General features: G+C 32.6%; 2 protein-coding genes and 1 long non-coding RNA gene across 3 annotated transcripts; 2 read left to right on the forward strand and 1 right to left on the reverse strand.

Annotated features, from left to right (window-relative positions):
• The first annotated feature begins 15,288 nt into the window (after positions 1-15,288).
• On the forward strand, positions 15,289-17,942 carry LOC143078486 (uncharacterized). The gene is made up of 4 exons (XM_076253346.1): positions 15,289-15,423; positions 16,085-16,568; positions 16,873-16,921; positions 17,698-17,942. Exons 1-4 carry the CDS (start codon positions 15,320-15,322, stop codon positions 17,940-17,942), a joined length of 882 nt encoding a protein of 293 aa, XP_076109461.1. The 5' UTR covers positions 15,289-15,319.
• An 18,705-nt stretch (positions 17,943-36,647) lies between these two features.
• Positions 36,648-39,122, forward strand: LOC143080258 (uncharacterized protein KIAA1958-like). The gene is made up of 2 exons (XM_076255998.1): positions 36,648-37,486; positions 38,168-39,122. The coding sequence occupies exons 1-2, from the start codon at positions 36,790-36,792 to the stop codon at positions 38,779-38,781; spliced, it is 1,311 nt and encodes a 436-aa protein (XP_076112113.1). The 5' UTR covers positions 36,648-36,789; the 3' UTR covers positions 38,782-39,122.
• A 15,065-nt stretch (positions 39,123-54,187) lies between these two features.
• LOC143078306 (uncharacterized) lies at positions 54,188-60,669 on the reverse strand. Its single transcript, XR_012979164.1, has 4 exons — positions 60,309-60,669; positions 55,915-56,130; positions 54,952-55,077; positions 54,188-54,459 (listed from the first exon to the last, which is right to left on the reverse strand). It is a non-coding gene; the product is annotated as an uncharacterized LOC143078306 (long non-coding RNA).
• Positions 60,670-60,948: the final 279 nt, after the last annotated feature.

Here is a 60,948-nt window from a genome sequence, read left to right on the forward strand (position 1 = left end):
CAAATTATGTTACTGTAAAAAAAAATATGACGTTCTTTGTGGAAGTCAGTGTCACCTTGAGTACCAAAATAGGAATCACGGATATAAAAATAAACACATATTTAATTTCAATTGTTCGCTTAATCATGTCATCCATATACATGTAATAAAATCAACTTGTATAACTAAAAATAATGATTTTGATAAATATTTGTTTAAATTTAACCAATATGAAAACAAAACATCAGCTGGACCGTACGCGTATACTCATACGGTCCGACCGTACGAGTATACGTATACGGTCCGGACCGTACGCGTACGGTCCAAATACTCATATGGTCTGGAACATATATATGAATTAGATCTTGAAATATTTTCTTTTTATTACATAATATATTCATTTTTAATTTAATGAAATTGCTCATTTAAACCTTGATAAATGAAAATGTACATTGTAATAGATTTTAAACCTGCAAAGGATATATATTTATTCACTATAATTGGCAAATTGAAGCCATTTAAGCCACTGTGAAATTTTGTTTTCATAACAATTATTTGATCATTATTGATATTTATTGAATACATTATAATTACAAAGTTGCTTCGTGTATAAAACTTCAAGAAAAATACAAAAAAAATGTTTTCTTGTTCAAAGAAAAATAATCTCAAAACTTAATTGTGACTTGTTGTCCTGTTACTTTTTGTATGTGAATTTTTGACGGTGACTTTTTGTCCTGTGACTTTCTGTCCTAAATTCAGATTGGATAGAGGTTTGGTTGACCCCGTCTCCTCTATCTGAGACTACTATATTATAATATCTCAGTGATGAGCTTTATGTTTTATGTATTGTTTTATGTACAAATGTATTACCAACTTTATAAATAAATCTTTTTTGCTAGCCCCTAACAACTAACAAGTAAGAATTAGGTTACCTCTGTTTGTAATGCAAACAATTATCTTACTATACAAATCCTTGACTGGACATTATGAAAAAAGAAGATGGGATAATACAACTCTCCACAAGTGACCAAATGAAACAGAAATTAACAACTCAAGGTCACCGTACAGCCATCACCAATGAACAAAGCCAATACCGCATAGTAAGCTACAAAAGGTCCAGAAATGACAATGTAAAACAATTCAAACGAGAAAACTAACGATCTAATTTATGTACAAAACTAAAGATGAAAAAACAGATATGTTACACATAATCAAACGACAATCACTGAATTATAGGCTCCTGATTTGGAAGAGGCACATACATAACGAATGTGGCAGGGTATAAGGAACTATGAAAATGTTTAGTTTTTGTGGTTTGGTCTATTTTCCGGATACTGTAAGCAATAATGCCCCTTTATTTTAAAGACGTTAAGCACGTTATTGCGTCAATGCATTGAAATGCGACAGAGCAATTTGATAAATAGCTCTTCTATAAAATCTAAATAGTTCAGCTTTATGAAATTAATATCAATAGATTAGGCAGGTACTACTGTTTCCAAAAACATAAAAAAATATTTTTTAACTTTTCATAATAGTTTCAAATAATGATACAAATGTTGCCAAAACGTCAAAAATATGCGTGTCAGACGTTACAAATTATTTGCAAATAACTTTTGCGGGAATTTTTGTGGTCTAAAAAAGAGTTTAAAATCCGCGAAAATTCGCATGAATGATAAACGTCATATATAATTTATTATGTCATTGCTGTTTTTTGTGTTGATGGAACGGTCAAAGCTGAGTTTTTCAAAAATGAATAATCCTCGCCATGGTCAGGTTTCGGAAAATGGTAAGTTATCAAAAGTTATCGCTTTTTAAAATATCAGATGATATAAAATTTTGTTTTCATAAATTATTCCTACAAAAGTGCTTAGATAGACCATTTCAAATCCGGAATTTTACAGCACTCACACCACAAATAAAAACGTATTGGCTTCAGGAAAATGTCTTGCAAGATTGGCCAATGTCGAATTTCGGCGCTTTTTACCAAAACACTGTCAGTTTCAACGTCATTATATTAAATATTCTATTTGTAGCATACCAAATAGTGCTTTTGTGTAATTGTGCTTTCACCCCACAATACGATAACATACTTTTTGATAAGCTGTCAAATCAAATGTCTTGCAAGTTTGTCCACTCAACAATTTTCTTACGTTTTGAACGTTTTCGATTCGGGACGCTATACATATATGTATTTACAAATTATTTCTAAAAGTTTGTTGTTTGTTTTGGTGTTAAACACCACTACATCATGTACATGTATAAACGACATTTGTTGTATTTATTGACCTGTCATCATAGGTAGGAGAAGCCAGTCATCAGGCGACCTTAAGTTAAAATATTTGCAATAACTGTCGATTAGGATCGGAGTCGAACAAATCTCGCCACGAGCTTATCTTAAAATCGCCGCAGGCTTTTTATCACTTTATATGAACTCATTAGGCCAATCACCCTCCTTGGCCATCGAAATTGAAAGCGGTTCGTATTATCATATGATATATGAACGATATTTCATTGTTTTTAAATAACAAGTACGGATCGATTTCATGTTTTAAGATTCACTGGGGTAAAGCTGATGACCGTAACTGCATTCACGGTCATCCCAAGATGTCGGATGAAAAATTAGGTCAGTTTCTGTATTGTCTGTTTAAGTGTTTCTATATCATTTTCTTTACAAATCATACATTGAAACGATGTAAATTTATAAAAGAATCACTCGAAAATCACTAATTACTTCCGAGAAATGTGCATGAAACGGGAAATTCGATTTGAAAAAATCGTTAAGATGACCGTAAATCATAATCAAAATATTTTCAAGATGACCGTAACATAAAACAAGGATGACCGTGATTGGAAAAAAGATGACCGTAACTTGTAAAGAATGACCGTAATTTGTAAAGACTGACTGTAATTTATATAGGACGACCGTAACTTTTATAGGATGGCCATCAATTCTAAGAAATATCCGTATTGTATTCAAAGCATTTTTGTTGAGTTTGTCGATCTCAATAAGGGCACGGTTAGCGGATATAAATATGTTTCATAAATTTCTTTTTTTAAACTATAATATAATTGGCCATATTTAGGATTTATAACAATGATAGAAAATTGCATATTTCTCGTAAACAATGAAATATTTATTGATATCGACGTTAAAATTTTAACACAAATTGACAGCGATACGACGAAAATTTGAAGAAACATGAATGTGTCCCTAGTAAACGGATGCCTCATCTACACTATCATTTTCTATGTTTAGTGGACTATGAAAATGGGATAAAACTGTAATTTGGCATTAGAATTAAAAAGATCATACTATAGGGAAAATGTGTACTAAGTTTCAATTTTGTTTAACTTGAAGCTGGACAAACAAACAGACGAACGGACGAACGAACGTACGCACAGACCAGAAAAACATAATGCCAATAAATGGAGCATTAAAAACATTAATAATACATACGAATATTTGGTAATCAAACCCATGTGTATGGTTCCAGAGGAAGCAGATTAAAATCTTAATTTGTCTTGGTATATGCAGGCGGAAACACTTTTGAAATAGAACAAAAGAATCGAAGCTCTGTGTGTATTGAGAAAGCGATAAATGTTAACTGTAATGTTTGATATAGTAACAAAATTCTAAAAAGTTAATAGAAACAAATAAAACGACAATTTTCTTATTTTAAAAACACCATTTGCATAAGTTTTCAATGTATCTATTACATAGTAATGCAAAACAATAAGATAGCAAGTCGACGACATGGTTCTTATCGGGGCCTTTTATGATCTTTTATAGCTGACTATGCGGTATGGGCTTTGCTCATTGTTGAAGGCCTTACGGTTACCTATAATTGTTAATGTTTGTGTCATTTTGGTCTTTTCTGGATAGTTTTCTCATTGGCAATAATACCACATCTTCTGTTATATATATAGTATCTATAAGTTGGATGTAGAAAATGCATAACCTCCGATTTTTTTTTATCACGGACGAAGAACATATCAATCTTATAGTTCAGAAATTTTCGTGTCTGCCCTTCCATTATGTGAATCAAGAAAAAATTCCCCAAAACAGGTAACGATTAATTTGTATCGAAAAGAGAAAAATCGAGTGCACCTTTTTATGTTAGGGCATGTTTGGGTGTATATTTTGTCTTTAAAACGTACAAAGCAAGAGTATTTTATATAGCATCTCGCTTCAGATTCTATCATTATTATATATCAAAGCTACAGGTTGACTTTATAACGTAAAAAAATGACAGTACGAAAAGATGAAATATATGGGTCAAGTGAGATACCTATCTAATGAATCACAAAAACAAAGTAGGTGTGTTCGAATAGCTATTTTTTTCTAAAAGTACTTGACGACAGTCTTTTAATTTGGATGATGAAAATGGATATCTTCGAAAAAATATGATTTTCTTGTGTGTGATAACTAGGGTTTATAATCTTCAACCACTAAAATTGTTTAGTCTGCCCTTCCACGAAATATTTAATTAGAATTTTTTTAAATGCTTAAAAATTTTCAAAAATTCCATCTGACATCCGAACAGACAATATTTTTAAGTTGAATCAATGCAGACAAGATCATTAACTAATTCTCATTAGCTAGTAGTACATTTGTTTTTTTTTAAATATAACTGACATATAACGATCGATCGTAATGGTGCTATGTGGATAAATTTATCAGTTTTCAAGAGCAAAATTGGCAGAGCGTCATCCCTACAATGGCTTCCATTTCTACGATTGTGAGCATGAACTGGCGTAAAGGGGAGATAATTTTGAAGAAGTAGAATCCTGACTGTATGAATAACATTTCTGTATACATTGTATATACAAATTGACAACGTTCCGCCTTGTGATAAGCTTTTCGTACAATACTATTTTAAGGATCTATACTTTGCTGTTGTTTTTTATTTGGTCGGGTTGTTGTCTCTTTGACACATTCCCCATTTCCATTCTCAATTTCATTTGCTGGAGCTCACCTTCACTAGTTTATTCGAATGATATTTTCAAAATATTTCTGTTATTTTATTTGCATGACAAAATGAAAGACGATATAATATCAATGGGTGTACATGCATTTTTTTTGGCATTTTTAAAAATGTGTATTTATTATATGTCATTAAAAGGAATCCCAGAAAAAAAAAAAATCTTATGTCGAGCAGTTGAACTGTGCACCGCATTTTTTCATTATGCTTGTAAGGTGTCATTTTATCGCGCTTTTGTAGCATGTTTTCCCTTCCTGTTCATTTGCATGTCTTTTGGCAAATTCATTTTAAAAATTAAACACTCTACTGTAAAAAAGATACATATGGTAATCTTTGCATTTGAAGCACGTCTTATTTTCTTCTACCTATAGGATAAAACTCTCATATTAATATGTGTATACCAACACGATTAATCATTTGATACAAAAAGATAGTTATATAAATACGGATATTTCTTAGAATTGAGGGTCATCCTTTAAAAGTTACGGTCATCATTTACAAATTACGGTCATCTTAAAAGCAGTTACGGTCAGCCTTATTATGAATCGCTGATTCTGTTACGGTCATTTCGATTGTGATTTACGGTCATCTTGGCGATTTTTTCAAATCGAATTTCCCGTTTCATGCACATTTCTCAGAAGTAATTAGTGATTTCCGAGTGATTCTTTTATAAATTTACATCGTTTCAATGTATGATTTGTAAAGAAAATGATATAGAAACACTTGAACAGACAATACAGAAACTGACCTAATTTTTCATCCGACATCTTGGGATGACCGTGAATGCAGTTACGGTCATCAGCTTTACCCCAGTGAAGATTAGAGGACAAAAAAAATAACCAAAATATATAATAGTAGTTATAATCAAATAGAAAGTGAATAATTATCTAAAATAAAAAAAAAAAAACATAAGGTAATTTGTCAATAAATAGGTAAAATATTTCAGATGACTGGGGTTGTTCATTTAACCAAGATTCTAAAGTTGTGAAAGGGCTATATTACGAGAGGATAAAAGATCAAGCGTTTATTTTCAAACTTGTGAAGCGTAGAACTGCGATTTGCTATTCATCTGCAATACGGTTCATTTGTGCTGAAATTGAAGGAGGCAATAAAATTGTTGTACCTGAGGAGTTACACCTCGATATTACACAAAGCTTGTAAACATATATCAGATGAATATAATTATTTTTTTTCACGCAATCATTCTCTTTTTGATTTAATTACTCCGTTGTAAACAATAGAAGTCTTTTTCATTAAAATCCTTCCACTTATCATCACACACCCCCCCCCCCCCAAAAAAAAAAACACAAAAAAACAACAACATTTAAAAAAAGATAAAAGATCAAAGCACAAAACACAAAAACTATGTTATTTAAGCAACATGAATTGCTTCCTCCCTTCCCTCTCTTTTTAAATTTAAACGGGTGACCAACGCATTATATAATATACTATTGACACTATTTTCTCAACCAAATACCTATTTTGTGTTGTTTATTTTTGCTTGAGTAACTACCAGTAGGAAATATTTCATACATATTCAAGACTTTGAAGTATCCATATTGATCAAAAATGATTACAAACAAAACGAACAAATTATACTCGATGACCGACGTAAAACGTCAAATTTTGACGTTACCAATTGGGACGCAATATCGTGCGTAACGTCTTAAGTGAATGAAATGATTGTAGGATGCACATGTCTGTCTGCCATATTTTATATGACCTTGACCTCATTTTAATGGTTCATCATGTTCATTGGTCAATGAAACACTGCATTGTTTTGTCAGTTTATCATATGCTTAAAGTTACAGGTAGATTATATTTGGTGGATATGTAACAATTGTAAGATGTGCATGTCTGTCTGGCAGGTTCATATAACCATGACCACATTTTATGGTTCTTGGGCCAATGCTAAGTTTTCTTGGTTTTGTCATTTTATCAGATATTATAAGCATAAGTCTACTTGTTGTTGTACGGAATGACTGCAAGGTGTCATATAAAAATAAGAAGAAGGTTAATTTTACTGTGACCTCATTTTCATAGAATAATGATAATGTTAAACAGCAAGAATGATGAGCAAGTCAACGTTATATACAAATGAGGCAAAATTTTCAGTTACCTACTAATTATGTAATAGTAGTTATTTTTGTCATTAAATGATAATGTTTACCCTTTTATGTGTAGGGCAAGAACATGAAAGATAAAGGGAAACTATAAACAGAAGAAGTTATCAACAACAATAGATTTACAGAGGTCAACAAATCTAAATGGTAAGTCCACTGTTATTAAAGTTTTTGCCCTTGAATAATGATTTAATATTTATTAAAATAAAATGTGGTATGATAAATGAGAAAACTATCCATTAGAGTACAATTAAGTGGATGTAAGCATCGTATTTACTTATTAGAGGCCAATGATGACCTGTAAGTAATGAGAAAACCCAAAACCCTATACGTAATATAGTAATCTATAAAAGACAACACTAACAAAATTTGAAACAAAGCAACTATTCAACTTCAAATATATATACCAGACTAATTTATAAAAACAAAAAATTATGAAAAACAAAAATGACATATGAACCAACATCAACCACTGAACTATGCACAAGCTCCTGGTATTAGACAGGCATAATATTGCTGGGTTGATATAAAAATCAGAAGATGGCTGACCCGTGTTAAAAGAGAGCCATATCTCTTGCATGTTAAAGACACCCTTGTAGATTTCGAAAAAGAGTAGTCTAATGCCGCTACAAGGCAGCACTCGCATCCGCAAAGTGGAAAGGGATTAATTTAAGTTGCAAAACTTGTTTCCCAATCCACTATAAACTAAAAATAGGAAGCAGTCTGATATCCAATAAGACTTTTCTCCAATAGAGATCAAATGACATTTAAGGAGGCTCGAGGGTATACATTTTTTTTCATAACTAATTTTATTTATAACTTTGTAAGTTGTTAATTTATCATATGGTACAAAAATCATTCAAAACAATCAATTTATTTTGTCCCCAGATGACTTTTAAAATATATGTTTTTGTAAAAGCTCCAAATTATCTCCCTTTGGTGCAAAAATGCCATATTTCTGCATTAGAATTGTATTATCTTTTTTAACTTATTGGTCATGTCGGTGTCCTATATTTTTTATTAAGGTGGTCCCCAACACTTTCACTAAAATTAATTTGGCTCGTTTAATTTTCATAAAATTTTGACAAAGTATTTACTTTGACTCTTTGACAAAAAGATAAAAATTTAAAAAAATTTGAACCAACCGTTTTGTCAGAAAAATTACACTGGTTATATAGCAATTTGACAAACACCAATTTTGATAAATGAGAAGCTTAATATTCCTTTTACAACACAACGTAATTAAAACGTTTAGATGACTTTACAGAGTTATCTCCCTGTAGTATTATGTACCACCTTAAGCTGTACTCAAACTTAACTATTATAAAATTTAAGCCATTTCTGTAATTAATTCTTTTTTCATTTCGATATAACCTCTATTTCTCCTATTAGTTTAACAGAAAAAAGGTACCTTTACAAAAATGTATGCTTCTTTCAAAGGCGAATTCTGAGCGTAAATGAACGGTGACCCCATTTTGTTTTTTATTATTTTCTTTTTCTTTTAAGTATTAGATAAAGTTCATTTATAGAAAAATATAGTGAAATTTTATATTAAGAAAAAAAATTGATTTAGACTCGTGAGCCCCCTTAAATTAACAAAAATAGTTCACTGTACAGCCTTTGACAATGAGCAAACCCTATACCCGACAGTGGTTTTAACATCAGCACAACATTTGAACAAATTGTAAACATTTGTTGCAATGGGCTTAACTCAAAAGACTGCAACAAGGAACCAAACAACAACCGGTAATATGTAAATCATAGAAACAAAGCACTGAAATAAGAGTACTAACAATAAATATTTAAATGAAAGTTTATTAAAATGTTCATAAACATGATCAAATAGCCATTTTATTGCTGTATTTCTCTTCACTGATAATTTTTAAGTTTTGTGTATTTGTAGGTCAGACATCTCAGTTTTCATGGTCATCATTCAACAAATCAATACTGAACAGAAATTTTGAAGTTGATATTTTTCTCCATAGTGCAACTTTTTTTATTTATTTGAAATGGAACGTGTTTTTTCCTACATTTATTAGAAAGAGGAAATTTCAACATAATGATTATAAACAAAAAGGAGTCATATCACCAAGATCAAAGATGCACAAGAACTTCATCATGTAAATGCACCAATGTAATAATCAATTGAAAAGAGGAAAGAATGAAAAAAATATTAGTATGTTGTTGTCCAAATAAACTTGCTTTGTCTTCTGATTTGAATCGCCCCATCCAATAAAGATGTATGGAGGAAGATCTTTGAAGAACAGATTGAAAAAATGTTTTGTTCAAGAATTGCAGGAATATTCTAGTGGATGAAATAATTTATTGACTTGACTCTTATATAGTGGACTGAATAATTGTACATATAGCAAGCAGTAAAAAAAAAGAAAACTAAAACTTTAACAGAAAAAAGTGTTATAAATATTATAAATTTGCAAATAAAAGCATTATATTATGTACACCACAAAGGTATATAATTAAATTGTTTGCATATATTCATGTATTGCAATGAAACTATAACAAAGAAAACCTTACCTCATGAAAACAGTAAACTATTCAGTAAAAATATGAAATATTTTTTTCAGTTCTATTTTTCATAATAAAATAAACAAGACAAAGATTTCTTTTTTTATTATTATTCAACAACAGTATTGCTCGCTATTAACAATTACACCACTGACACAGCTATCTCAGTGAAGGTCCCTGTGTCATTAGTACCAGAAGTTCAGGGATTCTTCAGGTAGATAAACTGCATATTGTTAGTCGTTTACAAAATATTATAAATATTACATCAATATAGATAAATAATGCTATTCTAATTATATTAAAGTATTTATATTATCTGGCCTTATTTTCGGAATTTCATAGTTCATCCGAGTTTGGGATGACTTCTATCAGTTTCCATGTGTTTCCGGATAACGTTTTTTTTCAATCAATATCGAAAAAGATTGTAATTATCTTTGACCTACATCCTTATTCAGGTAAGACAGCTATAATTTGAAAGAATAATAGTCGTACGGTAATCAAAGAACAACTATGCTGTTTTTTTGTTGTTTTTTTTGTAATGTATTATGCCTCGTACCAGATTATAATATAAATAGTGTAATTAATGTCCATCAAGCATCATAAATAAATACAAAATTAGATAATAAATTAATTAATACACAATGATAACATTACCAACCATGTTATCAGTTCAAACAATTCAAATACACTTAAATAATTTTCCTAATATTCCTTTTCTTTCATGGTTAAAAAATTTGTTTTGTAGAACGAGCCTATTTCTAAGCTCAGTTTTAAAAACAGAAAATACATTTATCTTCTTGGTTCTAAACTCTGACAAATAGTGTATTTTGTGAATTGAAAATGTAATAACTAAGAAAAAAATTAATATCATAATATTCTATATCATTTTTTTTGTAACCCCAAATCAAATTTGTTAGTGTTAAAATGTGTTTTCCATGTTTAACTTTTTCTAACAGATTAAATATGTCTTTCCAAAATTTATCAAGAAAGTGGCATGTAATAAAAAAGTGTTCATAATCTTCTGTAATATTACAGTGATTACAGTCTGAGTTTTGGCATATTTTCCATTGTTTTAATGAAACTTTGTTTGGAAGAATAAAATGTAATAGTTTCCATCTGAACATTTTTAATTTATTTTCTTTCAAATAATTATGAACAAATTTTAGTATGTTTTGAGCTTTATTTTCTATGTTTTCAAAATTTAGTAGTCTCTTCCATCATTTTTTTGTCCATTTGTAAAAGCCAATTGGTATTTCTTTATCTTGTTCTAATAGTATTTTGTAAATTTTACTTGTTTCTAATTTATTTATATTTTGTTTAAAGTTGTCTTTGTCATACGTATACACAACATTATCTGTTAGTACATTAGTTGTTCTTGAACATTTTTCAGCTAATATTTTAACCCATTCTTTTGGTATAGCTCTTTTTAATTTTAAAAATTCAGTAATCCAGGTTGTCTTTTTATTAAGCTTTTGTCTAATAAATCTTTCTGTTATATTTCCAGATTCATCTATGATATCATTTATATGTATATTATGTTGCTATCTTTCCAGTTTTGGAATAATAATGTTTTTCCTTGAAATTGTATCCACTGATTTCCCCAAATAACTTGTTGGCGAATTAGTCTGTAGTTTTTTGGGTATTTATCATTATTATTTTTGTTCTTGATCCAAACTTTGATTATATCAAGTTAAAATTCTGGTAGTTTTTTTTTTATATCTGGTATTGAATTTATACTATCCAGATTCATTTGCAATATAAGAAGATTGTTTCCAAGTTTGTTTAAATAAAATTTTGGTATTACCGTCCAGTTTAAGAATTGCTCTGCATTTAATCTTTTAATCCAACCTATTTTTATTGTTTCTATGTATTTCTCTAGATTAATAATTTTTAATCCCCCGTTTAATTTGTCGTAACTTAGTACGGAGCGTTTAACCTTTTCTGTTTTGTTATTCCATAAAAATTCATATATCATTTTTTTAAACTGGTTTAAATACACTTTATCTATGGTTGAGACAGATGCTAAAAATGTAATATTAGGAATAATTAATGATTTAGTAACTGTTATCCTCCCTATCATGGTTAAGTTTCTCTTTTTCCAATTAAGAATAATTTTTGCTGATTTTTCTAAAAGTTTTTCAGCATTTAATCTTTAACACTCTTTTTTATTATGACCAAAATATATACCTAGGCTCTTTACGGGTATATTTGTCCAGTTAATATTTTCATGTTTATCTTTGCAGTTTTTTTGCTTTCCAAGCCAAACACCCTCAGTTTTAGCTCTGTTTAATTTCAAACCTGACAATGTTCCAAATGTTTCAATCATATTAAGTGCTTTTGAAATGTCTTGTTTTGTTCTAAGAAAACGAGTGGTATCATCTGCTAGTTGACTAATTTTTAATGTGTGAGTTTTGCCATCAAGTTTAATTTCAAAGCCTTTGAGGTCATGATCTTGTCTGATCCTACATGCTAAAATTTCAACAGCAATTACAAAAATAATTACACTGCATGGGCACCCTTGCCTAATCCCACGAAAAATGCTTATAGGTTTTGAAATCCAACCATTGTTTATAACTGAGCTTTTAATATCAGTATATATCCATTTCAACATTGAACTTTTGAATCCAAATTTTTTTAAAGCTAAAAACATGAAATCCCACTCTAAAGAATCAAAAGCTTTTGATAAATCTAAGAAAAAAAGAGCTCCCTCTATGTTGAATTTTTCTGCAAAATCAATGATATCTTGAATTTGTCTAATGTTATATCCAATATATCTATTTTTTACATACCCATTTTGATCCCCATGAATAATTTGTGGTAATGTTTTACTAATTCTTTGTGCTAATGACTGAGCTACAATCTTTGTATCTACATTTAATAATGTTATTGGCCTATAGTTATCTAAAGATAGTGGGTCATTTTTTTTATGTTAAAGGGAAATAACTCCTATTTTTTGTAAATTAGTTAACTCCCCTTTTTCATATGAAAAATTGAATGTATTAACAGCAAATTCTTTCAGATCTTCCCAAAATATCTTGTAAAACTCTACACTTAAACCATCAATGCCTGGGGCTTTTTTGAGTTTCATTTTAAATAAAGATTCTGTGCATTCCTGGATACTTAATAGACCTTCCATACTTTCACTTTCTTTATTGGTTAATTTATGATCAATTTCTGTATCCAAAGTGTAATCTTTAATATAAATTATGTTAGGGTTTGTACTTTTGTATATATCTTGATAAAATTCTCTTTCAAGTTGCAATATTTTTGTAGGATCTCTGTTTATCTCCCCATTTTTATCTTTAAGGGCTGTTATTGTTTTTTTTTGTTTGCCTAGATTTTTCTAATCATAAAAAGAATTTTGTATTTTTCCCCCTTCTTTCACCCACTTAATTCTGGATCTAATTTGTGCCTCTTTAGTTTTCGCTTCATATAAATTACTAAGTTTATTTTCTAATTTATTGATTTCGTTGTTGAAATAGGCAATAACATCTTCTTGGCACTTCAAGTTTATACATTCATTTAATTTTTTAAGTTTATTTTCTAAAATGTTTATTTCTTTTACATTGTTTTGTGCTTTCCTTTTACAGAATGCTATAGTATAGTCTCGCACCTCTGTTTTAAAGAGATCCCATTGAAGCCCAATGTCATTGGTAAGTAAAACTTTACATTCATACTGTTTTATAAGTTTCTTAATTATGTTTTGATACTCATTATTTTCTAATACACTATTATTTATTTTAAAATATCCTTTTCCTTTTTGTTGTGATCTACAACTTATCATAAGAGATATTGCTTGATGATCTGTATGGGTTATAATGGCTGGTCTTATGTCTGTTGATTCTATTTGAGTTCGTATTTCAGGACAGGTTAAAAAGAAATCAATTCTTGATGCTTCATTGATGTTATTTTTCCTCCTCCAAGTAAATTGTATTTTTTTGCCTTTTTTCACTTCTATTGAATTTACTGACCCCATATCTATTGTATTAGGCCAAGAGCACACTTTGTAACTCATAATGTCAAAATTATAATTGACTTTGATAAATTGTTATTTAATAAAAAAAAATATGTTTGTGTTTTAAACAGTGGAAAAGGAAGGCGTGACCATATTAACAACAAATCAAGAAACATTACATAGATGCAGTAGGTGGATAATAAATAATATGAAACCCATAATGGCCGACAATATTCAAACAGCATGTGAAGATGCACCGAAAGATCATCAGGTAAATTTAAAAGGTTCTTTAAAGTACGTTGCGCTTTGAATCTAAGTCTTAGTTAAATTTTACAGCATGATTCATTATTTATTGTCTGCACTATATTAACCTTCTTTGTTTTAAATTCGATGATTTTTTTTCAACTTTTTTATAAAACAACTAATGAACATAAATATATAATGTTTTATGTTAGAAATATATTATACTAATCAAAGGGATATTACCTATGAGATAAATAAAAAATATTATTAATTATTGTTTGTTCAATCATTAATGACAGTAAAATAGTGAAATAATAATTAGCCAATGGGGTTCAAATTGGTAAAAAATAAGCTAAGAAACATCGATGATGAATTTTTAACTTGCAATTGAATAATTCCAACTCATCGAATCCGTATTCATTTGACCTTAATTTTAACCCCAAAGTTAGTGACTGGTTACTCGTGTATTCAGTTATCAAAATGAAAAGTATGTCAACAATGAAAGTAAAACAAGGATGAATCATTTGTTTGACTCATTCGATCAGGCAAAACATCATTCTTATACAATTAGAACAATGATAGATATAGTTTTATACCTACAATATAAAATCAAACATACCTATACAAATCGAAATACTCGTGGTTGTTTCTATTAGTGAACATATTATTGTTTTTATCGCGTTTATATCACCGTCGGCAGTATTCGGATGTCATTTCGAGTGTTAATATATAACGTCTAGACAAAAATGCACACGAAATGTGATACAAAGTATCGAGTCCATGTTTCGTTAATTTTTTTTTTTTTTTTTTTGTAATTTGGATATACTTTGTAGTATGTTAAAAACAAATATCAGAATTTAAGTCCAATCGGTGAATATGAATCTGACAGAAACTAACACTTTACAAGCAATTATATCAGTTTATTCTCACTTCTTATTCTACAGGTATTACGAACCAGGAGAGACAAGAATAGAATGGTTTTATATAATTTGATTAATTGTAATGATACCGATTTTGACAGTTTTATTCAACAACTTGAAAAAACCAACCAGCAACATATAATTGAAGTTTTAAATAGAGTAAAGACTGATATCGTCTTAGCACAATCACAAACCTCAGCAAAAGAAACTTATTTTAGCCATGCAAGGTATGTTTCGAAATGAAATCAATTGAAAAGTGTGCATTGGGACAAAATATTCAGCTTCAACTGAGTCACAGGAGTCGATAGGAATAATTTCATGGACATGGCAATCACACATATTTCAACGGATTCAGAGCAAAAAACAAACGTAAACCAATGAGTACAAAAAGTTAATATGCGTTAATAGATTTTCATAGATTTAGATAAACTAATCACCAAAAGTCTCTGACTCAAATTTCCGTACGCAAATCCGGGAAATTAAATTAAAAAAATATAGACCAAGACAGATTCAAATTTTGAATTCTAATTAAAAAAGTTACGTTTTTTTTCTTCAGATCATCAGTTTTATAATGGTAAGCTATACATTATTATGAAATCGGACGACAAAGAATGGAAGCCTGTACTTCACGAGCAAAAGCCAATGAATCCAAAGTCTCGTGTGATTACATTAGAGAAAGGCCATTGTGTATATAAGTATGTTTAATTTTCTTTTATTCACCTCAATACTTTTGTGTTATGTATTGCAGTAATATTTGGTATGTTTACTATGTATTGACTTAAACCCAACGGTACACAAGAGGTCTTATTGTTTACGCTTTTTAAAGTTATGTTTATGATTGAACTTTTCACAAAACATTTAAATGCTGAATATCTTCAGAAGTAGAGATCGCGATAGCATTATTGCGTAAAAGAGGATGCTTTTAGTGAATCCAAAACAAAAGGTAAAATCTCAAGATACTGAACTCCGAGGAAAATTCAAAACGGAAAGTTCCTAATCGAATGGCAAAATCAAAAGCGCAAACACATTAAACGAATGGACAACAAACATATTGAATTTCAAAAGTTTATTCCTGTAAGTTTTGCCAATTACAGCTTAAGCAATCCAAGTTTTGATGCCCCACTATTTTTTAAATGTTTTTATTATGTGTACTTGTAACATTAATAAAAATAATGATAAGACAACATTAGGTTAAACAATGACATACATTGTTTGTTATATTCATGAAAGAAATATAACAATCAGAAGAGTATGAATGCCATGTTTATGTAAGCGTATAACGAGTAAAGTAATAGATTAAAAACATAGCATGTATTATATGATCTAATATATTCGAAACTTTTCTGTATGTCTTAGAATAATTAGCTTTACCTCATCTGAGGAGTTATCAAGTAGAGAGTTGGAAAATGCTGCTAATGTATTAGATGAGCTTACATATTTTACAAAAGTACAAATTATTTGTCGTCAAAATGAGGAGGATCTTCATGATGTGATAATTCACTGTACAAAATCATGTGAAGCGGAACAAAGACTATCTGAGTTAGACATTAGAGGTTATACTCAAGGGCCACCAGCAAGTGAGGAGTTTGGGTTGATTGACGGAGAAGAAATCGAAATTCGTTTTGAGCACAATATACAAATGACAAAGTATAAACTTTTTCCTCTGAAGATAAAATATTTTGCAAATATAGAACCAATGAAATTTTCTGGTCGAATTGACATAGTTGATATAAACGACCAGCGTGGTGATGCAACGCATCACGGACAACTAGTATATAAAGTAACAACTGGAAGATTTGATAAAGAAAGGAAAGGAACCATGCGCATACATTTTCCAAAGGTAAACCTTAAATATGTTATGACAGAGAGTCCTGGTTTGAAATAGCTAGTTTGCTTGATATTTTTTCTAAAATAAGTTGAAAATGATATATCAAGTCGGTGAAATTTAAAATTGATAAATCATTTGTCAGACAAAACTGTTCATATCTTTTTTGTATAACACATACATTTCAAATCTATTTTTAGGAATTGGAAGAAAATATTGATATATCAAGTCGGTGAAATTTAAAATTGATAAATCATTTGTCAGACAAAACTGTTCATATCTTTTTAGTATAACACATACATTTCAAATCTATTTGTAGGAATTGGAAGAAAATATTGAAGACTTTGTGCATACAAGTGTTGATCCAGGTAATGATTTAGGGGAATAGTAGTTCATTTAAACCTTGATTGTTTTCATAAAGAATGTTTTTACGACTGCTTCGTACATTTTGTGGCCTTTTTTAAAAACAAATTCGAGCGTCGCTGAAAGGTTTTTTGGTAACGAAACGCGCATCTGGCACAAATAAGTAATTTTATTTCTAATATTTTTTACTAGTTTACAACTCTATAACGGTTACTGTCAGTACAAAAGGGTTATTTTGTTGTTTTGAATGTACATGTATGTTCCAAGGTTGTCAAAACCATAGACGATTATTATATCAATATTGCTTTTATAAATATTTAGATATTTTAGATTAAACAGATTAAATGTAAGCCATCCTCGTGTTCTTCTCAAACTGGTTTTAAAAAAATCTTTCTTTCATATGTTAGAAATTTAAAATACATCTACAATTGAGAATTGAAATGGGCCATTGAGACATGAATCTAACCAAAGGGCAGGGAATAGATTAAAGGCCATCAAAGGACATTCAAGACAGCGCGAAACTCATTCACCCGGGGTTGGGCTTCGGTTGGCCCTCAAAAACAATGTGTACTAGTTCAGTGAAAATGATTGGAAAGTGTTGGAAAACAAAATTAACCCCAAAAATATACAAGCACCAAGACAATATACACTATATATTAAAATAGACATATACTATCAAACCAACGTATGTACATAATCTACCTCGAAGTTCAATTTTTTATGTACTGGTACAGATATCTGTATCTCCATAATAAGTAAAAGATGGTTTTCTATTCAACAGTTAGACTTTTGGCAAAGCATATCGCCTGGCAACAGACGTCTGACAATTCATATTCCACAAGATGGGTGACATATGCTGGAAACTTAGTTCAACAAGAAATGCCAACATACAGACAAATTATCAGAGATATAGACGAATACCAATCAAATGATTCAGAAAGGGACAGATGTGAAGCATTTATCTTACGATGGTCTTCACATTATTCCTATCCAAACACAAATAAGGTAAAGAAATATTACAGATAATATTTAAGAACCATTATGAAGTGGTCAACTTCACAATTAGATCGACCGATTTGCTTTGTTGGTATCTTAACTCATTAAAAAAATGCATTCGAGGTACTAGTATTTGATATTTATACAAAATAAATAAACAGACCATGAAGCGAATGGATAACAATTGCATATTCCTGGCTTTGCATAGTATGTTGAAAATGGTAGATTAAACCTGATTTTATTTATATATTTTATTGACAATGATGTATGAACAAAACATACAGACATAAGAGGTAAATTGTAAAACATAAGGATGGAGCAGTCAACTTTGTTTTACAATCTTAACCGGTATTAAAAAACAAATATAAAACAAGACGCTTTAGCAACAATGAAAGACAATAATACAAAATTTAACACTAGAACAATAACGCAATGCACGATGTATAAAAACGTCAAATGGATATCACAAACAACAGACTAAACACAAAAAGTAATACAACATTGAAAAAAAGAGAAGTAAAAGAATCCTATACATAACAACGCCGTATTAAGAAGATACACAAAATCATTACCCAGAATTCATAATTCAAGACCATTGAGTATTGTTTGTGAAGTTGATACGGAATGTTTATCAACATGGTCTTGGAACCTTCCAATGACCTTTTCCTGAAAAAAAGGACGAGAAGTTTTTTTTTTAAAACCTCGTTTTACCTTTTGGTGCACAACTAACAAAACATGACATGTGGTATCTGAAAGTAACACATTCATAGCGTATGCTATCATTTTTGTGTTGAAAAGCACTGTGGATTATTTCTTCTAAACAAATTTCACATGAATGGTGGTCAACATGCAGGGTTGAAAAATGAAACATTTTTATAGAACTCAATTCAGAAAAAAACGTTCCTTTATGTTATTTTTCAAATGCTTAAGATAATTTTAAGATAAGAAGACTGTCTGTCGCCAAGCACTGAAATCTCTATTTTTACAAAATTAAAGCAAGGCATATACATTGTCCACTAACGTTTAAGAGAGATTAAATGTGACACAAATGGTATATTTTAGATTGAAAAAATGCTAGAGGCACAGTCCGAGGAAGATACACGAAAGAAGGCTAACCAATTCATCATGTCATATTTACTACCTTTTGGTGAGCCGTTTGTCATTCTATTTAACCACTTTACTGACAGACTTTTACCTGATATTTATCGTACTTCCCTTCGCCTTTATCACCCTGATCAGTTTCTCCGAAATTCTCGTACCACAGTTAAGACGTGAGCAAACATAATCTAAGACAGCAAAACATATGAGAAGATATAATCAAACTTTATTTCTTTAAGCGTAACAAGACATATGACACACTTTGGGGTACTTTGCTCATTTGCATATAGACCAGTTTACTAAGTATTATGACGGCAGTCATTATAATGAGATTATATATCAACGATGTGTCTGCATATATATGTGTACTATCAGGGTTCTGTCCGTGTAAACATGAACAATATCTACTGTGACAACTTTCTGCCTTTTTAGTTTGACAATCGGAAGGGTAAATGATGTAGAATCGTTGTATACTGTAAATTGGGAAATTGTTGCGTAAATTTATTATTGCGATTTTGTCACTTTAAAATTATATGCGATTTAAAGAAAAAGCATGTTCTATTCATATAAAGTATTCTAAAATGACGTCCTTATTACACTTTGTTAACAAAGCCGTGTTCTAATAAGCACAAAAAATATGTTTGACACATGCGCACGGACTTTTTAAATTAACGTTATTTCCATCGTTATCCTTTTAAATATTTACAATTAAGCGGCTAACATGAACTTTCATCATATATTTTTATCAAACAACATATATTTACCCTGCTCGTAGTTTTTAAACTTATCAATTATGAAATCACGGTAATATACTGACTCCTCGGGGAGAAACGGGAACAGCCATACATTCTTACGGTATTTTCGTACGCTTCGACCTATAAATATATTGTATTTGTCATGTTAAAATCGAAATGATTACTTCATGTCATTTTCTATGCTCCTTTTAACATGGGTAGGCATTATATTTGACCACATTTTTTCACCTCGCTAACGCTCAGTGTAAAATATCGACAAATATAATGCCAATGCCTACCCATGTTAAAATGATCATAGAGCATGACATGAAGGAATTATTTTTCTAATTTAAAAATGTGAGTTTAAATTATTGCGATTACAACTCTGTCGCATTTTTTGCATTAATAAAAAACATGCAATAATTTCTGAATTTACAGTAATTGATTTATCTAAAACACATTAACTGTTATATCTATAACGAAATGTCGTACACAAGCAAGTTTCAAAACAAAAATAAAGATACAAGGCAATATTGTTCATGATTTGTCCGCACAAATCGAAACACCTTTTTTGTTATATTTTAAAGTAAAATAACTTTTAAAATAACTGCTGTCTAAAGCTTTCGGTCAAATTCTTTTGAAATCATTATAATTTCAACCTTCCTATTCGAAAAAGTCAATTTTTTTAGCATTTCCCAATAGAATAACACAACATTTTTGTAAATATCCGCCAAAGAATCTTTTCAAAGACACATTAGTTTAAGAAACATGATGGAAAGGGCCGAATTATCCGCAAATACGATAGAATTTAATTTTTTATATCTTTAACTTAGTCAATTAATTTAATTAAAAGGTGCAGGTTCACAGAGTTCAAATAATATGAATGAAGCACCTTTAATTTTGACATATATTAAGTTCGGGGAAAAGAGCAGCAATAAAACGACAAAGAGATCATAGGGTTTTCAATGTATAGAGATTGCAAACATCAACCGCTCAATACAATGTAAAGCTATTTTGCACGGTCGCTGAATTCACACCAAGGTTTGTAGCTTGGCTCGCGGGTGATATTTTACGATATCTATATATAGAAACCCCGGTTATCATTAATATTTCAAATTCTATTTTAGACGAAAATATAATGCATTGATAGTTAATATGACTCAAAAGACATAGTTTAATTTAGATTTCACTCTTCCAATAAACCAATTTTCCATAAGAGGATTTTAAACATACCAGGTAGGCAAGCCAACCTGTTTATGATATTTGAAATGAATTAATGTTTTTTCACGCTTTGAAATCAAATCATGTTAAACATTCTATCACTTTGTCAAATATTCTAGACCCGATGTCGGTTGAATTTGAATTTGAAAAATCTCCTTAATATCTTTATATTTACAGGATATTTTACAAATGAAAAAATAGAAAAAATGGCATATATCATTGCAAGAGATTGGAAAATTATTGCAGAAAAGCTAAACATCAGTAACTATGATATCAGTCGAATCATTTCTTCAGAAGATGGCCTGGTTCGACAAGCCATAAGAATGTTAGAAATGTGGAGAATTTTAGATTCAGTTGTCATGACATCAGAAAGTCCGTTATTAAAGTTATGTGATATATCTGAATCATTGCGGTGCCATAACACATTGGTTGAATGGTCGAAAGCATACGAAAATAATTCAAATGAATTCATATTGACTGGTTGAATACAGTACCCCAGACTGATTTGAAATATTTGGATATTATCTGGAAGAACATAATTGTATGCGAATGTGTATATTTTTATTTCTTTTTATTGTCTACTGAAAGCATAGTAACAGTATAATTCTATAGATGCATATCAGATATTTTATGAAGTATTAAAATAGAAATGGATAGAGTCAAGGAATCATTCATTCTGTATGTACGTGTTAATCTTCTGCAATCCCGGAAACACACCTATTCCAATCTTCTCGGTTTTGGGTAATGCACGACCCCGTGACATCTTTTCTTGAATAAACACGAATAAAATATCATTGTGACAATTATTTGCTGTTTGTTCGTTTTGATTGTAAAGAAAAAATGAGATAAGATTTACACGGTATCAGACAATATATCACCCATGACCATTAAATATTTAGGTTTCAGAGTTCCTGGTGAGGATATTTTCGAAAAACGCTTTGGACGAACAAAAACTAAATATATATATTTCTTTCAATGGCAGCTGGGAGTCCGGGCAAGAGAGAGAGAGAGAGAGAGAGAGAGAGAGAGAGAGAGAGAGAGAGAGAGAGAGAGAGAGTTTTGTGTTTCGGGATGTTTTTACTATTCGTTGTCTTTTCGTCGTGTTACTCTTTCCCCTTGTTATTACCTCTTTTGATACGTTATTCACGTGCTTGTTCACACTATACGGACTTAATATACAGGAGTGTGCTCCTTACGCAGAAACTGCTCCAACAAAGTTATGAGGAGGAGAAATTAAAATTGACACTCCGTAAATTTTATGGACACCATCACGAATTGGTGGATCCATATGATGTCTCTTTAACCAAACTAGCTAAGGACATTTTTACCACATGGTAGATTGTGGTTTGTCATTATGTCGTCTTATCTTTTAATTACCAAACGTGACTTATTCCCGATTGTGACTGTTTTGCTAAATATGAATTCGCATTACTATAAGACGTGTTTCTGTACTTGTTTATCCCAAATTCATGTATTTAGTTTACATTGGATTTTGTCAAATGTGTTGACGTCTTTTTATTATATTCAGGTGTAACGGATAGAAAAATTAATCACCGCCTCTTTATTAATTATATTAAATTACTTCCGTTTCATTATGTATATCTCTTTCATATTCATTTTTTAAAATTTACTGTTTGCAATAGCATTAAGTGTTCTGTATAATAAGGATGTTCTTATCCCGTGCATAAAAACAATGACGTATGTGGCAAAACCTTTTCAACTTTTGATCTTCAGTGCTGTACAACTTTGTACCTTGTTCCCTTTCGATCTTTTACAAAAATGTTTTATATCTGGGCGTTATGTATTCGGGTTTAGTTTTCTGTAATTAGTTAATACTTCAGTTTCTTTATGTATATCTCTTTCATATTCATTTGATAAAATTTACTGTTTGCAATAGCATGAATTGTTTTATATAATAAGAATGTTCTTATCCCGGGCATAAAAACAATGCCGTATTTGGCGAAAACTTTTCAACTTTTGATCTTCAGTGCTGTACAACTTTGTACTTTTTTCACTTTCGATCTTTTATATCTGGGCGTCACTGGTGAGTCTTGTGTGGACAAGGCACGTTTTTGGCGTATTGAATTTTAAACCTGATGCTTTTTGTTATCTATTAATCATGTTTTTCTTTGTCTTATATGTTCTCCTATTTATTTGTATTGTAGTCCTATAATATTATGTTGTCATTTCAATGTTATATTTAACTTTGCCATTAAAGTGCGAGGATTGGCATGCCACAAAACCAGGTTCGATCCCACCACTTTTTTTTCCCTTTAAAAGTGTCCTGTACCAAGTCAGAAAGATGGCCATTGTTATAGTATTGTTCGTTTCTGTGTGTGTTGCATTTAAACGTTGAGTCGTATGTGTTTTCTCTTATTTTTGAGATATTGAGATAAGACGTGGCCCTGTTCTTGTTTTGGTTTGTTACCCCGATTTTGTTTTTTGTACATGGATTTATGAGTTTTGAACAGCGGTATACTACTGTTGCCTTTATTTTAGTCATTCTAACTAATAATTTTGATATCGTCTGTCTTTTGGCAATTATTGAACATATTTTGTCTGAATCCTTAGCTCAATAATGTCGGAAATTATATCGTAAGGTAAAAGTACCACAGAGGAAGGTTTCGGGTTTATTAATAAACTAAAGAAAAATAACCTACACAAAAGACCTAGGATATATAAGGTTAGTTAAAGAAAAGAATAAACAATGACACTCAACAGTGACGCTCGAATCAATAAATTTAAAAAGTTCAAATAAAGTACTTACATCACAAAGTTAAAAGTGCTTTAAGAATTCAAATTACGAAAATTTTTGACTAAACCTTTTTGGGGTTTAAAAAAAATATATATATGATTGGATTTTGATATATAGGTCAAGGTCGATTTCTAATGTTTTTAAACGTACTTTTCAAAAAATATACCCTTTTTTCAAAATTAAAAACTTGTGAAAGGAAATTGATAGCTACGACTACTCAGAAAATTAAGTGCTCGTTCGGAAGTTCTAGTTCTGAAGTGCACATTTCAAAATCGGATAGTAAAATACAATGTTTTATATTTGATCAAAGTGTATACATTGTTTAAGGTGTTCCCTTAATCGTTAAACATGAAAAATATTTCTGGTTCCATATTGGTATCAAGAAAATCGGCGAAATCAAATATATTTTAAAAAAAAAATTATTAACTGTCTCTTTTGAATCTTCGAATGAAACGTATATATGGGTATGAATGAAAAAATGTTAATTATCGTAGCTAACGATTTTATTGACATTGAAATATTAGAAGGGCCTAGCTGTCATTCAAGTTGTCTTTGAATATTAAGCTGCCACTTTGAGCCCTTTATACACATATCAGGAAAAACAATTGGCACTTATTCCTATTGATGTCATTTGAAATTGTATGAAAGATAAATATATGCCTAATGTTATGCAGATTAAGGTTCGTGGCCGTATTTTCGCCTCAAAATTTTCTCTGAGTACAGGCAAATCTGTGCATCTGGAAATGTTTTAAAGCATAGCATGCCCTAGATACATAGATATGGAACGCCAAAACTGTCTTGTTATGACCATTTTCATTATATGATGTGCATTTACCTTTATATGATGTGCAATTGTCATTATATGATGTGCATTTACCGTTACATGATGTGCACTTGTCATTATATGATGTGCAAACACCTTTATATGACGAGCAAATATGCTTATATTATGTGCAAGTATCGATATATGATGTGCAAGTATCGATATATGATGTCCAAACATCTTTATATGATGTGCAAATATACTTATATGATGTGCATATATACTTATATGATGTGCAAAAATACTTATATAATGTGCAAATGTTCTTATATGATGTGCAAACATACCTATATGATGTGCAAACATTCTTATATGATGTGCAAATATCCTTATATGATATGCACATATACTTATATTATGTGCAAATGTACTTATATGATGTGCAAATATACTTATATGATGTGCAAACATCCTTATATGATGTGCATTTTTCCTTATATTATGTGCAAACATCTTTATAAGATGTGGTTGTGTCATTATATTATGTGCTTGTAATCTTATATCATGTGGTTCGGTTAACTTCATTATATGATGTCGAAACGTCATTATATGATGTGCTTTCATCGTCGTTATGGTCAATGAACATGATTACGTTTAGAATGATTACTGTCTACGTCATAACTGATTCCGATCTGCTTCTGTAGAAACCCGGATCAAATATGTAGCTATCGTTGGAAAATGGTTGAGATGTAAAAAGAAAAAAATCCTTGACATGTTTTTTCCTCGATCTAAGATAAAAAAAATCACACCAGATATTATTGTCAAATTGTCAAATTGTGAATTGCAAAGTTTAGTTTTAATCAATGGGTCTACAACAATGAACATACGAGGTCTGCAATAATGGGCATACAGTTAAAGTTATTAAATTAAAGAAATGATTCTTTTATGCCATGCTCTATGCTCATTGTACTAGGCTTATATTTGACAATATCTTTATATCTAGCGTTAGCGGCTTTTTGTTTTTTAAAAGAAGTAAATACATGAATTTCCAGTATGTTCATTGTTTTGTAAAGTTTGCTTTGCTGATCATTTTAGCTGTGGAAGTTTGTCTTTATATATCACTTTTCTGAAGAAAGACACAAAAATGGACAAAAACCGGACATTGATAGGGTAATGACTAATACAATGGACCGGTCATTTGCAACCCCGATAAAGAGGGGATAGGAAGAAATTAAGGGAGCCTTTAATTTCGATTTAAAAAAAAAAATGGTGGTAGTCAATTGGGCCATAAAAAAGAATAGGTTTGTTTGCCCAAACCCTACCTACCCAGAAAAAAGCTGCCTACTCAAATTCTTTTATTGTCCTGATTTGAAGAAGTTTTTTTTTAATCAGATAGGCATGAAGACTAATAAACACCCGATACTTCAATTTCTTTTTTTGAAAAAAGAAAAGAAAATGCCTACATACCTACCCACTGTCTCAACCTTTGGGTAGGGTTTGGGCAAACCAAAATTATTTTAATTGTGGCCTTGTTTATATTTATGGATTTGACGCAGTATAATGTTTTTGCAATGTGTTCGTTGTCCGTAAATACTTTGTTGCCAGACAAAAACTTTTTAGAAATAAGGGGCCAAAACGGCACTTAAAACATGCAATTCTTAGGGTTCTTTGATATGCTGAATCTAGCAATATATTTAGATTTCGGATATTGGACAATATAATAGGTAAATTTACCTATTTCAACTTTTGAAAATCTTAGACCACATTTATTATGTGTTACAAACCTATGATGTGTCAGATATTGAATGATAAATTAATTCAAATTCAGACCTGTATAAAGCTTGAATGGTTATGTCCATACTTACCCTAACTCTTTAGGGTTCGACCCTCATCGTACTCTCCCCCCCCCCCCCCCCCCCCCCGTAAAAAATAATATTTTTTACTCGAAAGACGTCAATTGTACGCCTAGCTCTGCTAGCCTCATCTGTTAATATCTGAATCCTGATTTTTTCAACAAATAATTTCTTCTAGCAGAGTATGGTTTCATCTGAAACTATTAATATTGAATGCATGTTTGATAAATATCAATGAGGCCATAACCGGCATATCCAAATTAAATTCCAAGTCGCAAACAACTTCGGAATCCACACTTGAAGTTCTAGATCCACTATTGAAGTGCTATTTTAAACTTATATAATGCGGTTTGTTTTGTTATTACGAACAAATGTATTGAGAAAGGTGTGTGTAATTGTTCTCTGGTGTGTTTTTTTTAGGAGGGTGTGTGTGAAAAGTTTATGTCTTTGGAATGATTGTTTTTCCCCCCTATTTCACGGTAATGACTTGGAAAAAATTAGAGGAATTCCCATTTTTCCTACCCCGTCCCCACCACCAATGATTAAAATGACAATAATTATAATTTTTTTTTTTTTAATTTATTGTAGTTTTAAAGATAAACGCAAAATATTAAAAGTCACTGCCGTACATTTTCACTTAGAAAGATTTAAAACACAACTCTCTATCTGTCAGAGATCACCAGGCCTCAGTAAACAAAAAATAAATACAGTGTTTTTATGTTCATTCAGACACAAATCTAATTAAATTACAGAAATTGTGTGTCCAAGCTATGCATACGCGGATCTGAAAACGCTCCATTCTATTTTTGTCTCGCCTTGACGGAGTTAAAAAGCGAGACATAGGTACACGGCGTCGGCGGCGGCGAAGGCGTCGATGGAGTCATCAATGTATTAGTTTGTGATTAGGTCTAGTTAATGGTGAACCTCAAGTGGTAGGTCAATCATATTTGGTATGCAGTTGTATAAGCATTGGCACATCTCATTTCCATTGAGATTAGTTGGCCCTGCCCCCTCAGTCATGGTCTATTGACTTCAAAATTTTTGCTTATTTTATATGTATTAGTTTGTGATTAGGTTAGTTTATGGGGAACCACATGTGGTAGATCAATCATATTTGGTATGCAGTTGCATAAGCATCGGCATATCTCATTATGATGGAGATAATTTTTCTCTGCCCCCTTAGTCATGGTTTATTGACTTTGAAAATTTTTCTAAGTTATCATGTATTAGTTTGTGATTATGTCAGTTTAAGTGGAACCATTAGTGGTAGGCCAATGTTAATTGGTATTCAGTTGTATAAGCATTGGTACATCTCATTTCCATGGCAAATATTTGGCCTCGCCACTCAGTCACAGTCTAATGACTTTGAAACTTATCTTAGTTTACATGTATTAGTTTGTGATTAAATCAGTTTAAGATGAACTGCTAATGTTAAGTCAATGATATTTGGTATGCAAATTTATTGGCATTTGCAAGTATTGTTTCCATGGAGATTACATAGCCCCACCCCTTCTTCATGGTTCATTGACTTTGAAAATTTACATAGTTTACAAGTTAATGTTTGTAATTAGGTTTGGGAACGACTTATAATAAGTCAAGGGTATTTGGTATGCAGTTGTATTAGCATTGGGACATCTCATTAACATGGAGATTCGTTTAGCCATTTAACTCAGTCATGGTTCATTGACTTTGGATATTTGCATAACTTGTGTAAGTTGTTAAAGTATGGCTATTTTGATTTCAACATTTGCATAGTCAAAACTACAAAAAGGCGAGACATATATCTGTGATATCTGTTTAAAGACCATTGGGATTCTCGGTTTGGTCGGATTTATATACACCTTCAAAAATGTGAAGGCTGAATTTCAATGGCGGATTTAATATTTACTAGAACAGAAAGTATCAAAGGACTGAAGTACTGAACATCGGATGACCGCAAGTTCTCGTGGATGGTCACACACACTTGTCTAAAAGAAAATCATATCTCAATATCTGAAAGTGAGGTCAACTTACAGAGATATATTTTTTTCTGAAACAAGTTCGTGTGTGGATGATGAATAAATGACAGGGAGTTCAACCTCACCTAAATCACAATACTATTGTAGTGGTACAAATCAGTATACTCTGGTATGTTGTTATATATTAAATCAATATTTGTATATAACAGTTACATGTATACATAATTGTGATCCAAATGCTATAGCATTCTATTCTACTATTCTAATAATAGTGCAGTGCAAGTGCATGGTGAAAACTCTTCTGTAATAATTCGGATTTCCTAATAGTTTGGATTTATGTAGGCCTTCATTTTCCCCGCATAAACGTTCTTGAGATATTCTTCCGCATGCGTTAACACAATTGTTCTATACGTGCGCATAGATATTACTTACAAATGTATAAATATATTTCTAACGACGCAACATTTTCATAATATTAATTTAATATGTCCTAAAAAAAATGTTTTTATGAGTATTACTTGAAGCGACAAGGAATGTTATTTTGCACTCGATTATGTCTACGTTTTTATACGACCGGTTACATGTACCAGTCAAAATCGAAAGTCAAATCTCTGTTGCGACAATACATCGGAATGCCCTCACGGTCATCGTGATGTAAACATGAAGTGTTGGCAGGAGGACGTGTACTTCCTTGTTCCAGGACAAACATATTTTTTGACTTTAATGAAAAAACTCTTTTTAAAAATAATATGGTTATTTTATTTTATTTCATTATTGTTTTATTTTTTCTCTCATTTTCAATGGAAACAATTATTTTGATTCCCTTCTGAAAAAGATAAAATATCTTTCAAGAAACTTGGAATCAAACATTTACAAAAAAACATCCCTCCCCTCCTTCCCCCCGCAATCACCAAAAAAAAATCAATGGTCAGTATGTTAGCCCTGTTTATGGAGTTGTATATCTGAACGGCTTTCCTTTTATTTTACGGGTGACTGTCTAGTTGCGGTGCTTTCATGGTAGCATGTTAGCCTCTAGTGTTGCTGGTCGTAGGTTCGAATTCAGGCCGGTTCAAAACCAAAGAATTTAAAATTGTTATTTGCTGCTTCCCTGCTAAATTAAGGAGTAAAATCAAAGACTTGTTCGGTTCGGAATCAGAATAATCTGTACGGGTAAGGTGAAATGGATTTCTGTGAAGTAGCATGTTAAAAATCCGACTCAGGGTGTCGGTCTATTACAAAACAGGGTTAATATTCATTTCACATTAATATGTTCCCGTACGAATATGCACCTGTCCCAAGTCAGCAGCCTGTAATTCAGTGGTTGTCGTCTGTTGATGTGTTACATACCGGTATTTGTTTTTCGTTCATTTTTTGTACATAAATTATGCCGATAGTTTTCTCGTTTGAATTGTTTTACATTTGTCATTTCGGGGCCTTTTATAGCTGATTGTACGGTATGGGCTTTGCTCATTGTTGAAGACCGTACGGTGACCTATATTTGTTAATTTCTGAGTCATTTGGTGTCTCATTGGCAATCTTACCGCATAGTCTTTTATATATACATATATATCAATTTTCGGCTGGACGTCAAGTGTGCAATAACTGCATGAAAACATAATTAAAAGATGCAAGCAAATGTCATGCACCGAGTTGAAGGTCTCTTTTGATTCCTTTTTTTTTGGGGGGGGGGGCTTGGTGGCCGAGTGGTCCAAGTATCTAGCCTGTCAACACTTACATGTAGGTTGTGAGTTCGAATCCCACACGTGACAGGTAAGCTCGACTCCAATCTTAATTGAATAGAATTATTAGTTTTCCTACCGAAAGTCGTTGGTTCCCTCCGGGGACTTCGGCTTCCTCCGCTAATAAAAACTCACTGCCACGAATTAGCATGATAGTGTTGAAAGTGGCGTTAAAAAGCAACCAATCAACAAATTAATCAACCAATCATCCATACCGGTATAATTATATATGCAAGAGAGGATAGTTTTGTAGCTATCGTTATAAAATATTTTTAAAATTGACTTTGAGTTCATTGGTGTCTATGCAATGAATAGAAATAAAAAGATATGATATGAGTGCCAATGAGACAACTCTACATCTAAGTCATAATGTGTTAAAAGTAAACAATTATAGGTTAAATTACGGCCTTCAACACGGAGCTTTTACTCAAACCGACCAGCAAGCTATAAATAAGAGCCACAAAATTTGTTTTATCATATTTTCGCCGCTGCCGGGAAATTTTTTAACTAGTTCCTGTATTAATTGATCTTAATCTTCCGCCGAAATGTTTGAAACTTTATTTTTTGTTAAAATGCACTGTCTCACTTTATCTTAAAAATGCACTTTCGCTTAAAAGATTAAAGATGTATTTCTAAAACGTAATAAGTTAACTGTATGCTCATTATTGTAGATCCCGTATATTCATTATTGTAGACCCATCGATTAAAATTCATAATTTGACAATTTTCCATCAACATTTGGTGTGATTTTTTTCATCTTAAATCGAGGAACAAACATGTCAAGGTTTTTCTCCTTTTAAATAGCTAAAGATTTGATCCGGGTTTATATTAATTCTGCAGAAGCAGAACGGAATCAGTTATGACGTAGACAGTAATCCTTCTAATCGTAATCATGTTCATTGACCATAACGACGATGAAAGCACATCATATAATGAAGTTAACCGAACCACATGATATAAGATTACAAGCACATAATATAATGACACAACCACATCATATAAAGATGTTTGCACATAATATAAGGGAAAATCCACATCATATAAGGATATTTGCACATCATATAAGTATATTTGCACATCATATAAGGACGTTTGCACATCATATAAGTACATTTGCACATCATATAAGTACATTTGCACATCATATAAGTATGTATGCACATCATATAAGAATGTATGCACATCATATAAGTGTAGTTGCACATCATATGAAGATGTTTGGACATCATATAAAGATACTTGCACATAATATAAGCATATTTGCACGTCATATAAAGGTGTTTGCACATCATATAATGACAAGTGTGCATCATATAAAGGTAAATGCACATCATATAATGACAAGTGCACATCATATAAAGGTAAATGCACATCATATAAAGGTAAATGCACATCATATAAAGACAAGTGCACATCATATAAAGGTAAATGCACATCATATAATGAAAAATGGTCAGAACAAGACAGTTTTGGCGTTCCATACATAGAATTCAAATGCATTGTATGATTTAGAATATTCTTAACTTAACTGGATTTTGCCGTACACTTTTTTTCGTCTCTGCAGGAGATGATAAAATCAACAAACAGTTGAGTTTACCTTGATCAGTCGAGGCAAATAGGAAATAGCATAATATTATGAAATATCCTCATTTAACTCATTATTATGAAATTTCATAATATTAGTTAATCGGATAATTTTGTAACTATATTATGGGATTTCGTAATTCATAAAATTATGGAAATACATAAGATAAGAAAAAAAATATAATTCTAAATATTTTTTTCGGTCGTTTTTTGGGCCCCGTGACTAATTTTGGGAAATTTCAAGAAAAAAAAGTTATTTTTGGGTGGCGTTTATACCAGGTCATAATGAACAATTGTCAGATTTTCGCCGACACGCCTTAAATTCTCCCGACACTAGCCAATTTGTTTCTTGGAAATAATTTAACAATGGGAGACAACTAGTATCGGTTTAAAATACAACTTGCGGTTATTGTTCTTTGATAAATCGATGTTTTAGAAACTAATCTAAGGTTGAAAGTGTGTTTTTATTATATTTCTAATCTAGTTTGCATGTGATTTACAGCTGAATATTTTACTGGCATTGTTGAAATCTTAAATAATCTAGTTTAAGACTTTTGAAATGAATATACTTTAAAACAATTTTACAGGTTTATCTGACCAATTGTCTGTTGTCATGTTGAAACAATAAAATATCAAGACACCAACTAAAATATTATCTAGCAAAGTTCATTTAATGCATAACGATGTATTTGTTCACGAAAACAATGACAAATAACGTTTTTAAGTTGAAGAGCATCACTTTTGTTATGTCTAAACACCAAAAAGTCGAAAACAAACTGCTGTTTCCGAACAGTTTATTGTATTAGAATATTTATAAATTAACAGATACCAGAGATGTTAATATCATTTCCTGATGTATGCATGGTCATCTTGTAGAATATATATCAATTTTTATATTGTAGGCTGTTTTTGTCGAGAAATTAATACCCATATTTTCCTATATACATGTACATGTAAGCAGTCAAATTTACTGTTAAATCAAATTCATTTTTTTATTCATAATAACTTAATATGACTTTAAAAAATGTCATATTCCAACAAAACAAGGTGCATACAATACAAAAACACATATATCCAAAAAGGTTGTTGGACAAAATTTCTTATTTCTGCCTGGTTTTCTCTGGCATTGCTGTTCCTGACCAACATCGCAAAAATAAATATGGAACGTCGACAGTGTGAGTGCTATATAGACAGTCAAGGTCGTTAATTGTCCCATCATCATTACTACTTCAATTAAGTTTTTAATTTACTCTATTTCTATGGTAATTTGTCCCTTTCCGAATCCATTGTAAACAAATGAAATTAACGTGCGGTTGCCGGTGATCTTAAAAGATCATTGGATGATTCTAAGGATTTTAAAATTTTTAACCATTTTAGCTAACTGAAAGAATAAATATGCTAAGGTGTTAATTAAAGTTACAACTTCGTGGAACGTGGAAGGCTCTCGAAAGGGATTTTCTTAAACAAAAAACAAACATTCATCTTTAATTCATTAGAGAAACAGATTCTTACATATTTACTCGTAGATTATCGGATTTATCCGATCTCGATAGGTAAATTATAAATTTTTAGTCAGAGTTCGCACTTGGTCGATGCCACTTCTGGTGGACGTTTCGTCTCCCAGGGTATCACCAGCCCAGTAGTTAACACTTCGGTGATGACATAAATACCAATAATGTGGTCATTTTTATAAATTTCAAGTTTACAAATCTTTGATTTTTTTCGAAATAATAAGGATTTTCTTATCCCAGGCAAAGATGACCTTAGCCGTATTTGACAAACTTTTTGGAATTTTTTATTCTCAATGCTCTTCAACTTTGTACTTGTTTGACATCATAATTTTTTTGATATGAGCGTCACCGATGAGGCTTATTTAGACGAAACATTAATAATCAATTATTCACTTGCAATTGAATATTGTGACCTCTGTAACCCTACATTAGCAAAGGATTCAGAGCGGAATCAAACAAACGTCTAATGATCAGCAAGGTAAACGACTAGGTACGATGGAAATTATAATCTATCCAAACTACAAACATGTTTATATTTATATCATTCTCCAACAAAGTGAATTAAAGCTATTATATGAATTGTAATGATCCCATTTACAATTTAAACTCGCCTTTACTTCCATTATCGGAATTAAATCAATTAAAGGAAAAGTTCAACTGGACATAATTTAGATAATCACATATTGAAACACTAAAATAAATGTGGTCATCTGTATTTAACTGGCCATAATTTTGAATAAGTAGTTAATTGCAATAAGGTTAATATAGTCATTTAATATCTCGCTTTAGTCTATAATTGTCTATATTTTATTTATATTTAAAATGGTTGTCATATGTATCATCCTTCTTGAACACGATAGTGTTACACTCGTCCCCAACAAAAGAAACGATATCTAAGTCCAAACTGTTAACACTTTTGTAGGAATTATTGTTTATTCGCTTGTAACATTTATTTTTCCATTCTTCACCGTAGGTCGACATTGTTATTCATCGTAGTATAGAGTTTATAAAGTTGGTACTTCTTGTGTCCATCACTTTGAATTGTTCCTCGTCGTAAGTTGAAATTGATGTTCATCGTCGTCTAGAGTTTTTATCGTTATATATCTATATATGTTAAATATTGTTATCCATGTATATTTCTGGTACATCGTATCTACATAATTCGGTCCCTTCAAAGCAACCATTCAGTACGTTGATCATCTATCCGAGGATAAAACTGCTTAATAGAAAAAGACTTCTAATCTTTGGAGGGTGAAGAGGCAGTGACGTGCTCATCTCTGTTGTCCGGTCCATCGACCTTTGGATAAACATCACCATCTCCATCCGGTCTACCATTTGACCATAACCAGATTGACCATTACCATTTCGACCACTACCAGTTTGATCATTACCAGTGTGACCATTACCAGTTTGACCATTACCAATTTGCCATACCAATCAAGCCAGTGTCAGTTCCTGTTTACTCTTATCAATCTTGGCCACCCATTCTGAGCACTTAAAATTTTGAATTATCTTAAAACAAATAAAAAATGTTTTTGCGAAAACAAATAATTAGATTATTATAAAAATCGTTATGAAAGCACTACCACTTATAATTGAAGATAACGATCTAATTGACATTGGCTTCATCTGTGTATCAACCTTACCTACTTCATTATTTTAGTTTCAGAAATGTCATCAAGGATTTCTTTCAAATCGACTAAGTTACATAAATTATCGATTACAACTAAAAAAAATTTAGTAGCCCATTCTTTATTAAATAATTGAGAGCGAGTGAATAAATTATCGGGAGCCTTGATTGCCCATTCATCCACAAATTAATACATGCAGGGCATGTTATCTATGCAAAAACCAGGGGTGTTCAAGAGATGAATGTATTCATTTTTAGTTTCCATTCTGAAAAGCACAATTTATTCATGTGTAATAATTATAAATATATACTTCATTTATTTATCTATTTATCTTATTACATTTTTTATTTGGAACAGACATCTAAGACCGCTTTAGCAAGAAGAATATTTAAATCAGTCTCAGGAGTTTCATTTGTCGTTTTATATTCAAATGTTCCGTTACCGTGTGCCCCATTTGCCATTTAGACAATCATTTCGTGTTCACTGTAAGAAGAAGTTACAACCTCTGCAATACCCATATCGTACTCCATTGTTACATGGTCTGACTTTGTGCGTAATTTCTTACTTTTTAACCTTTTTAAAATCAATTAGAGGTATGTCATCTTCTGATGACCAATCTTCTCTTCAGCCCATGTTGTCATTTTAGCTTGTGACGTTTCTAGTTCTGATGATTCATCATCTGAATCGTTTGGAGGAACAACATATACAGATTTCCGTAAAAGAGGGACGAAAGATACTAACGGGACGGTCAAACTCATAAATCTAAAACAAACTGACAACACCATGGCTAAAAATAAAAAAGACAAACAGAAAAACAATAGTACACATGACACAACATAGAAAAGTAAAGAATAAACAACACGAACCCCACCAAAAATAGGGGTGATCTCAGGTGCTCTGGAAGGGTGAGCAGATCCTGCTCCACATGCGGCACCAAGTAAAGGTTTACCTAGATTTTCTTTTGGAATATCCCATTCAAAGTTTGCGGGACATATATGGATCGCATGTGCCTTAGAAGTCTTGTAAGTCAATTGATTCTTTAGTTTATAACTTATAGTAGACGTCTGTTTAAAAATTCTATAGTAGGGGGTCCATTTATTGTCTAACTTGGAGGTTTTCCTATGAATTTTAAAATAAACAGGGTCACCCTTTTTGAAATCAATTTCCACAGCATTTTTAATTGTATATTTGTTTTGTCTTTTCTTTTACAATTTAGAAAATTTAAAACATCAAATGAGCATATAAGGTCACTTAAACATCATGTTGTTTGTATAATGGAGACCGTCAAATTGTAATGAATCAAATCATAAATTGCTTCTTTATACCTTCTTTATTACTTTCTTAGGTTAAGAAAATCTGTTAAATTAAAGCACAAACATAATTCAATGTCTTTATTGATAATCGTCTAAATATCGGTGTTATCACTTTTTTATGGATCCAAGTCTGTTTTCGCTTAAATGATACAACAGCAGAAGTTGGGTCCACAGTTAGTTTTGAAACACCCTTTGACGCCATATTTCCATGCGACTACATATGGTTGGTATGGGAAGTCCTCCATGCCACGACTTGAGTAAATATGAAAAGCATTAACACAACGAGCTGTGCTGAAAAACATATAAAAGAACACTGTTGACACTTACTTATAATTCTAAGATTGCAAAACAAGTAAAGTCACATAAATGATGAACTTCGGTGAAAACTATATACGGACAGTTTCTAATCTAATTGCAAAATCCAACGCTCAAAAACATCAAACAAATGCATAACAACTGTTATATAACAAGTGGTGGATTCAAAAGGGTTTTAAAGCTAACTAAATATCTCACTTGTATGACATGTGTTTACATTTCCAATATATTATCAGCGATGTGTGAACAAATATTTATCTTACCTCCTATACATTTCTATGAATATGATTGGTTAAAAGCGTCCGCGTGCAAACCGTGTATATTCAATATTAGGTTAGTAGGGGGGCGGGGCTTATTCCATACACGGTTAGTAGTGGAGTTACGTCCCTTTGTATAGTAAAGATGGCGTCGACGAGAGGTTCGAAACGTTTCGCAACCACAACAAATGAAGAAATTGATGCAAAAAGATTGAATATGAATGCGGAAAATACCTTAAAAGCAAACAGAAAGTGTGCTAATATACTGCGGGACTATCTTCAGGAGAAACAACAAGATGATGACTTTGAAAAATTTGATTGTGTCCGACTGAATGAGACTCTGTGTCATTTTTATGTCGACCTACGGAAAGGGGATGGTGAACGATACAAAGCATCGTCACTGGAGTCCATCAGGCATGGCATTAACAGATACCTTAAGGCTCCTCCGCACAGTAAAACGTTTGATATTGTGAAGGATTCTCCATTTAATGACAGTAACGCAAACTTTACAGCCGTCTTGGCAGAATCGAAACGTTTTGGACAAGGTGACGTTGAACATTTCCCCGTTATTAATGAAGTTGATCGTGAAACACTGTATACATCTATGTATCTTTCATTTACAACTCCAACTGGCCTGGCAAATAAAGTTCAGTTTGACATCAGACTTTATTTTTGCAGAAGAGGAATTGAAAATATGCACAGTATGACCAAATGTACCTTCACAATTAAAACTGACATTAAAACAGGATTAAAATATGTTACTAAGGCAAAAGATGAACTTACTAAAAACCATAGGGAATCGGATAAGGAGCTTGTATCTGGAGTAATGCCAGAATCACCAGGTGAGTGTATGACAATAAGGGGGGGGGTGTTATTAGACAATTGAAAGGATGAGAAAACAAAGATAATTAGAACATTACACCATACTAATTGTGTATAAAAAATATATGATAAAATTGAGAATAGAAATGGGGAATGTGTCAAAGAGATAACAACCGACCAAATAAAAAACAACAGCATTACTAACTTTATATCAAATATACAACATTGGCGATTGCCACACAGACATGAATGACAATCAATGATATTCCTGAAAATATAAAAACTTAAAACAACAAGTACATTTAGTAACTATAAATAGTTATGAAAGGTAGCAATATCATTATCTAATTATAGACTAAGACAGGAACCTGTAATTTATTGTTGTGTTGTTTATTGCTGTAAGTAAAATGCATATCATACATGTATTTCTCATTTGAATAAATTTACATGTGTCATTTTGGAACCTTCTACATGTCTGATATATCAATGTAAATACAAGAAATACATATACCCATTGTTGAAGGCTGTACGGTGACCTGTCACCTATAGTTAAACGTTGTTAATGTCTGTGTCATTTTGGTCTCTTGTGGACAGTTGTCTCATTGGCAATCATACCACATCTTCTTTTTTATATATAGTATCTACGTCTTAGTTGTTGATGTTAAACCTGAAAATAACTAAATGATTACTCTATATTTCAGGATCTGTGTATTGTCCTGTTGCCTCATACGAGAATTATATTCGTAGATTACATCCATCAAATGATCGTTTATGGCAGAAACCGTTGGATAGTTTTTCCACAGAGGCTGATGTCTGGTATTGTAATATGCCACTAGGAGAAAAAAAACTAAGTACATTTATGTCAGAACTCAGTAAGAAGTGTAAGTTGTCTATTGTTTATACCAATCACTCAATACGAGCAACTGGTGCCACAGTTTTATCACAAAACATGTATGGATCTGCGCAAATAATGGCAGTCACTGGGCACAAGTCCGTACAGTCACTCACAACGTACCAGCGTGTTGATACTAACGAGAAAATTAAAATGGGTAAAACTATATCTGACAATCTTGTGCAAAGAGCAGTTATTGCTTCCAACCATACATGCAATAGATCCAAAAGTGATGATAGTGGGTCATTTATGGAACAAATACAAGATATTGACATTGGAGATATTTTAGGAGACTTTGATGACAACGGGCCGAAGCCCATCCAATACAGACAAACAACCACATGCATGCAGTCGACAAAACCTCAGAGTCAGATCTTCTATGGCAATGTAACTGTTATACACAACCTTACCATCAACAAGTAGTTGTGAGGAAATTATTACACTTGTCATGTTGACATCAACATTTATTTTTCAATTTGTACACAAAAAATGTGTTGCATGTTGACTTCGACACTATTTGTCGCCTAAATGTATTGAACATTTTGTTTTAATTAATATTGTTATATCAAGGTTATTGATATTAAATTGTTAATGTTGACATTTGTTTTTCTCTTTCAATAAGACCAATGAAAGTAGATTCTTAAAGTTGTAGATTTGAACACTTTGATATAAAGACCTGGTATGATTGTAAATGAGACAACTCTAGTCGAGATTCAACAAATAAAGATAGTCGGTAAGATAAATTCGTTACATAGTGTGCTAGTAACCTAATACGATATATACGGGGTAAGTAAATTCCATATGGAATTTACTTACCCCGTATATATCGTATTAGGTCACTAACACACTATGTAACTAATAATACATGATATATAAGGAAACATAAAAGGCATACCGACAAAACACAATAGCTAAAATGAATGACTAAAATACAAGTACTTACAATAGCAAAATTACATAATGACGGGGTGCATACATCGTACTGTAAATATTTCTGATGTATGGAAAAATCAAAAAACGTTTAATTAAATAATATAAAAATACTCATCATTGAAATTTTATACGCCAGACGCTCGTTTTTCGTGAACAAAAGATTCAACAGTGAAGCTTGAAAAACAAAATGTGACTAAAGTACAAAGTAAATATCAGAATTGAAATAATTTACATACTCCGTATTATAGCAATTTCACCTGACCATATCGGGAAATAGGTATTTAGTCGGATCTTAACACGTACGTGTGATTTGTTTAAACCGGTTTTCGATAAAAAAAAATATACGAAATGTCAAAATGTTTAGGACTTAATTAAATTCGTATTTCGGTAAGATTGTGCAAGCATGCGATTTTTATTGCGTCTTACACTTTGAGAAGCGAATAATCTGTAACTACTTTATTCAAATATTCTATAAAAACGTTAATTTTGAGCTCTGAAAGTCAAGTGGCTAGAGAATTTTTCCTGTGGAAGTTTTAAAAAAGTGCAAAAAAATATTTTTACAGTGGGTTAGCTTTCATTATTCTTCACTATCTATAGATTAACAACTTTTGGTTATATTTATAATTCTATTTGAAATTATGAATTTTTATTGCAATAGATTAATATGCTACGTATTACTTGACTTTTTAAAATACCTTTAAATTTCGAATCAATGATAACATATATTAGATAATGTAAAATACCTTAAGGGACCATCACCAGTTGAATATTCATTCATAGTAGATGTGGCATCTGCACAAATACTTTCACAAGTCTTTCCTCCAGAACATGTACGTGGTATTGCTGATGCGTATGCAACATCCTGGGCCACGCCCATGCAGGCAGATTGTGCCATCTGATGGTCTGAGCCAACGCTGACTTGTATGTTACCAAGAATAACTATAGAAAATATCATTTGTTTTAAATAATACAAATGTTCGTCATGTGAACAACTGGATTTGATATTTTGGGTATATTAATCGACTCAAAGATAAAAGTAAATATTACTCGTATTAGATAATCGCATTGGTGAAACCAAAATAAACCATTGATAAGAACGAACTAAAAATACAAATAAATGTTTAATTCCCTTTCATATTTCATATTTTAACTTTTTAAATTGAAGGCAATATAAAATATATTTATTTTACTCAAATTATATCAATGTCAATCTAAAACAGAATATTTTTTACTTGTTTTTATAAAGTCAAAGCGCAAGGTTTACAAATAAATATAAATTTATATAACAAAAACTTACCAAAACAAAACAACAGACAATAAAGGGTTAAGCTCCCCATTTTAGGTAGTTTCTATCTATAAACTATCTATAAGCACTATGAGTTGTTTCATTTTCAAATCACGATATTTATATCTTTTACCCAAGTCATGAATTTGTATGTTTAATCGCTGATTGGTCAAATGTAAAAATAAATTTGATTGGCCAAATGTAAAAATAAATTTGATTGGCCAAATGTTTAAGTGTAATAAGCCCTTAGACTACTTGAACAGACTGCAATTTATTGGAGCGATTGGTTTGATCGTGGTATATGAACCGCCTCTTTTTTAACACATTTTTTTAGTTTCATATTTTCGTGAATATTATTTGTAATTTGTACATCATAACAAGAAAAATATACATGTTAAGCCTTCCTTTTCGCAATACGCTAACATGATCAATTTTAAATCTTTTCCACAAAATTTTGATTTCTATGGGAAATGGTTGTGAACAAATCTATAACGGAAAGTGCGAAGTTGTTCATCAAAATTGGGTACAGATTGGTCACCTTATTTTAATAGAATTGAACACATTTACGAACCGCATGTGGTTAATTTATTTTATCCATATACATGTCATTCAGTATACACTGACAAGGTCGTAATCTCTTTCAACAATACTATGGTTACGAAATAGATATATATTTAAAATACAATATGTATCGCTGATAGAACACTTGAGCTGATAAGCTCTTACCTTGCAGTGTTTTATCTATTTTTCTACGCGGGCTATTTTGTGTGCAACACATTTTTTTATGTTTTTTCTTCATAGACAGAAAATAAATTACAACTATTCCTTCATTAATTGAAAAAAATCACAAGCATTTGATAGCAGATATATTTAATAAATTCATAAAAAGGAGAACAAAAGGCCGTTATAAAAAGAAATAAAGAAAATTCAGGTTTTTGAGACAGCACTGGATGGCGTTAACTGCAGTTGCATTTTTGACCCCACACTAGGCATTTATGTTAGGTTATGATTCTAGCCACATTTGGACGGGGGTTCCATACTTGTGATGCCGCAAATCTTAAGGACCATAACTTGAGTTTTAATGTCTAGGAACATAAACAATGTTTACATACCTGACAACATAATTAGTTTTTATTACAACCGGATCTTAAATAAATACATTTTGTAAAGGAAAATTTTATTAATGTTTTGAAGGTCTCCGAGACAACTGATCTCATTCTACGAGTTTAAAGTTATAGAAGGTTTGAAATCCGCAGAAGTGTTTCGTATGAGCTTTGATGGTTTTCATAAATAAAGCGAAGCGCTCGATCTTGCATTGTTTTCTATTTTTCTGGTATTTAATTCACCACTCAGGTTGTTACAGAAATCACATCTTGAAAGGAATTTCCATACTTTTATAAAGTATTGCCATCAGCATAATTGTAAAAAGAACAAAGTATTTATAAAAATATTGAATAGGATTTGTCCAAGGATGGAACTTTTGTGGTTCCCAATCAAATATGTCAGGCATACCAATTAATTTTGGTTTACTTTCACACGCTGTTTTATTTTTGAAAAATAACCATATCACATATCAAGTGAGGATTGGGAGAGACCATAAATTGCAGTAGCAATTAGTCATGGGGGAGACAGTCGAATGTTTTTGACAAGTCCATTAGGATAGCAGCAAAGTATATACACTTACCGGTCTATAATTTCCCTTTTCTAATATACTGTAATGATCTACAAACTGACCCCCCTTTTTATTACAAGAGGTTGTGTAAGTTATTAACTTTGCACAGTACTTTTACTTAACGTAACGTATGTTACAGTTAATGGTATAGTTCATTTACATAAATATTTGGTATATGAGATTGGTAAATGTAAGCACATGTAGAGGAGTCAACATATATGATACAGTTTGTGTACGAAGTGGGACATCTGGTTTTCAGGTTTTAGAGGATTTCTTTCGTTTAAGCAAATGGCAGCTGTTTCAGAGGTTATACGTCGGTTGGACTTCTTCTTGTCTTACTTTTAAGCATGCCAACATTTCATTTTTGTTTCAAATTGTTGTCTTATCAGTCAATGTTTACAAACTCCTGATGTACAAAATTCCATAGAGGATGTGTATTCGAAAGTTAACTTTGCGCATGTGCGTACTTGGATGAAAATAGAAGGAAACTTTCAGAGGCTCCATATGGGTAAATTCATCCCGATTCTATATTTGGTAATAGTTTTCAATGGAATAAAGTTTATTTGAGGTTTATTTAACGAAAGCTTTATTATATTGGTAGTAAAAAGAAGTAACACGGTGTTGGGATGAAAATACGAGATTCTAATCGTTACCTAAGAGATGGCGAATTTCGCGCCACTCTTGGCTGTAACTATGGGGACACCATAGGGACAGCTAAATTTTAGCAATTGCTATAGCTACATAGCATCATCATATAAAACAAGAGCGTTTGGCTTATTCGAGGTTCTGGGATTCGACAATCAAAGAGGATAGGACATACGGGAACAATTACAGAATTCACAAAAAGAAAAGGTACAGAGAAAATTTATTTTATTTAATGACTTTAATATAAAAACATATATATTTTATAGCTTATTTAAGCTTTAAAATTACTTTACTGAGGTGATTCTCACAATTTATTACACATTTCAAGAAGAAACAAGCTATTCAGGACGAAAATATAAATTTATACTTCAACATTAAAGTGACTGAAGTGAGTTCTAGTCGGACATAATTCCGAAAAGAGAACATTTGCGTACACATATTTATTCATATACGGGGTTAATCTCGATATATTGATTTGATATAAGGCTCGAATATTTGGTACAAGGCTCGAATATTTGGTACAAGGCAGACTAACCCGTTTAAAAAGATTAGCTCATGAAGTCAAAGTAAAGAAAAAGACAACTAAAGAACAAATTAACTTAATTGTAACGTTTGAAATCCTGTCATAAAAATAGCAATAGAAGTCAAATAAATCATATATTGTATACATGTATTACATTATTTCTCGATTTGATTAACGTATTTTCCTAATCCCATGAACCACATCCTTATTTTATTAGTAGAGTTAAATGTGTCACGTACACGCTACCCAAACCCGTGACATATAAAGTGGTGGCTGGCGGTGGGATATAGCTTCGTTTATTAAACTTGCGAGTTATTTCGTGAGATCGAACTATACAGCCTGATGAATAAAATTTAGTGAACTGTACTGTAATAAATTTTCAAGCGATTTTGAAGTTTTTAACGTTTTAGATTCAAAACTTTTGGAAGTAAAATTGGTAGTTTACGTACGTTATTTTCTCAAGTTAATTTGAAAATACGACTCGTTTTTTGAGAAAGGATATTAAGAAATTATTTTGTTAAATGTGCATGAATAACGAAAATATTGGAAGACGAAAGCCAGCAAGGTCACAAGAAAACAAAGATAAAGATTACATTTCAGAAATGGAGGTGTGTGAATCACAAGACGAGGATTATGATAATGAAGAAATCAATCAACCTACAGCAAATATCATGGGAAGAAGGAATGAGGGTCACGAAGAAAAGGCCGATAAAGAGAAAACCGGCAACTTAAAAATCTTCACAGCAAGTTCGGACAACGCTATTTTTAGACGTGAAATATCAACACCTATAAACGGAACTGTCATGGCAGCACTAAAGGAATTAAGCAACAGTTCAAGAGCGGCAGGAAGTCTTCAAACAATTACAGAATATTCTGGATGTATGGACCAACACAGTACTGAGAGGCTCAAGACAAGAACACCTTTAGAAGCAGAGGGTCAACAATTATTACATGAGAGATTTGTAGTAGATGTAATGAAGATATCCAAGCTAGACCATTAATGAATGCACACAGTCACACGGACGAAAAGGGAAATGACAGACAAAGAACAAGACATCACAATGGACTCGAGAAGGACATTTTTAAGAGACCAGAAAGAAATATAGAAAACATGCATAACCAGAACACAAGATTTCAAGATTTTCAAGATTGCTCAGGCCAAGGAGATCGTGTTCCCAGCAGGGAAACAAACAGACAAAGAAGCCCAGAATTCAGGACAGCAAACCAACACAGACAAGAGAACGTGTATGCTGCACCAAGGCAAGAAGTAAGACATTATGGAATTACAGGCTTTCAAGACTACTACATTCCAAGACCTACTGAGTACAGACCTTTATCACGACATCCATATTTGGGGACAGATAGACGGACACAAACAAGAAGTAACAGGACAGTAAATAGTTCAAATCCGAAGTTACCTGCATTTAATGGTAAGGACGACTGGAAAGTTTGGATAAACAGATTTGAGGCAATAGCAAGGAGGAGCTGGACAGAAGAAGAGAAGCTTGATGAACTACTGCCTAGAATTCAAGGAGAAGCGGGAGACTTAGTATTCACCCAACTAACAGTAGGAGTGTTAGATAGATACACTGATCTAGTAAGAGAACTAAGCTACAGATATAGAGTCATTGAAAATACAAAATCATTTAAAGTTAGATTTTCTAGCAGAAACCAGAAACCAAGAGAAAAGGCTGAGGAGTATGCTGCTGAATTGAAAAGATTGCAAGTAAATAGTTCAAATCCGAACCACAAAGCTTATCCCAACAGAGACAGACAACAAAGAAAAGAAGATCTGCTCGAGAGGTTCATGAGGGGTATATTAGATGAAGAAGTAAGATTTTTTGTGAATTATGTAAAGAAACCAGACGACATAGACGAAGCTGTATACTTAGTAAATGTAGTTGAACGCTTGTGTGAGAGAAGATCCAATAAATTGAAAGAGCCAAATGAGAGGTGAATTCAGGAAAATATAAGGAGAGCAAGTTCACTTTATGAGTGTAGTGATAGTGAAAAAGAGATTGAAGAAGAGGAAGAAGAAACATGTGATACAGCATATAGGCTAAAGGGAGCACACAATCAGAAACAAAATGGTCTTAGTTCTTCAAGCAATGAAAAGATTGACCAAAAGTTTTAAATACATGTACTAGTATTACTACAGAAGTTCATGTGTTTATATATTCCTGAATTATACCGTTAAACAGTTTATATTTGGATTAAATGTGTTTGAAATAGTTGTGCATGTTATTATGTAATGATTATCGTTCTATTCATTAAATTGTAAAAGTTTATACTTTTGCAAGAGTTATATGTTTGTTTTATTAGAAGTTGAAGAAATAAAGGTTCGACATATGTTGTTTTTACTGATGTTAAAAATGATAGACATGTATTTTCATGAAGACAATAAAATAACTGGTCCCTTTTAAATGATGACCATAAAGATATGCTACCGTTAATAGTTTTGAGTATAAATAATAGGAAAATTATTCAAGATAAATTGAATGCTGATTTCTGAATGACTAAAGTGGAATTTAGTTACCGGTAATTGATGAGTGAAAATAGTTCAGAGGGGCTATTAATTATTTTTGTTTTTGGTTGCTGTGAGGGACCTGGATGTTAATTCCCACTTGCCCAAACAAAACCATGCGTTGAAGATGTTTTATATGAGTTATAGACGGAGTTTTATAGAAGCTCAAGTAGTGAATTTTTGGTTACTGTGAGGGACCTGGATGTTAATTCCCACTTGCCCAAACAAAACCATGTGTTGAAGATGCGTTTATGAGTTATAGACGGAGGATTATAGGATTTTGATTTGTGATTATGTTGTGTGGTTGCTGTAAGGGACCTGGATGTTAATTCCCACTTGCCCAAACAAAAACCATGTTTTGAGATGTTTAGTGATAATTATGTTTTATATGAGTGTTAAAAAGTACGAAGAGACATTCTTACTGTGAATATTTTGAGAATTTGGTTACCGGTAATAATAATTTGAATATTGCAAAGGACTTGGATGTTAATTCCCATTTGCCTGAGCTTCAAGAGTAACCAAATGATAGGGGTGAATGAAAATGAGGAACTTTTGTCATTCAGAGATCAGACCCAATTTCAGAGATCAGACCCACATTCAAAGATCAGACCCAATTTCAGAGATCCGACACAAATTTAGAGATCAGTCGTAGTTTTAAAAAGTTTTTATCTGGTTCCCGGTTGTAGGTAGCAGTATAAGGTAATAAATCACACCAAAGTCTAATGTGGCACTTTGTATATATAGGGGCCAGCTGAAGGACACCTACGGGTGCGGGAATTCTCGCTACATTGAAGACCCATTGGTTGCCTTCGGCTGTTGTTTGCTCTATGGTCGGGTGGTTGTCGCTTTGACATATTCACCATTTCCTTTCTCAATTTTATATTTTAAAAGTTGTTAGTGTATTAGAAAAAGGGAATTTTACTTAATGTAAACTTCTTATGTTTTTCAGATGGCTTCAAATATCTTAAATGCAAAAGCACCTGTTTCAAAGAGGGGGATGCGTATGAGTGCGTAAGGTGCCAGACTACCAAGCCAGTGATCAACTCTTACAAATACGTCGTCAATCATATAAGAAAACAGCACTTGCTAGCCACACAGTGTCCATATTGGTGCACCCTGTGTGACTACAGGTGTGACACACAGGAGGAATTAGCGAAGCATGTTGACACATATCCTGTGCGCAAGAAGATAGTGGGTATCCAAAAGACGTCAGGAGTTACCATCAACCCTGACAGTTTCTTTGGACACTCTGACATGACGTATTTTATATCCAGTGATGACATTGTTGCCTTCAACAAGGAGAAAAGCCAGGAGCATTACAGCCAAAAAAGAAAGGAAAATGGAAGGACAGCGGCACGTACTGTGGAGGAATGCCTTAAAGTGCCAGAAGCAAATACTCTGAGTCAGCAGATACTGGCAGTTCTGCCGTCTTCTGAGGAAAGAGATGAGATGGGAGAATATGATGCTGTTACAGTTGCGTCAGGTGATTTGGACAATACTGAGGTGGTGCATGTGACTACAGTTGCTGAAACACCAAGATTAGAATCCGACAATTCTTCAACAACATCCTCTTCAACATCATCCAAATCTACGTCCAAAGAGGAAATGGACAAGCAAATGCAAAACTTCACCTCCCAACTGAACAAGAACTTAAAAGAAGCATCCAAATTTATAAACAAGAGTTTTAAACTAGGGGAAGAAAATGTGAAACAATTAACCTCAATGGTCGGGAAGCAAACCAAGGCTTTCAATAAAATGGCTAATGAACTAAAAGGATTAAACCAGTGGTTAAGGGATAACAATGAACAAAAAACTGCAGATAAAGACAACAGAGAAATTAGAGAAAATACTAATAGGGATAATAGGGACAATCATAGAGATAGTAGAGAGTACAGGGACTATAGAGATAGAAGATATCATCCTTATAGATAGATAGATGCTCAAACAGTAGTCAGTGATTTGACTTCAATTGTGACAAGTTGTTTTATGAACAGTGACATTTTTCGCATCATATATATATATATATATATAAATGAAGTCAACAGTTTTAATGTTTTATGCCTTTATTTAAAGGAGTAGGTCCGGTAAGGGCCGATTTTGGCCTCAAATTTCAAGTTTGTCTAACGAAAGATTTTAGACACTTTTTAAACACTTAAGTGTCTATTTCAATTGATTCAATAAGTATATATAAAATATTTTGACTGATTTACTCATTAAAAACGCTCCGATTCTAGCTTAAATATAAAAAATATATCAAATAAGCCCAAAAATGTCACTTTTCAGTTGGTTTTTGTCAAAAATGAAAGTGGCCGCATCCGTGTTCATCCTCAACCTTTATATATGTTATGTCTTATCATCAAATACATCTTACATTTCAATATTAAGAATGAACACGAATGCGGCCACTTTCATTTAAGACGGAAACCGTCTTAAATTTAACTAAAATGCTGAAATTGTGAAGATTTCAGTAATTTAGCATGACTTTGTGATGCTTGTACACGATATATGTGCATTATATTGTCAAAAACAGCACATATTTATGTAGCAGAAGCATTCTTCTTTCAAATAAATAGCTAAAAGACTACATTTTCACAATTTTGTAAAACTGCTCTATTTTGGGGCCAAAAAGGGGTCTTACTGAACCTACTCCTTTGCAGTTCGGAGGACCTCACTTAAAACAAAGTGTATTGTAATGATCTACAAACTGACCCCCCTTTTTATTACAAGAGGTTGTGTAAGTTATTAACTTTGCACATTACTTATACTTAACGTAACGTATGTTACAGTTAATGGTATAGTTCATTTACATAAATATTTGGTATATGAGATTGGTAAATGTAAGCACATGTAGAGGAGTCAACATATATGATACAGTTTGTGTACGAAGTGGGACATCTGGTTTTCAGGTTTTAGAGGATTTCTTTCGTTTAAGCACATGGCAGCTGTTTCAGAGGTTATACGTTGGTTGGACTTCTTCTTGTCTTACTTTTAAGCATGCCAACATTTCATTTTTGTTTCAAATTGTTGTCTTATCAGTCAATGTTTACAAACTCCTGATGTACAAAATTCCATAGAGGATGTGTTTTCGAAAGTTAACTTTGCGCATGTGCGTACTTGGATGAAAATAGAAGGAAACTTTCAGAGGCTCCATATGGGTAAATTCATCCCGATTCTATATTTGGTAATAGTTTTCAATGGAATAAAGTTTATTTGAGGTTTATTTAACGAAAGCTTTATTATATTGGTAGTAAAAAGAAGTAACACGGTGTTGGGATGAAAATACGAGATTCTAATCGTTACCTAAGAGATGGCGAATTTCGCGCCACTCTTAGCTGTAACTATGGGGACACCATAGGGACAGCTAAATTTTAGCAATTGCTATAGCTACATAGCATCATCATATAAAACAAGAGCGTTTGGCTTATTTGAGGTTCTGGGATTCGACAATCAAAGAGGATAGGAGAGGGGGGGCGAGAGGGGGTCTCATCCCGATTTCCCGGTTTTAATTTAAGAAAATCCCGAAATCCCGGACACATTTTGTTAAAAATCCCGATCTCGATAAATTTGTTTTCAAACTTTAAAGTTTACAGTTTCAATGCTTACGATTTAAACGTCTCGGGTATGATTGAAAGTGACTAGTCTTTCATGTATTATCAGTATGACCGTGACGTAAATCTGCATATAAACATTTTTGTTCTCACAAATCTTCAGTAGCCAGTCAAAAAATTGGCCAAATTCCAGTTCAAGTCAATACAAGAACCTATACGACTATCACTGTAATCGTTTTGTAACGAAGAGAAATTTGAATCTATTGAGTCACCATTCCCAAAACCAATGTACCAAGTTACAGACATAAACAGAACTACAAATGTCATTTGAGAGATTTGTAGTCGAAATACTGTTTTACATTATAAAATTTAAAAAAAATACTTGTTAGGATAAATGAGTATGCTCAGGGCTGTATTCAACTACACAACTGATCACCAACAAGAAGCTGATCGACCGACCTTGGGATAATCAATAAAGATGAATAACAGGTCAATTTTTATAGTAGTGATTGGCAGGTATGACTTAATGTGGAGGTTCTTGTGGGGATACAACTAAGAAAAGTAGAAAGTTACGATACATTTTATGTAGAAACATGATCAAACATGTTTTAAAAATTAAAAATGAAGATCGTCTGTGACTTTAACAATTTTGTGAATTATTTGTTGGTCCATTAGAAATTTCAAAATGTACAGTGTTATAAATAATCGGCCAGTCTTGATGAAATCCGTAAAGTCCTCCCAGATCGAGAAACTGTCCGATTGGTGATAGTCTCCAGATCTCGGGATGTGTGATTACTACGAGAAGACGTATTCTGTGTTTGAAAGTCTACACCACTTTGTTCATCATCGTTATCATTGTCATCGTCGCTTTCTGAGGAGTATTGATCTGAAATATTCGCATCACCGTCTTTGAAATTGATTTGAGTACCCGAGGACGTTTTACTACGAGAAAACGTATTCGGTGTTTGCAAGTCGACACCACTTTGTTCATCATCTTTATCACTCTCATCGTCGCTTTCTGAGGAGTATTGATCTGAAATATTCGCATCACCGTCTTTGAAAGTAATTGAAGTGCCTGGAGTTGTTTTATTTGATTCATACATATTTAAGGGAAGCGTGCCACACTTGTATGCGGTGGTTTCAAGTCGAACAGTTCTTTGTCTAACACATTTTCCATGTGTGTTTGCCCATGTGTGTAAGAGACTTAGCTCATTTTTTGACGCAAATTGAGTTGTTGGTCGATCAAGTGACGGAATATTTTGAAGATGCATTATTGTGTCTGGAACAGGGTAATATGATGTTTCGTTTGTATAATAATGAGCTGCCCATTGTGTAATTCTTTTGACGCTTTCTCTAAAAATAATTCCGAAATCTCTACTGTACTGAAGTTTAGTTGGCAAACTCTGTTTGACGTGGCTCAATGCGTGCAAGTTCTCTACAACAGTGGTTAAACAGGATGACATGTCTGCCAGGTATAAAGGATTACTGGATAATACCTGACAGAATCTAATGAGTTGATCTTCCATCATTACCAACGAGTCCATGGTTTGTTTTGAGATGGTTCCCTCTGAACCATTTGTGTGTTTCTCAATATTTCCAATTCTCTTGACATTTGCTACGAGTTGTAAAAAGTATTGAACTGATTGCTGTACCATCTGTAGCGATTCATTGGGGTTGTAATGATGAACACTTGCCCCTTTCTCGTGTATAGAGAATGCTGCATATATTTTTTGCAAATGAAACAGGAAACGTTCGGTTTCACTAACTGTTGTGACTAATTTTATTTCGCCATATTTTGCGTCTGTAACATAAATATTTGTTCCGAATTCAACTGCGATTCCCATGATTTGGCCAAATGAGGAGAGTTCAGCAGATCCAGTTGAACAACCATCTAATCCAGAGCCTGCTATTACGGACATAACACCATCACGACTGAAACATTTCAGCTTTCTTTCTCCAATATCCCCAAATACCAGTCCATCTTTATAAATTGACACTGAACTTATTTCTGAGCAAATGTTGGATTGATTTTCAAAGATGTGAATTATACTCAAACTCTCTAAATTAATCGAGATAAGTCCTCCGCTCTCAGCTGATCTGCCTTTCCAGGAAATATAAAGTAAGCCATGACTGTAGCACATACATAAAACTGAGTGGACACCAACTGGATAGTCAAGCTTTTTGGTTGTTTGGCAAACTAACCCAACTCCATCTTTGGATATTGCCATTTCATACAATGACTTGAAGACATCACTGCTGCATAGCATCAAATCATCACCTGCAGTCGCTAGAACAGAGGGCCTTACTATATCACTGCCATTTAGGACATCTTTTGATGGTCTAGTTAGCTTGGTGTTGTTGATGTGTTGTTGTATACGCTCACGTATTGTATTGGCAGTACCATCCAAATTTAAGCCAAATTCCCTAGCCAGAGTTGTTAAACTAACTTTTGATCGATGCGATTTAAGCTGAATACCGATATCTTTACCAATTCCAAACACCAAGACATTCAGATCACGTTGACAGACGTAGCAAATACCAGATTCCAAAACGACACTCCTACAATCTTTGAGATCATTTTTGATAATCTTAACCTGCACTGGATTATGTAATCGAGCTTTGACGAGTTTTGTTGTTTTTGTCATTGGATCGTAGTTCAGGAAAACAAAATTACCAAGCCCGTCACAGTCGACAGCAATCGGATGCGGATACATACCGGGTTTATTGTCCTCCGTTGGGCGAAATCGATCAGGAATAAGGTTATGTACCACCATCCCAACTTCTTTCAATACATCTAGCAACTCATTGCTACTGAGTTTAATAACAGAAGCAACATCCATGCGGTCCTTATTTCTCACGCAGTCGACAGTAAGAAGTTTGCGCATTTTTTTCTTTACATCAGGATTACAGTCATTGCGAAGAGTGTGTATAATAGACAAATTCGCCCTCTCGTTTCCGAGTAGTAGGTACCAGTTTGCAAAACTGCACTTGACAGATTTGCCAACATGAACACAATCTGGTAAAACAGACAGTTCTGAAATACTTGGACTTGCTGTTCCCTCTTTAATTTCCTGTTGTATCGACTGGAGTGCAGCTTTATTTCCGGATTCACAATCAGTTGTTATAATGAAAACAGAACATTTCGTGCATAACTTTCCACTTTCAACACACTTTGTGCAAGCCCTGAGTGAGGGCTGAATGCTTATTTGACCGTCTTTATGACACTGTTCACATACCGCACCATTTTGTATGCATCTCTGACAAACAGATATGCAACAACCAAACTCTTTGATTACACCGTCTTGTGTCTGTAGACCTTTGAGGCAGTTAAAGCAAATTTGACATTTCATAATACTATTCAAAAACAGTTCCTTCATGAAGATACCGGTCTTACCGGATTTTGACAGGTAATACACCGCAATTGGCATGCTTAATTTGTTACAAATTGATATCAAATAAAACACTACTGCTTCAGTAACTATTTTAGATTTGAGCTCATCTGGACTAGGATTTGGATTGTTTTTGACGTAAGCAATATCATAATCATCCACACAGCCGACAACTTTCTTCGTGCGTTCATCAACTTCAAAAGCAGCTTTAAGAGCCGTGCCATCAATAGCCATAGACACAGGGTATACCTTAATAGTTTTATTTTCGATGAATGGCTGTATTCCGTCAGTTTTCTGGAGAAGTAATGAAAATGTAAGCAAAAGAGAACCGATGACACCACTGCTTGTAGTGTACCCAGCCTTCGCAGACTGTCTTGCTGATCGGTGGGGTCCTCCTAAATTCATTCGATGTTTTGTGATGTCATTTGGAGTTCCAGATCCCTGGCCATGATACATAGGACCGCGTAAAAAATTTGCTGTTTTGCGACCACCCAGATATTCTATTGAATTATGAAATTCTAAAACGTCTAAATCATATGGATGTCTTGGCTCAAAAAACCTATGTACTACATCATAGTTGTGCTTGTAGAATATAGAATTTCTTGAAATAGTTCCATTACTTATAAGTTCATTTAATTCAATACAAAGTGGGTCTGCTTGTGTGATGTTTATTGGACAAAACTGTGTTTCGGAGTCATTGTCGGAGCTTTCACAGTCATCAGATAAATTAAGATCAGAATCTAGGCTTTCTAAATCGTGAACTTGTTCACAGTCAGATGCTTGTATTGTACTGTTTGTATTTTCATCATCAACAAATGTCAAAGATTTGGACACGTCTATGTCAGGGTCTCTACTTATATCATCTGTGATCAGGTTAATCCTGAAACAGGAAAAACATCACTTAACCTCAGTTTAAACAAGCTCTTATATGTATATGGTTCATCAAAACTATAATACTTTAGTTTAAATTCCGTACAGATGACAGTGTTTGTAAGAATACTTTGTCAGTTATTTTTTATGTTTGTTAAATTGTGTAAGGACAGATGCAGTATTGATCGACATTTATCAATGAGTTCTACACAGACCTGTGCTAGGGATCTTCTTGGACTTTCTATGAGGTATGAGAATATGCTCATTGTTGAAGGCCTCGTGGTGACTTCGAAATGAAGGGTTGTTCCATTGCTTTGTTTATCACGTGTAAATCAGGATTTCTTGTTATGTGTACATTTCACTCCTAATCCTTGCATTTGTTAAAGAAGACAAACCATTATGAAGTACTAAAGACGTGATAAAATAAATAAACGGGTGTTAATTATAATTTATTAATTCATAGAATAATTCAACAAAATTATAAAGTCATGTAATTGATAAAGTCATAACTGTGAATTTAGATTTTACCCATCAGAAGGTGTAACAATCAAATCTGTATCGATATCGGAGTCATCGGACATTGCATTTGCTGTTGTTTCATCTTGTTTGCTTGGCCGTGTCAACCATGAGGCAATGGCACTTTTCATTTGATTGTTTTCTTTCTCACAAATACTTTTACAGTTGCTTTTCCCGGTACAGGCATCAAAGTGTTCTGAAAATTAAATATGATAGTTTAGATATTTTCTTATGTTATATGAACACAGCTTGTATAATGATTGCTAATGTTCAGTAAAATGCTTTACGAACGGTTTTACTTTTTATACATGCTATATGCATAGCTTTAAAATGTACTCAAATTTAAATTATCTTTTAGTTTTCCTCTACCACCTTTTGAGTGAGTCGAGACATCAAAGGGGAAGCTCAAACTCAAACTTTGAACATAAACAACTCTGATCTAAAAAAATTTGATGTGCTTATATATTCCAAGTGCAATACATGTTTCAGACCTATTAAATTGAATGTTTAAGATTAGCTCATGCGTTAACTGTCCGGGTATGGCTGAATTCACAACCGATGTCACAAATTCGATGTTATATGTAATTGTTTTAAATACATACTGAAATTCTTTTTTTTTTGGTTAATTTTGTACTCATAATGATTGCAAGTCTGTCACTGACTGAATGTTAACCTTTTTAGTACTTACTTCGTCTAAAATATGAAACTTTGGACGCAATACTCCTGTCAGCCTCTACTTTGTATTTCTTTTGGCAAATCCCACATTCAACTGTTATTTCGTTTACTGCAACACTGTTTCCGCATTCTTTGATCACTAAGATAAAACAGAAAAGAAACTTCAGATTCATCAACAAATCGATGCCACATGGTGTCATAAAGTTAAGATATCCTGTGGAACATGGACGATAGTGTTGGTCAAGAATCTGACAGTTACTTTCTATGGTTTGATGTGTTTGAGCTTTTTAAATTCATTTTTTCCCCTTTGATTATCATGGAGCATTTATTAAGAATTTCCGTTATAGTCATTGTTATTTTACTTTTACCAATCTATATAGATAATAAAGGTTAATAATGTGCACCCGTTTCTGAAGGTAACAAAATATACTGCCCCGTTTTTGTAAGTCTGCCATGTTGTTTGTTGATGTGTTACATATTTGCTTTTCGTTCATTTATTTGTACATAATTAATTAGGCCATTAGTTTTCTCTTTTGAACTGTTTTTCAGTGATGGATCCCGAAATTTTCATGAGTGGGTGCCCGTTGACTGCCTAAGAAGGGGCCCACTCTGTTCATGCTTCAGTGATTTCCTATATCAGCAGACAAATTTTTCCCCAGAAAAGGGGGGAGAGCCGAGGTCCCCTGCCCCTCCTAAATCCGCCTGTTTTACATTGGTCATTTCGGGGTGTTTAATAGCTGACTATGCGGTATATGGACTTTGCTCGTTATTGAAGGCCGTACAGTGACATATAGTTCTTAATTTCTGTGTCATTTGGTCTCTTGTGAAAAGTCAATTGGAAATATAACCGTATCTTTTTTATAATCACAATACTGTACGATGTCGTTTTGCCCTCTTTCCTGAATCATTTTTAAAACAGTTGTCTGATTGTCAATTAAACCTAACTAAACCATTGTATTTTTGTCGATTTACTCACATTGTCTAAAATCTTCTAACTCTGATGTTTGTTTATCCGTCCGTTCAGTGATAGTTTCTCCCATTTTGATTTTTTTCAGCAAACTTTTGTTGTCTTGGACCTCAGTTTTTCGCTTTCGGCATCTTTGTTCAGAAGTAGTCGTTTCATCGTTATTTACAATAATTTGGATGATTGGCGTTTTCTTCTTAAATACCACAATCTGTGGCGTAACACTCACTGAAAAAACAAGAATTCACCATTTATTTAATAAAAAGGTCCATGACTATTTAAGGTAACAAACAGACACATCTGACACAACTTTTAAAGGAGGCCGTCCTGGTTAAAACTTTACAAATTAAACCCTCTGAGTAATGTTATACTTCATAAGTTGCTTTCAACTTGTGCATGTTTGCTAATATATTTTATGATATTTTATAGTTCGTACATTTTAAACACGTCAAGTTGGGGTATTTAATTTCTTCAAAATTGAAGAATGCCAGAAAGCAAAAACAGTTTTTTTTCAAACGATTTTGACTGGTTCATATGAGAGAAAAAATCTGACTTTACAAGTGCTTGTCCACATAACAACTAAAACCCTTTTAAGGGTAGAGTTAGACTATATGTAATAGTACTTAAAATTAAGGAAGATATATATATAGGGGTCCCGGAAACACATGAGTTTTCTTTTAGGTCTTACATGATTTAACTCTTATTGAAAATATCCAAATCAAGTCTAACTAAAAGGGTCGTAAAGAGGCGTTTTGTGCGCGGACAAACGCGAAATAAAATTACCATTTCACGATGAACGAAACATTAGAAACAAGAATGTGTCCTCAGTACACGAATGCCCCACTCGCACTATCATTTTCTATGTTCAGTGGACCGTGAAATTGGGGTAAAATCTCTAATTTGGCATTAAAATTAGAAAGATCATATCATAGGGAACATGTGTACCAAGTTTGAAGTCGATTGGACTTCAACTTCATCAAAAACTACCTCGACCAAAAACTTTAACCTGAAGCGGGACAGACGGACGAACGAACGAACGGACGAACGAACAAACGGACGGACGGACGGACGGACGAACGAACGGACGGACGGACGGACGAACGAACGGACGCACAGACCAGAAAACATAATGCCCCTCTACTATCGTAGGTGGGGCATAAAAAAGCTTGAACGTTGCCGTTTTTATCAATTTCACAGTGAAGCACGAACTTTTTTCACGGAAGGTTGTAAATTAAAAATGGCAACACGTTTCACGAATAAAAACCTTTACCACCATGCCAAGAAATCAAAGCCAAAAATTCCGGTAGACCCCTACCGCAGCCGCACTCATTAGTAGTTAAAGATTTCATTTTATTCAACAAAGGAGTAGGTCTGGTAAGGACCGATTTTGGCCTCTAATTTCAGTTTCATCTGACAAAAGATTATGAACACTTCTTAAACACTTAAGTGTCTTTTTCATTTGATTCAATTATATTTTGTGAAAGATTTTAACTCATTTAGTCATTAAAAACGATACGATTCAAGCTTAAAAATAAAAAATCTAACAAATATGCGAAAAAAGCCACTTTTCAGATGGTTTTTGTCAAAAAAGAAAGTGGCTGCATCCGTGTTCATCCTCAATCTTTACATATGTTATGCATTATCATCAAATACAACATCCATTTCAATATTTTGGATGAACACGAATGCGGCCACTTTCGTTTTACACGGAAACCGTCTAAAATTTTACTAAAAAGCTGGAATTGTGAAGATTTCAGTAATTTAATATGACTTAATGAGGGCCCTCATGGGGTTTTTGATTATGTGATTACTTGGCCGTTTTTTTAATGATTATTTGATTATTAAGCCAAATATAAATATTTCATGATTATTTGATTACCTAGGACTGATTACTAAAGATAAGCAAATATTTAATGATTATGTGATTATATTGGCAAAAAAATGGTGATTATGTGATTACTAGGACCCCCCCCCCCCCCATGAGGGGCCTCCTTAATGGTGCTAGTACTCAATATATGTGCATTGTGTTGTCAAAAACAGCCAATATTTATGTAGCAGATCCATTCTACTATCCAATAAATAACTAGAGTTTACATTTTAACAATTTTGTAAAACTGCTATATTTTGGGGCCAAAAAAGGTTCTTACCGGACCTACTCCTTTATTTATGACCTTTATTTACGTGTCACGGTTTTATACCAAATGGTCAATATTAATCATCAAAATAATTTACTCTATGGGATATTTGACGAATTTCAACGGAGGCAATTATCTTGGCATGGGCTAAAGTTTTATATTTACAACAAATGGAAGTTTTTAACGACCTTGACTGGCTATACAGCCCTTTAAATTCAGTTGGGAAAGTTTTTATTTTATTTCAGGTCCAGCGCGCAACTCTCGCGCCAGATTGAGAAGAAACCACGTGACGCGGGCTTACAATAGCGACAACTTCGAAAATTTCTTTCTTTTTAGGTGGGAACGTTGAAGAGGCAACACTGACGTATAACGACGGAATGCACACAATGTATTTATTTCTTTTGTCATTGTAGGAAATTGACGTTTCGATCACAGTTCACGAGCAGTGCATGCTTTTGATTTAATTGATCTGGTGTGACTTTAAAACACGTTTATCGATTATTTTCTTACAATGTATATTTTTCAGCAGCAGCTAGAGACATAGATTTGTATTTTGATTTAGGAACAGACATTTTAATGTAGGATTTTACTGAGATTTACGGACTTTGCAAGCGATTTTTAAGGCATTGAAATTTCTTTTCTCTGCCAAAATTCTTGGCAGTAAGCTGCACACCGTTGTGATAATAAGACGCAATACATGTATACCCTGGTGACTGTAAAGTTTTGGGTCGATTGGACATGTGTTTTTCAGTTGGCACTGGACACAAGAATGTTGTCAATATTTTTCGAGAAAACAACATTAAGGATAACAATAGAGTTGTCATTCTTCTACGTGGACAGGATAGCAAGCGCAAGATTCAAGAGTTGTAAGTAAAGGGTAACTTCGCGAAAAGAAGGGAGGGGGTCATTTTTTTCTCTCATGAAAATGGTACATACGAATGGCTAAAAACGCCTTTTAACAATATAAACCAATTGCTTTAAACTTTCTTTCTGTAAAGGGTCCATATTATTGTGTTACCCGGGCTAAAGTTTTATTTTTAGTTGGGAAAGTTTTTATTTTATTTCAGGTCCCGCGCGCAACTCTTGCGCCAGATTGAGAAGACACCACGTGACGCGAGTAGCGACAACTTCGAATATTTCTTTCTTTTTAGGTGGGGACGTTGAAGAGACAACACGTATAACGACGGAATACACACAATGTATTTATTTCTTTTGTCATTGTTGATCCTTGTAGGAAATTGACGTTTCGATCACAGTTCACAAACAGTGCATGCTTTTGATTTAATTGATCCGGTGTAACTTTAAAACACGTTTATCGACTATTTTTATTATTTGTATTTTGTTTAAGAACAAACATTTTATTGTAGGATTTTACTGAAATTTACGGACTTAGCAAGCGATTTTTACGGCATTGAAATTTCTTTTCTCTACCAAATTTCTTGGGAGTTAGTTGCACACCGTTGTGATAATAAGACGCAATACATGTATACCCTGGTGACTGTAAAGTTTTGGGTTGATTGGACATGTATTTTTCAGTTGGCACTGGACAATAAGCAAAAAATAATTGTTGATCATTGTTTCTTCCGTATGAAATCAGATCCTTGTCCGGAAACACATTTGAGCAATTAGTATCGGAAGTAACACTTTTTATTTCGCCTGATAAGAAACTGGATGCACACGTTTAGGAAAAAAGGGGGGTGGGTTAAGGTTTTGTATATACAACTGTATAAAAAGTCAAACGATATTTTCAAGTTGATCGCATGAATACTTATTTGTAAGAAATAGGATCAAATATGTTTGCTCTTTGTTTTATATGTACTATAACAGAAAGAGTTTTATATGTACTATAACAGAAAGAGTTTTATATGTACTATCACAGAAAGAGTTTTATATGTACTATAACAGAAAGAGTTTTATATGTACTATCACAGAAAGAGTTTTATATGTACTATAACGGAAAGAGTTTTATATGTACTATAACAGAAAAAGTTTTATATGTACTATAACAGAAAGAGTTTTATATGTACTATAACAGAAAGAGTTTTATATGTACTATAACAGAAAGAGTTTTATATGTACTATAACAGAAAGAGTTTTATATGTACTATAACAGAAAGAGTTTTATATGTACTATCACAGAAAGAGTTTTATATGTACTATAACGGAAAGAGTTTTATATGTACTATAACAGAAAAAGTTTTATATGTACTATAACAGAAAGAGTTTTATATGTACTATCACAGAAAAAGATAAGTTACTACATGATTGTACCTATCAAATTTGATCTCTCAGATTGGAGGAACGTTTTTTCGTGGTCCCATTGTTGTTGTGTATTGATGGAAAAGTTTTCCACTTTTCCTTTGTCATCCTTGTATTGCCGTCCTAACTTTGTATAAACATTTCTCCCCATCCCTTTTTCACAAGCCGATTCATTGATTCCACAAAAATTGACTACATATTTTTTAAATTTGTTTAACTCCGTGAAGTTTTCGCTGTCCAGCACAATGTTTGTTTTTTCTTTAAGAAAAGGCAAAGAATTTTCATCTTTGTGGAATAACAAAAGGGTTCTAATTGAAATAGTTATAGAATCTTCTGTCATGATGACTTTCAAAAAACCATCGTCTGCTAACGGAAGTTTATATATGTAATTAAATCAAAATCGCTTAACGGTATAATTGAGGAGCTGATCCGAGCTTAGTCAACTTACTGTTACACGATCTTACATGTACTCTGATCTGGATCTACTCTGTTTCTGGATGCGATTCTGATTGACGTATAATGAAAATGACACTTTTATCTGTCTGATGTACAGTTTTATGTCAATCCCGTTATAATTCAACATAAAAATCCCGATTTCCCGTGGCTAAAAATGTGATATTCCCGTATCCCGATGTTTTTCTATCCCGAATTC

The sequence above is a fragment of the Mytilus galloprovincialis genome, chromosome 6, assembly GCF_965363235.1.
Source record: "Mytilus galloprovincialis chromosome 6, xbMytGall1.hap1.1, whole genome shotgun sequence".
Lineage (NCBI taxonomy): Eukaryota > Metazoa > Mollusca > Bivalvia > Mytilida > Mytilidae > Mytilus > Mytilus galloprovincialis.

Bases quoted from the DNA above. Each gene is read 5' to 3' on its own strand.
- LOC143078486 (XM_076253346.1), top strand. From the start codon at position 15,320: ATGAAATCGGACGACAAAGAATGGAAGCCTGTACTTCACGAGCAAAAG. The intron at 15,424-16,084 runs GTATGTTTAATT...TGTATGTCTTAG, and splicing joins AAAGGCCATTGTGTATATAA to AATAATTAGCTTTACCTCAT. The intron at 16,922-17,697 runs GTAATGATTTAG...TCTATTCAACAG, and splicing joins GCATACAAGTGTTGATCCAG to TTAGACTTTTGGCAAAGCAT.
- LOC143080258 (XM_076255998.1), top strand. From the start codon at position 36,790: ATGGCGTCGACGAGAGGTTCGAAACGTTTCGCAACCACAACAAATGAA. The intron at 37,487-38,167 runs GTGAGTGTATGA...TCTATATTTCAG, and splicing joins AGTAATGCCAGAATCACCAG to GATCTGTGTATTGTCCTGTT.